General features: G+C 39.3%; 2 protein-coding genes across 2 annotated transcripts; both read left to right on the top strand.

The window, feature by feature from the left end:
• Positions 1-43,735: 43,735 nt before the first annotated feature.
• LOC109244478 (uncharacterized mitochondrial protein AtMg00810-like) lies at positions 43,736-44,485 on the top strand. Its single transcript, XM_019411575.1, has one exon. It carries the CDS (start codon positions 43,736-43,738, stop codon positions 44,483-44,485), a length of 750 nt encoding a protein of 249 aa, XP_019267120.1.
• Positions 44,486-63,287: 18,802 nt separating this feature from the next.
• On the top strand, positions 63,288-64,495 carry LOC109244476 (zinc finger protein 8-like). The gene is made up of 2 exons (XM_019411574.1): positions 63,288-63,675; positions 64,146-64,495. The coding sequence occupies exons 1-2, from the start codon at positions 63,288-63,290 to the stop codon at positions 64,493-64,495; spliced, it is 738 nt and encodes a 245-aa protein (XP_019267119.1).
• The last annotated feature ends 7,594 nt before the right edge of the window (positions 64,496-72,089 follow it).

Raw genomic sequence — 72,089 nt, 5'->3', positions numbered from 1 at the left:
CCGGATAACATTTAATGAAGAATATTCCCCAGTATTAAATAGGCAGTCGCTACAGAGAATTTTGGCATTCATAGTCTGCTGTTACATTTTCATCACTGGCCCTCTTTATTGTCATTTAAGAGGGGCTTGATCTTAGGATCTTCCTTCCTTGGTATAACTATAAATAGTAGCTTCAACAGTCATTATAAGTACACAAAATCTCTGCCAAACTTATGTTATATTCTATTCCAAAACTAAAGAATACAACTATATTTTTTTGTTTGATATTGTTCTTATTTTTTTCCTCGGAAGCATCGCTCCCGGAGCCAGGCCTGCCATTTCCTTAGATTTTAATGCTAATTGTTATTTTTAATCTAATTTCTTTATCATTTTGGATCAAATCAGTCCGCTTGTCTATAAACCACGTAATAAATTCAACTGTATCGTTTTACAAATAAATAGTTTGGCGCCCGTCATGGGGCTTAGACAACTACGTAGTTGAGTTGATCCTTGCATCTATTACTAACTCGTTTGATTCCTTGTTTCATAGGGAAAAATCAAAAAATGGCAGGTATCGATGTCAACATCGCACACAACGTTGAGGCGCATGAAAATATGTCTCAACATGAGGATTCAATCAGTGACACAATGGGTACGTAGCAACTTCGGTCCATGGCGAACAATATGCCCGACATGTGCGGGAAATGACTCCCTATGACGGTGAAGATGAGCATGTTGCGGAAACGGTAAGGATCTTGAGAGAGCAGCAAAAGGCCATCATGGGCCATAACTCAAGGCAGGACCAGATCATGACGGAACAAAAGCAAGCATTATCAGGCGCTTCCAACAATGCAAACGAAAGAGGCCTAGCTTCTCCTGGCGCTCCTGCAAATCAAACGACTCAAAGAGTTGATAATAACACCTCGAGGGGTGAGGTCAGCTCGACGGAGCCGAGGGGACTGGTAGTGGATCAGGTAACTTTAACAGTAGTGATACCTTCAAAACCGAACTCATGAGATTCATGAGGAAAATGAACGAGTGGATGGATCAGAACATAAAGGAGTTTCACACCCGAATGGATCAAATTTCGAGCGCACCACCAGTTTTGAAGGGCCCAGATTTGAAAAAGAACACCCAGTTACCATTTAAGCCGAGCGCAACATCAAAATTTATTCCGAAATGGTTCAAGATGCCATACATACCAAAGTACGATGGGACTTCAGATCCTCAGGAGTACATCGCAAGTTATACATCGGCGGTGAAAGGAAACGACTTGGCTCAGCATGAGATTGAGTCGGTTCTGCTGAAATAATTTATAGAACCCTCACGAAAGGGGCGTTAACATGGTACTCACTTTTACCTGAATATAAAGTTGATTCTTTTGAAATGTTCGTAGATACATTTATAAAGGCCCATGCTGGGGCCAGAAAGGTCCAAGACAGGAAGACGGACATATTCAGGATCGCACACGGTGAGTCCGAATTTCTACAAGAGTTCGTTATTAGGTTCCAGAAAGAGGGAATGTTGCTACCGATTGTACCAGACGAGTGGGCAGCGGAGGAATTCACTAAGGGTTTGAACCCGAAGAGCTCCGACGCCTCCCAAAAATTGAAGGAAAGCCTGCTCGAGTTCCAAGCGACCACATGCACGGATGTCCATAACCGCTATGAATTGAAGATAAGGATAGAAGATGATCAGCTAGGGTTCCCAATGTCAACCAAGGTACGAGACCAAAACAAGAATCGAGATATGTTCAAAGTTAATTTCTATGCAGACCAACGATCTTTCAAATGCCGATTCTTGCCTTACAAGAGAGCCAAAGGACGCGGAAACAAAGGTTTCTAGTCCTCAGATAGGTTTTCTCTCGATAGAAGAATCGACCGCAGTCGGAACAACAGGTCGCTACAAGAAAAAGAGGTACCAGAGACCCCTTATTTCCCAGACTGTCAGATTATAACTTTAACATTAGCGTAGTAGAGCTGGTATCGGCAATGAAAAATATTAAAGAAATGCGATTACCGAGGCCAATCGAATCCAATCCTAGCTAGAGGGTGGGATCCCAACTTATGGTGTAAATATCATGGAACTCATAGTCACAGAGCTGGGGAACTGCCGACATCTACGAGAGGAGGTGGCAACATTGTTGAAGAATGGACATCTAAGGGAGTTCTTGAGCGATCGAGCCAAGAACAATTACGGCCGCATCCGAGACAATGCAGAACCCTCGAGGAAAGGGGAAGACCCTCCTCGGCTAACTATCAATATGATTTTCGGAGGGAATGAAATCAATGTTGTAAATTCCTCGACAGTCAAGAAAATAAAGGTATCGGTGACTCACGGCAAGAGACTTGGGGAAGTCGCCGAAGACGACATCACTTTCATGGAGGAAGACGCTAATGGACTTCTTCTGTCGCACAACAACGCCTTGGTAATTTCTCTTAGTGTTCTAGATTTTAAGATTAAACATGTTTTGCTTGACCTAGGGATTTCAGTTAATATCATTCAATGGAGAGTGCTGGAGCAAGCCAAATTAACCAAAAGTATCATTCTGGCAACAAAACTCCTCGCTAGGTTCAATTTTGCGAGTGCGATAACCCGAGAGGAGAACCTGCTGCCCACAAACGCCGAAGGGGTCACTAAGACCACCTTATTTGAAGTGGTGGATGGCGACATGGGCTACAACATAATTCTATGTAGACCATGGTTACATGATATGAAGGTCGTACCATCAACATATCACCAACTGCTGAAATTCCCAACCACAGAAGGAATCAAGCAAATAAGAGGAGACCAATCAGCAGTGAGAGAAATGAACGCAGTATCAGTTTCCAGCAGTAAATGGAATGAACCCAACAAATAGCAATTACAGGAACCGGCGTCTACTCCCGAGCCGAGCGAAGATAATAAAGTCGAGGAGTCGTTGAAATCCCACCTGGTACCGAGATACTTTCAGGTACCAAAAGAGATAGACGCAACCAAGTCCACGATAGAAGAACTCAAACAAATGGCTTTGTTCGAGGAATTCCTGGAGAGAATTTCACTTGGGAACAAGACTCAATCTCGAGCTCAGGTAAGAAACAGGTTTGTTATAGAAGAGGTAACTCGGTAACTTGACATCGGTTCAATACCGGGGAGGGGGGGGGGGGGGTAAAGTTCCCAACAGGCTAGCTAATGTAGTTGTAGTTCCAGAAAAGAATAACAAATTTTGAATGTTCGTAAATTATAAAGACTTGAATAAGGCATTCCCAAAAGACTCGTTCCCACTGCTGAACATCGATCAAATGATTAATCCAACGGCCGGGCACAAGTTAATGAGTTTCCTCGATGCCTATTCTGGGTACAATCAAATTATGATGAACCCAGAGGATCAAGATAAAAATTTGTTCATAATGAACTTTGGCACATATTGTTATAATGTGATGCCCTTCGAGCTTAAAAACGCCGGAGCCACTTACCGGAGGCTTGTGAATAAGATGTTCGAGAAACAAATTGGTAAAACAATGGAAGGATACATAGATGACATGTTGGTTAAGTCTTTGAATGTATGTGACCATTTAAAACACCTCAGGGAAACCTTCGATATCCTGAGGAAGCACAATATAAAATTCAACCACAAAAAATGCGCGTTTCAGTAAGTTCTTGGATTTTTTGGTTTCACAAAGGGGGATTGATATAATTTCCGATAAGGTCAAAGCCATCGAGGACATCCTTGACCAGCTGACAAGTGCGAAAGAAATCCAAAGGCTAACCAGAAGATTGGCCACTCTAAGCAGGTTCATCTCTCGATCCTCGAAAAAATGTCATCACTTCTTCTCACTTTTGAAGAAGAAGAACAATTTTGAATGGACTCCAGAATGCCAACAAACCTTAAAAGACTTGAAACATTATCTATCAAGCCCTCCGCTACTATCGAAATCGGTGTATGGTGGACAATAACTAATATACTTAGCGGTCTCGGAGCTAGCGGTAAGTGCCGTTCTAGTCCGGGAAGATGAAGATACGCAATCTCCTGTCTATTATGTTAGCAAAGTTTTGTCAGGAGTGGAAACTCATTATCCGTGCCTCGAAAAACTGTCCTTAGCTCTCATAGTAGCCTCTCGAAATCTTAGGCCTTATTTTCAGTGTCACCCGATAGCCGTTGTGATAACCTTTCCCCTGCAAAATGTCCTTCACAAACCTGAGTTGTCAGGTCGGTTGGCCAAATGAGCTGTTGAATTTAGCGAATTTGATATTGAATATAAGCCTAGGACTACGATCAAATCACAAGTTTTGGCCAACTTTGTGGCTGATTTCAGTCCCGGGTTACTGCCTTTGGCTGCAAATGAAGCGGTGATGGTATTGGAAACGACATTAAGAGTTTGGACCTTGTTCACAAATGAAGATTCCAATGTGAAAGGGTTCAGGCTCGGGGTGTTCCTAATCAGGGCTTCGTGGAAAACCCTGAGGTAGGTCGTAAAAACTCTTCTGTTGACTAATAATGAAACTGAGTATGAGGCTTTGATGGCAGGACTTGAACTAGCCTGGGGACTTGGCTCCGAGGTCATTGAAATCACATGTGATTCCCAACTGGTAGTAAACCAAGTATATGGAATTTTCGACACAAAAGAGGAACGCGTGCAACAGTATGTGATTAAAGTTGAAACTTTGCTTACACGATTCAGGGAGTGGTCGATCACACACATACCGAGAAAAGAGAACGTAGAAGCAGATGCATTGGCCAATTTGGAGTCATCCACGAAGATTAAAGGATCTGACTCCGGTACCGTCGTTCAACTTACGCATTCGGTGCTGGATGCGGACGGCTATTGAGAAGTAAATACAACCAACCTAGTATGGGACTAGAGGAGTGAGTTCATCATTTACCTTCAGCATGGCAAGCTCCTGAAGACCCGATGGCATCCCGGGCACTACGAATCAAAGCGGCTCGTTACAACCTCTAGGATGGAAAGTTATATAGAAGATCGTTCCAAGGCCTATTGGCTTGATGTTTAGGAGCCTCAGAGGCAGACTATATCATGAGAGAAGTCCATAAAGGAATTTGCAGGAACCATTCCGGTGCAGATTCGTTGGTGCTAAAGCTGATTAGGGCATGATACTACTGGCCTCAGATGGATCAAGACAGAAAGGCGTTCATTCAGAAATGCAACAAATGCCAGCACTACGCACAATTGGTACACCAGCTGGCAAAGCTCTTGCATTTGGTTTTGTCCCCTTGGCCATCCATGAAATGGGGGATGGACATAGTTGGGCCATTGCCACCGGGTCCCGAAAAGGTAAGATTCCTTTTAATTTTAACTAATTACTTCACTAAATGGGTTGAATCAGGTCCTTACCAAAATATTAGTGAGCGCGAAGTGGTCGACTTCCTATGGGAAAACATAATTTGCCAGTTCGGTATACCGAAGGAGATCGCTTGTGATAACAGACTACAGTTCATAGGCTCAAAAATCACAAAATTTCTTGAAGACCTTAACATCAAAAGGATTACTTCCTCTCGATATCATCCGAGCACTAATGTACAGGCGGAATCAACAAATAAGGTGATTATTTAAAACCTCGAAAAGAGGTTAGAAGCAGCTAAAGTCAAATGGTCGGAAGAGTTACCGGGGGTACTGTGGGCATATCGGACGTTGGCAAAATCAAGCACGAGAGAGACACCTTTCTCTCTCATATACGACACAGAAGCTTTGATCCTGGTGGAAGTAGGAGAACTAACCTTGCAGTTCTTCCGAGCAGACGAAGAAGCAAATAATGAGGCATTGCTGGTGAAGTTGGAACTGCTTGATGAACGCATGGACTCAGCACACGTGAGGATGGTGGCTCATAAACAAAGGATGGAAAGATACCATAACCAGAGGGCAAATCTCCTCTACTATAAAGTAGGAGACTTGATTTTGAGGAAAGTGATTCAGAACACTTGGGAAATCAACAATGGGAAGTTGGGTCAGACATGGGAAAGTCCTTACATGGTTTTAGCTGTCACCGAAAAGGGATCATACGAGTTGGAAAATCAAAATGGAGTTAAATTTCCAAGAAACTGGAACGTGACTTACCTCAAAAGGTATTACTGTTGATGGATCATACTTATACTGAAAGTATATGCTGCACTCTTTTTTCTTTCGACCAGTTTTTGTCCCAATCGCGTTTTCTGGCAAGGTTTTTAACGAGGCAGCAACAAAAAGCATACTACAAAGGGAGCATCATCAGCAACATTAAGACCTTTAAATGACAAGGCACTGAAACTACAAGCCACTATGGGATGGTTAGATAATCTTTGGCTTGATGGCGAAGTTCCTAACGAGAATGAAGCTTTCCATCGAACCAAAGATTATCCAACCGTTCACAAGTGTTTTTCCTTAAAGGAGCAAGACTTCTAGTGTTCCAGTTTGCATACTTTGCACTCGAAAATGAGGGGGGGGGGGATAGTATTGGAATACGGCAACATGATTGCCACAAAAATTAGAACTGTGAGACCCGAGAACAATAATGTCTCATCGGGACCGGGGACTGCACGGCCAGCCCCTTAGAAACAAGTTGTACTAATTAGCCACATGTATTGGCAATTTCTTATTTTTAGTAATCGAATGCTTATGTACTTTTAAAGATGGAAGTAACAAAATAAAGTCCTTTTGTTTTTATCTTGTTTCTTGTCCAAACGATGAGTTAATTTTATCATTTGAAAGTTATCAAAAAACTTCAAATGCTTGTGCCGGAATGAACACGTGACGTTCTCTTCAAGAACACCGTAAACATAAGAGGGCCCTCTCTTATGAAACCCTCATAGTAAAGGGTTGGTTCCAGAAGAATTTATGCCTGGAACACAAAAGTTATCGAAAGAAAATACACCCGAAACATTATTTAATTCGACACAAAAGGAATGAACTTTCTACAATACTTAAACAAAAAGCCTTCTGTATTTATCAATATGCCAAACGTCATAAGTACAAAGGTACAAAGGGAAAACAACAAAAGAAAAGAGGAAAAATCTAGACTTTATCGCCATTGGAACTCGGGGGGAGAGAGGCATCTACACCCCCTGGGAGAAGTGGGCGGGTCTGCCGCCAGTGCAGGATCTTGGCCTTTGTCGGTATCCACTTCAAGTTCCCCCTTGATCCCCAAATACTCGGAACTAGTACTAGAAGAGTCAGTTCCATCAAGCTGAGTTGGGAGACGTTCTCGAGCAGTTAACTCCAGCGCTCGAGCCTTGGTGATATCATCATCAATATCAATAATGCCTGCTTTGGCCTCCTCCAAGGTTTTCCTCCTTATATGGTACGTAGAGTATCTCTTTTCAAAGATGAGGGAATCCCCTTAGTGCTGGAGCTTTGCCTTATGCATGCCAACCTCAACCAAAAGTCCATCCCGCTCGGATCTCGTAGCACCAAGGCTAAGATCAAGATCACAGATTGTAGATATGTTAACTCTGTTCTGATCCGTGATTTTCTTATACCTTTCTTCCATCTGATCCTGTTTCTCCTCGACAGAAGCCACCTCTTAGACTTTGGATTTCAAGGCTGCCTCCAAATTATTTGCTCATTCAATGGATGCAAACTCACGCTCAGTAGCAACAAGAGCAACATCTTGAGAATCAGCCCACCTAGCCTTAGCATCTTGAAGTTGTGCATGTAGTTGAGTGGCTTCTTGAGTGTGAGACATCGCCTTCTGCTCACTCTGCTACAATCGGGCCTCAAGCTTGCCCACTTCAGCAGCCTTTTCCCCTAGCACCGAGAGGCACGTAGCGAGTTGATTCCTCTCGGCTAACAGCTAATCCTGCTCAGACATATGTCCTTCTTTATCAAGGATCAATCTATAAAGGCCTTCGGAAGTAAGAAAGTTGGCCTGCAAACGTATACTAGAGTCAGAAAACCCATTATAACAAATAAACAAAAAATAAACAGTAACTGAACAAGTACGGTACTGCTTCCGCATTGTGCATGGAGTTATTCAACATACACTACCAGGAGAGGGAATGTATCTTCTTCTAATCTTTCTCTTAATTCAGCGACTTCAGGTAATTGGCAAGCTCCACCGGCATGGACAGTAGATGGCACTCCTTCGAAACCGAGAGAGTGGATCCTCTTTTCTCGGGGATCCAGAGAAGAGGGTGAATAATTGTGCACCAAATTCCCGTGATCGGGAGATTGGGGAGGAGAAATAGCTTCTGCTCGGACATCGGTGGCCGGTGGCAATGGAAGAGATGTAGCAGTTGTTGGTGATGAAGGCATAGCAGGCGTGGAGGGGGATGAAGCTGATGGTGTTGTAGGTTGAGAAGTAGCTACAATAGAGGCAATGCTGATTATTGGTTGCTCATCGGCCAAAGGTAGAAGAGGCTCGGTTTCCGACCTCATAAGACCCGGAGAAGCAACTGGGATCGGAAACTAAGAATCGGCATTCTCTACCATCTCTATTTCTCCCTAATGCGCTCATACCTCACCTTCGGTTGGGGTTCTAAGCTCTCCAAACTGAGAATCTATTGATATGATGAAGATCATTGTCTCTGTTGAAAGGGAGCCTCTTAATCATTAGCTTTCCCGTCATTATCAATGACCACAGTGGCTGCAGGCGGCTCTGGCATGTCCTTCTTTATTATCTTAATTTTTTTCTCCAACTAATGAAGAACTCCATCTTTTTGGTTGCTTGTTTTGTGGCTTGGGACTCCGGGAGCAAGCACCTGCACCGGAGGCAGATCCAAGGGCACCGCTCTGAGTGAGAGCTTCTTACAACATCCTCGCAACCTCCACAGGATCGACCAAGACCTCGACTTCGGGGCAGGTAACAGAACCCTGTGGGAACCCTGAGTTAAGTAAAAATGTAGGGTTAACAAGATTTCTTATGTACTTACAGAGGTGGAAAGTAGAAAGAATCGGTTTACCATGGTTTTTGGCCTTCCACCCATATTTGGGGGTAAACTCCTTCCACCGACGGGAATATTGCATAGTAATATCCAAAATCTTCTAAACCCATTGGTCCACGCCTACTACCTGTGTTGGTGTCTATCGAGTAGCTAAAATAACGGAAACAAAAGGGTTAGCAATGACAATGATAGGAACAATCTTTTTACGGAGAAAGAGTTAGATGACAAACTCCCGTGAACGACTCCATGATTTGGGAAAAGATGGAGTTGTGGCTGGGATGATATTCCTGGTAGCAATAGCAACAAACCGCTACATCCACCCATAGTCATTGTCATCGTCCATGCTGGTAAGCAGAGCATGGTGGCCAAGCTTGCTGAAATTTATTACTCCCCCACGAAAAATTTTGGGGGTAGAGGTTCATCATATGTGTCAGGGTTAGGGTTGTCCCTATCTCTATGCACAGTTGACGTAGGTAAGCCACGCACACTTGTGCCAAGCAGACCTGGTAGCGATGGAAAAAATCCAAGATCATGGGATTAAGCCCCTCGCTTAAAGAAAACAGACCTAACATGAAGGGGTTCGTATAGAGATACGTAAAACCCTTCTTGGTAAAAGTAACCCGCTCCACCAGGTCAGGAGCAATGATGTTTAGGTCATGGCATTCACAATTGTTCTTCACAGTAGGAATACTGGAAGGAAGAATAGAAGAGGGATACCTGCTAACAGGTCAAGTTCGAGGATTCACGGAAGGGAACTTCTCTTGGAAGTCACTAACAGTGCTCAACTGCTCACCATAGGAGGATTTAGCATCAATATCCACATCTTTGTCTTTGCATCTCTTCGGGCCTCCACTGAAGAGAAGACCAAAGTTTTAAGAGGACTTAGTAAAAGAAGCAATGACAATAAAGAGTTTATGGGTTTAGAGCAAAGGAAAGAGATAAAAGCAGAAGAAGGTTAAGAGCAAAGAAGATAATGAACTTATGAGGGCTTTGGATAATGAAAGTTGTAAAATGATGTAACACCCCATAATTTCATGCTACAATGCATCTTAAGTGAATCAATGTAAGCTGGAGAGCTTAAGGACCTTTACAAAGATGATGATGGGTTAAAACAAGTGTTAAGGAAGTATCGTGATGTTTGGACGTTAAACGAATCAAAGATGTTATAACCCGTACTTTCAGGATAAACTAGGAGTACTTAATATCCTAAGGAGGTCATTTTTTTAGGTAATTGAATCATATAATATTCATATGTTTGGTTTTTAAGTCAAACAAGTTGTAAAGCAAGACATGGCAAAAGTTGTCGCAAGTTACATTTATAATATGACCTAAATAAGCTTCTAATGTCACTGATATTTTCTCTAAATATACTTTCAGTTACAGGGCAATACACCTTTCAAATTGAATATCTACGAGTCTACTTTTCAACGCATTAAATGGTTCTTCCATACAATGTCGGAATAGAGAGATATTCACGTTTTTGCGAGACTGCGCAAGTAGCTTTCTTGGGACCCACAAAGTCGGTGGAAGCTTACGTTGTTATATAGAGTGATAGCTTTCATATCTAAATCTCATTTTCGACCAAATCAGACGTCCAAGCACCTCTAAACTCTCACTAAGCATATCCTAAAGATTCATATACAAATCCAAGGCCAAACCACCTAAGTTCTTCATTAAAACTATTGTAGAAGTGGTGGAGATTACATATATGATGTTGTTGATGTGTTGTGAGTTCTTTAATGTTTAAGGAGCATAGAGTTTTTCTTGTTGATTAAAGGTAGTCTCTTCTTCTCCTATATGAGTTTGATCATATCTAAGATCTAGCTAAGTTGTTTGAAGCTAGAAGTTATGAGTTAACGAGTAAAAGACGTATAGGAGTTGTGATACCATGTTTGACTGTTTTGAGGTATTTCTATGATGTTGTTGTGCCTGGAGTTTTGGGAGATTATATATATATATATATATATATATATATATGTGTGTGTGTGTGTGTGTGTGTGTGTGTGTGTGTGTGTGTGTGTGTGTGTGTTGTTGTTGTTACTATGTAACTTTAAGAGAAGAAGAAGCGCAAATTAGTGTTTTGTTGCTAGTTAAGGACAGAGCTTGTCGCTCGATGTATCGTAAGCTAGCTATTCCTAAGCTTAACGTTGACCCTATTGTTGTTGTTATATTGTATTGTTGGGCAGTTTTCGTGTTGTTAAGGTTCTGGATATATAGATTGAGTGCTGCCTTTTATTGTTGATGTTGTGACCTTGAGGGAGATGAAAGAAACGGGGGAGATGCTGTCCGATTTTCCATAGAACAAGCTTGTCGTGTGGTAGCTAGTTGATGTGTTACTATTGTTGATAGTAGTGTTATTTTCGTTGGTGTATATTATATTGAAGAGGATACTTTCCCACCATCTTCGTCGAAGGATCGACTTGAAGGTATGTAAGGATTTCCCTTTCTTATTCCACCATGATTCCGTCGTGACGTCAGCCTTATAAGAGGTTCAAGGGGACGAGTCCTAGCATAAGTTCTGTATTGATGGGTTAAGAGCCTCTAATATTACAAAAGTGAATAAAGATAAGAAATGAATTACTCGTAGTTGTAATCCACGAATAATTCCTAGAAATAAGTAGAGACCTCAGGGAACTTATGTTGAGTCTACGGCGAGAAGTATAGCCTTCGATTAATGGTAAATTATAAATGGCTCACTAGTAGAAATCACGTGTAGAACCTATGATCTTATGAAATAGCCGAAGTAGTTTTCATTCGTTAGTGAAGGTAGCTATGGGAGATCCCTAATGCTAATAAGAGAGAGAGATGTAAATTAAGAGATGTGACAAGTTGCTTAACAAGAACCTCCCCGTGAATTTAAAGGCTGTGAATGAGCAAACTAACGACTGAAGAATAGATCGTATAAGGTCACATAAGTTATGAAACACATTGTACTAACTAACTAGAACAATCATGTCCAGGTAGAAATAGTAATGATATTCCATACATAAAAGGAATTAGAGATTGAGTTAACGAATGCGATGAGTCGCCTGAAACAATATGAAATACGAGCCCTACGATGTACCAAATGAATTTGTAAAGGAAAGATTATACGAATCTCGAAAGTCTTTTACTAGTATGTCACGACGGATGTGTAAATCTGAGAGTACTTATGAGTTTCCTTAAAGCTAATGAGTAGGGATTACAAGTTGTTGAATACGAACTGAGAGTTATGGAAAGTACTAGAAGAAGTTATACGTTATAGACACGAGTACCTAGCTTGTAAGATATTCACTATTGCATGCTGTTGTAATGTTATTTATGCATAAGTATGTTCCCTATGGATGGTCTATAAAAGGTGTAGGGGGATAATGAGTTTAACCTAAAGGTTGGCTATGGATGGTCACAGGTGTACGCATTGGCCGACCTGAATATTTCGAGTTTTACGGACGGTCTGCTTTGCTACGCTACGTGCTACCAGATAGTAATGTTTTTGTGCTTTACGGACGGTCTACCTTTCTAAGCGTAAGAGCCACTTTGTGTTCTTATAATAAGTAACAAAGACGATGCAACAAGAGATCACTGAGCAATGGTTGATAGAAATAGTTCAAAGTCTGATGATAGGTTGGGTTGTTCAATCAGATTGAAGGACCAAGTGGCCAAAGTAAAAGCGATCTAGTATGTCGATGTAGAGTATGTGGTAATCTCACTCTTATTCTTATTATTCAGCCAACTATCGTTGTATTTATTCATGCTTTTTAGTTTTCAGAATTTATTTATATGCATTGCTTTCTGCCTTACATACTTGGTACATCTCATTGTACTAACGTCCCATTGCTGGGGCGCCGCACTTCATGCCTGCAGGTGCAAGTAATTAGTTTGACGAGCCCTCAAAGTAGACAGGGTTGATATTCAACAGGAACCGGTAAGACTCCATCTATTCTGGAGTATAGCCGAGTCTAGAGGTCTCGATATCAGATTTTGTTATAGACTTACGGGTAGACCGGGGCCTTGTCCCGACGATATTTTGATGTCAGATACTCTTAGAGGCTTTGTGAACACATGTTTAGTATGTACAGTATGTTAGTGGCCTTGTCGCCCCCCATTTATGTTTTCTTTCTGGGTTTTCCGGTATTGATACTCAGAGTGGCCTCCTCGACCCGAACATGTATTGATATTTTGAGTATGATGGCTACTGATATGACGCTTGGCTACCTACGATATATTAGGAGTTGCCGCCATGTTGGCCACGATAGCTTATAATATGATAGAGTTCGGCCATGTTGGCCTATGTATGTTCTAGGTTACGTCCAGCATTCAAGAGTTGTAGAGTGGTTCGCTCGGGCCAGTACGGAAGCGGGTGCCAGCCATGCCTTACCTAGGTTGGGGTGTGACAAATGATGAGTATAAGTAAAGATATGGACGACGTAAATCATGGCCATGATTACCTCGAGAACCGGTGAAACTAGTGATGAATCGTGGGGCAACACGTGTTTGGGGTATTAAATGCGAATAGACGCGTGTCCTATCAAGCGCCAGAGACTGTTCAAAAGGATTCAGAAAGATTTCCTGCCAAGAAATTAATCTTTACCAATTTCCCGATGACACAAAGATGTGTCACCGGAAAGTAAGGGAACTATCAATATAGGATAAAACCGGCTTATATTAAATGATTGAATGATAGGACGACATGTGGAACCGGAGAAAGATGAAAGAGAAATCAAGTGAGAACCAAGACCGGGAACAACAACTGTAGTTGGCAATGGATAAACCACGAGGGAAACATGATCAACGTGAAGGGTTAAATGTTATTCCTAGGGAGTCTACAAAGTTGTGTCTAGTAGAGTCTTGTTTATGGATATGTTGTGCACCTATCTTTCTGATCCAGATCGTGCGGTATAGATCTGATTCATAAAGAGTCAATGTCTAACTCATATTCGATATGTTGTATAGAGATGCTTGATACAACAATGGCTACAGCTAGTCAGAAAGGCAAAGCTATTGAGGGGAGAGGCATTAGTAGAATGCCGTCTATTTATGTAGATCCATCAGAGGTTCGAGTTGATTCACCTTCCCGAGTATCCCCTACGCCACTAGCACCAGAGGAGCTTCATAGAGCTCCAGTACCGCCACCAGTCCCTACTTATCAGGATTTTAGGGGTGTTGTGCATCTGTTTACCCAGTAAGTAGCTAGACAACAACTGACTAGAGTTCCAGCTAGTGCGGGACCTTTTGTGTGGCTTAGAAGTTTCAGGGTTGCGAGTTTATTTCTTTGAGCCCTCCATAGTTCACGGGGACGGATCAGTACGAGGATCTCAGAGATTTTATTGAATAGCTTTACAGGATCTTTCGAGTTATGCATGCTTCCGAGACGCAGGTAGTGGAGTTAGCAGCTTTCAGGTTGCGAGATATAGCTGTGTATTGGTATGATTCATGGGAATTATCCATAGGGCAGAATGCACAACCAGTAAAGTGGGTAGAATTCTCCAGAGCTTCTTTGACCAATACTTACCATTGGAGATCCGGGAAGCCAAAGTTGATCATTTTTCAGCCCTATAGCACGGTGACATGAGTGTTTGCCAGTACAACCTCATATTTGATTCGTTGGCCAGGTATGCCCTATCTTCGATTTCATACGATGCGAGCCAAGATACATCGGTTTGTGGCAGGGCTGGAACCAGAGTTAGTTGAAGCTTGTACCACAGCCTCACCAATATGGACATATCTCGGATTCAAGCTTTCTCCCATAATCTAGAGGAGCATAAGTAGCGGCAGCAACTAGAACAAGCTCGAGAAATGCAACAAGGTAAGAGAGACAGGCCAATTGATGAGTATGTAGGGGCAGCGCGTAGTAATATGTCTCAGAAGAGACGAGGTTAGTCAACAGTACAGGGGGGGGGGATTTATCTAAGCATGAGGAGACCCAATATTCTCAAAGTCCTCAGTTGAGAACATTTCATGGATCAAGGGCACAATAAGTGCAAGATCAAGAGAGTGTTAGACAAATGAATCCACCTCGATGCGAGCAGTGTAGAAGGAGACACGAGGGGCCGTGCTTATGAGGTACAAATGCTTGTTTCAGATGTGGCACCCCAAGTCATATGGCACGGAACCGCCCGATGTTGAGTTAAGAGGGTAGCAGTCGTTCAAGGCAGCCTAGGGGTTCAGTACCATCATTTCAGTTGGGCAGAGGCATAAAGAGAGCCACTAGTTTAAAAGGGACCCAGAATGAGATGTATGAATTGAGAGATCAGTGGGATTTCGGGCCCCCATCTTAGAGGCAATTAGGTATGTTACCTATTTTAGAATGAGAGTCTGTTTCCTTGTGCTACTAGGTCTATATATATCTAGAGTATTTCTAGATGATCTAGTAACTTAATTGATAATAGAGTTAGCATGTCAAAGGTAAATTGTCACAAAGTAGCATTAAAGGACAGAAAGACTAGATAAGGTAATGATACAAGCGTGGCTTAGACATCTTTCAACTCCTGAAGTGGGATATAAGTCATAGTAAAAACTAGGTTACGTAAATGAAGTAAGATTACTAAATAATGACCATTGTAGGTTTAATAATGGGGATGATAACCTTTCTTAAGGAGGTGTGAGATAGAAAGCTCAATAAGTAAGGCAATAAGGATCCTGAGTTAGAGGGCCAAGAGGGAGCCATATTTTTAGATTGAACGGTATTAGAACGTGTTGAATAGGATTGAATCAGTGGAGTGTGGGTATCAGGTAGAAGCAATATCCATAAGTTGGTAATGTCCTTATATGAAGGCTCTAGTATAAGGAAAACAACAATCACAAGGAAGATGATAATATTATGGTAAAAGGTGCCGACCTTTTTCCATAGTTAGATTTATTTACAACCTCTTACAGCATAAACAGTGAATGTTGAAATGAAATTGTATTTATATATTTCTCTATTCATGATAAATGGCCGTGTGAGGCCAAGTGTTGCCATTTACAGATATTGGCCCTCTGTGGCATGTATAGTGTATTCTCTGGTTGTGTGCAAGTTGGTTTTAGTCTAGTGTTCAGAAGAGACTTTGGCAAAATGTTCGCAAGTCTTCAAGAGTTAACATTCGAGGATGAATGTCCCTAAGGGGAGGAGGACGTAACACCCAATTCTTTCATGATACAATGCATCTTAAGAAAATCAATATAAGCCGGAGAGCTTAAGGACTTTTACAAAGATAATGATGAGTTAAAACAAGTGTTAAGGAAGTATCGTGAGGGTTGGAGATGTAACGACCAGGCCGGTCATTTTGAGAATTAACGCCCCAATCCCTTTTTAACTGCTTTCCCCGTGTCTTTTTCTGCTATTGTGATTTGCTGGGATGATTCATTTTGAGTTTCGGAGTGTTTTGGGACACTTAGTCCCTAGATTAGAGCCTAAGTCTTAGAATTTGGACCGTAGTCAAAACAATGTAAATACGGCTCCGGAATGGAACTCCGTCGATTCCGTTAGCTTCTTTGGATGATTTGGGCTTAGAGGCGTGTCCGAATTGTGTTTTTGAGGTCGGTATCTCATTTAGGCTTGAAATGGCGAAAGTCGAATTTTTGGAGTTTCGAGCCGATAGTCGAATTTTTTATATCGGGGTTAGAATCTGATTCCAGAAGTTGGAGTAGGTCCTTAGTGTTGAATATGACTTGTGTGCAAAATTTGGGGTCAAACGGACGTGGTTTGGTCTGTTTCGGCATCGGTTGTAGAATTTTGAAATTTCAAGTTCATTAAGTTTGGATTGGAGGGTGATTCGTGGTTTTAGCGTTGTTTGATGTTCTTTGACGGTTCGACTAAGTCTGTATGGTGTTTTAGGATCGGTTGGTATTTTTGGTTGAGGTCCCGGGCTCCCCGGGTGAGTTTCGGGTGCTTAACGAATGAAAATTTGGACTTGAGGAAAATCTGAACTTGGCTGGTTCTGGTGTTTTTGCACCTGCGGTGGGAAGCCCGCAGGTGCAGCCCCGCAGAAGCGAAGAAGGGGTCGCATGTGCGGTTTGAGGAATGAGGGTCAGTGGTCGCAGATGCGACTCAAGAACCGATGAAGCGGAGCCGCATCTACGAAGAAATGAGCGCAAGTGCGGAGTTTCGGGAATTAATTAAATTCCGCAGATGCGGAGCTTTAGCTGAAGAAGCGGGATCGCGGGTGCAGTCCTTGGAGCGCAAAAGCGGAAATTGATGGGCAGAAAAGAGGATTTTGAGGGTTTGAAATTTCATAACACAAAATTTGATTTGGAGCTCGATGGGAGGCGATTGTTCGAGGGATTTTGAAGGAGAGCTATTGGGTAACTAATTCTAACTCTATTCTGATCACATTACATTAATTTATTGTGGTATTCCTCATCTAATTAAGGAATTTGAGGGTGGAAGTTTGGAAATGGAGGAAAAGTTCCCCAATTGAAAATCTGAGGTTTGAATGGGAATTAGATGTCTGATTTGGATGAGTTTAGTACGAGTGAACTCGTGAGTGAATGGGTGTTCATAATTTGTGACTTTTACCAGATTCCGAGACGTGGGCCCGGGGAGGATTTTTGGGCGTTTTCCTATTTTCTCACCTTAGCTTTAAATTTATTAGCTAAATTAGTTGCAGGTAGCTATGTTAACGTTATGTAATTGATTTGATTAGATTTGGGCCACTCGGAGTTGGATACTCGTGGCAAGAGCGTGATTCCGGATTGATTTGAGCTTGGTTTGAGGTAAGTGGCTTGCCTAACCTTGTGTGGGGGAACTCCCCTTAGGATTTGATACGGTTGTTATATGAATGCCGTGTATGGAGGTGACGAGTGCGTACGCGTGCTAATTGTTGAAAAAGAACCCCGTTTTCATTAAGTAAATATCTATGTTTCCTTTAATTGAGCAATACTAATAAATGTAGCCATCCCGTGTAGATTAGGAAAGCATGCTTACGTGCCTTAACTGTCTTAACTGCCTTAACTGCCTACCTAGACTCTGTGCAGCATGTTTAGTGTAAGGATTGCATTTCTTCATAGATATGAATTTAATTTAAACTGTAGCATTTCTTGTTGAAACTGTTATTTATATTGATTGAGCAGTATGTTTACTTTGGGACTACAGAACGGTATTCCGGGTGATCCCCCCTGCACATTTATATTTGGGACTACGGGACGGTATCCTGAGAGATCCCCTGAACTGGATATATTTACTTTGGGACTACGGAACGGTATTTCGGGAGATCCCCCTGCACATTTATATTTGGGACTACGGAATGGTATCCCGGGAGATCCTCTGTACTAGATATATTTACTTTGGGACTACGGAACAGTATTCCGGAAGATCCCCTGCACATTTACGTTTGGGACTACGGGACGGTATCCAAGGGAGATCCCCTGTTGCTATCTTTGTGTACTGAGTTGTGGTATTTTTCTGTGATTTCATTTTGTTGACTGTTAGTATTTAATCTTACTGCAATATTTCTTACTGTTTTACTATATATATATATATATATATATATATATATATATATATATATATATATATATATATATATATATATATATATATATAAACCAGTAGGGCCCTGACCCGATCTTGTCACTACTCGACCGAGGTTAGGCTTGGCACTTACTGGGTACCGCTGTGGGGTACTCATGCTCTTTCCTGTACATGTTTTTGGTGTGCGGATCCAGGTTCATCGTACCAGCCTCATCACTAGTTGTAGTCGCTGCTGCCTGTTGGAGACTTCAAGGTACATCTGCCTGTGCCCGCAGATCCTTAGAGTTCCCCTCTATCCACTTATGTTCATGTCTCTTTCTTTATGTAGAGATGATGTATAAAATAGTTAGAACATCTTAGTAGCTTGTGACTTGCGAGTTTCCAGGTTTTGGGTGTTGTTTGGTACTTTTTCTGAAGTGTTAACTGTATATGCCGAGTGGCATTTAGTTGCTTAATGGATAGTTGTATTGCCAATAGTTAATACTCATGCTTTTGTTTTTATTTCCGCAATGTGTTAGGCTTACCTAGTCGTAGATACTAGGTGCCGTCACAACAGTTCACGGAGGGAGGAATTGGGTCGTGACAGGAGGTTAAACGAATCAAAGATGGTACAACACGTAATTTTAGGGTAAACTAGGAGTGCTTAATATCGTAAGAAAGTCATGTTCTGAGGTAATTGAATCATATAATATTCATATATTTAGTTTTTAAGTCAAACAAGTTGTAAAAAAACATGGCAAAAGTTGTCGCAAGATACATTTATAATTTGACCTAAATTTAGGTTTAATGTCACTAAGATTTTCTCTAAATATACTTTGATTTACGGGGTAATACACTTTTCAAATTGAAGATCTACGAGTCTACTTTTCGACGCATTAAATGGTTCTTCGATACAATGTCGGAATAGATAGATATTCGCATTTTTGCGAAACTGCGCAAGCAGCTTCCTTGGGACCCACAAAGTCGGTGGAAGCTTACCTTGTTATATAAAGTGATAGTTTTCGTATCTAAATCTCATTTTTCGACCAAATCAGACCTCCAAGCACCTCTAAACTCTCACTAAGCATATCCTAAAGATTCATACACAAATCCAAGGCCAAACCACCTATGTTCTTCATTAAAAGTGTTGTAGAAGTGGTGGAGATCACTTATATGATGTTGTTGATGTATTGTGAGTTCTTTTAAGTTTAAGGAAGAGTTGTTCTTGGAGTTTTTCTTGTTGTTTAAAGTTAATCTCTTCTTTTACTGCATGAGTTTGATCATATCTAAGCCTTAACTAAGTTGTTTGAAGCTAGAAATTATGAGTTGACGGTGAAAAGACATATAGAAGTTGTGATACCATGTTGGACTGTTTTGAGGTGTTTTAATGATGTTGTGGCCGAGATTATCACTCAATGTATCGTAAACTGGCTATTCCTAAGCTTAACGTTTGCCCTATTATTTTTGTTATATTGCATTATTGGGCAATTCTTGTGTTGTTAAGGTGCTGAATATATGAATTAAGGGTGGTCTGTTATTGTTGATGTTGTGACCTTGAGGGAGGTGAAAGAAATAGGAGAGATGCTGTCCAATTTGCCGTAGAACAAGCTTGTCACGTGGTAGCTAGTTGATGTGTTACTATTGTTGATTGTAGTGTTATTTTCATTGGTGTAGATTATATTGAAGAGGAGACTTTATCTTCGTCGAAGGGTTGGCTTAAAGGTATGTAAGGCTTTCCCTTTCTTCTTCTAGCATGATTCCATAGTGACATCACCCTTATAAGTGCTTCAAGGGGACGAGTCGTAGCGTATGTTCTATGTTGACAGATTAAGAGCCTCTAATAGTTCAGAAGTGAATACAGATAAGAAATGAGTTACTCATAGTTGTAATCCACGGATAATTCCTAGAAATAAGTAGAGACCTTAGGGAACTTATGTTGAGTCTACGGCGAGAAGTATAGCCTTCGTTTAATTGTTAATTATAAATGGTTCACGAGTAGAAATCACGTATAGAACCTATGATCTTATGAAATAGCAGAAGTAGTTTTCATTCATTAGTGAGGGTAGCTATGCAAGATCCCTAATGCCAATAAGAGAGAGATTTAAATTAAGTGATGTGATAAGTTGCTTAACAAGAACCTCCCCGTAAATTTAAAGGTTGTGAATGAGCAAACTAACAAATGAAGAATAGAGCGTATGTAGAAAAACGTAAGGTCACATAAGTTGTGAAACACATTGTACTACTTAACTAGAATAATCATGCGCATGCGGAAATAGTAATGATATTCCATAAATTAAAGGAAGTATAGATTAGGTTATTAAATTCGATGAGTCGCTTGAAACAATATGAAATACTAGTGCTACGATGTACCAAATGAATTTGTAAACGGTAAGATTATACAAATCTCGAAAGCCTTTTACTAGTATGTCACGACAGATGTGTACATCTGAGAGTACCTATGATTTTCCTTTACTTGTATATTCCCTATGGACGGTCTGTGAAATGCGTAGGGGAATAATGAAGGTTAACCTAAAGCTTGACTATGGAAGGTCTCATGTGTACGCATAGTCGAAAGGAAACCCTAAAAGTGAAATTGTATTTATATATTTCTCTATTCATGATAAATGAAGGTTAACCTAAAGCGTGACTATGGAAGGTCCCAAGTGTACGCATAGTCGTAAAGAAACCCTAATGGTGAAATTGTATTTATATATTTCTCTATTCATGATAAATGGCCGTGTGAAGCCAAGGGTTGCCATTTACAGATATTGGCCCTGTGCGGCATGTATGGTGTATTCTCTGGTTGCGTGCAAGTTGGTTTTAGTCCAGTGTTCAGAAGAGACTTTGATAAAATGTTCGCAAGTCTTTAAGAGTCAACATTCAAGGACGAATATTACTAAGGGGAGGAGGACGTAGCACCCCATTATTTCATGATACAATGCATCTTAAGTAAATCAATGTAAGACGGAGAGATTAAGGACTTTTACAAAGATAATGATGGGTTAAAACAAGTGTTAAGGAAGTATCGTGAGGGTTGGAGGTTAAACGAATCAAAGATGTTATAACACGTAATTTCAGGGTAAACTAGGAGTGCTTAATATCGTAAGGAGGTCATGTTTTAAGGTAATTGAATCATATAATATTCGTATATTTAATTTTTAAGTCAAACAAGTTGTAAGAAAAACATGGCAAAAGTTGTCGAAAGTTACATTTATAATTTGACCTAAATTTAGGTTTAATGTCACTAAGATTTTCTCCAAATATACTTGTAGTTACGGAGTAATACACCTTTCAAATTGAAGATCTACTAGTCTACTTTTCGACGCATTAAATGGTTCTTCGATACAATGTCGGAATAGATAGATATTCGCGTTTTTGCGAGACTGCGCAAGCAGCTTCCTTGGTACCCACAAAGTCGGTGGAAGCTTACCTTGTTATATAAAGTGATAGCTTTCGTATCTAAATGTCATTTTTCGTCCAAATCAGACCTCCAAGAACCTCTAATCTCTCACTAAGCATATCCTAAAGATTCATACAAAAATCCAAAGCCAAACAACCTATGTTCTTCATTAACTGTGTTGTAGAAGTGGTAGAGATCACTTATATGATGTTGTTGATGTATTGTGATTTCTTTCAAGTTTAAGGAAGAGTTGTTCTTGGAGTTTTTCTTGTTGTTTAAAGTTATGCTCTTCTTCTCCTGCATGAGTTTGATTATGTCTCAGCCTTAGCTAAGTTATTTGATGCTAGAAATTATGAGTTGACGGTGAAAAGACGTATAGAAGTTGTGATACCATGTTGGACTGTTTTGAGGTGGTTTTATGATGTTGTGGCCGAGATTGTCACTCAATGTATCGTAAACTGGCTATTTCTAAGCTTAACGTTTGCCTTATTATTTTTGTTATATTTTATTATCGGGCAATTCTCGTTTTGTTAAGGTGCTGAATATATGAATTAAGGGTGGTCTGTTATTGTTGATGTTGTGACCTTGAGGGAGGTGAAAGAAATAGGGGAGATGCTATCCAATTTGTCGTAGAACAAGCTTGTCACGTGGTAGCTAGTTGATGTGTTACTATTGTTGATAGTAGTGTTATTTTCATTGGTGTAGATTATATTGAAGAGGAGACTTTATCTTCGTCGAAGGGTCGGCTTAAAGGTATGTAAGGCTTTCCCTTTCTTCTTCTAGCATGATTCCATAGTGACATCACCCTTATAAGAGCTTCAAGGGGACGAGTCCTAGCGTATTCTATGTTGGCAGATTAAGAGCCTCTTATAGTTCAAAAGTGAATACTGACAAGAAATGAGTTACTCATAATTGTAATCCACGGATAATTCCTAGAAATAAGTAGAGACCTTAGGGAACTTATGTTGAGTCTACGACGAGAAGTATAGCCTTCATTTAAGTGTAAATTATAAACGGCTCACGAGTAGAAATCACGTATAGAACCTATGATCTTATGGAATAGCAGAAGTACTTTTCATTCGTTAGTGAAGGTAGCTATGCAAGATCCCTAATTCTAATAAGAGAGAGATTTAAATTAAGTGATGTGATAAGTTGCTTAACAAGAACCTCCTCGTAAATTTAAAGGTTGTGAATGAGCAAACTAACAAATGAAGAATAGACGTATGTAGAAAAACGTAAGGTCACATAAGTTGTGAAACACATTGTACTACTTAACTAGAATAATCATGCGCATGCGGAAATAGTAATGATATTCCATAAATTAAAGGAAGTTTAGATTATGTTATTAAATTCGATGAGTCGCTTGAAACAATATGAAATACTAGTGCTACGATGTACCAAATGAATTTGTAAACGGTAAGATAATACAAATCTCGAAAGCCTTTTACTAGTATGTCACGACAGAGGTGTACATCTGAGAGTACCTATGATTTTCCTTTATTTATATGTTCCCTATGGACAGTTTGTGAAATGCGTAGGGGATAATGAAGGTTAATCTAAAGCTTGACTATGGAAGGTCCCATGTGTACGCATAGTCGAAAAGAAACCCTAAAAGTGAAATTGTATTTATATATTTCTCTATTCATGATAAATGAAGGTTAACCTAAAGCGTGACTATGGAAGGTCCCAAGTGTACGCATAGTCGTAAAGATACCCTAACAGTAAAATTGTATTTATATATTTCTCTATTCATGATAAATGGCCGTGTGAAGCCAAGTGTTGCCATTTATAGATATTGGCCCTGTGCGGCATGTATAGTGTATTCTCTGGTTGTGTGCAAGTTGGTTTTAGTCCAGTGTTCAGAAGAGACTTTGATAAAATGTTCGCAAGTCTTTAAGAGTTAACATTCGAGGATGAATGCTCCTAAGGGGAGGAGGAAGTAACACCCCATTCTTTCATGATACAATGCATCTTAAGTAAATCAATGTAAGCCGGAGAGATTATGGACTTTTACAAAGATAATGATGGGTTAAAACAAGTGTTAAGGAAGTATCGTGAGGGTTGGAGGTTAAACGAATCAAATTTGTTATAACACGTAATTTTAGGGTAAACTAGGAGTGCTTAATATCGTAAGGAGGTCATGTTTTAAGGTAATTAAAAATCATATAATATTCGTATATTTAATTTTTAAGTCAAACAAGTTGTAAAAAAAACATGGCAAAAGTTGTCGCAAGTTACATTTATAATTTGACCTAAATTTAGGTTTAATGTCACTAAGATTCTCTCCAAGTATACTTGGAGTTACGGGGTAATACACCTTTCAAATTGAAGATCTACGAGTGTACTTTTCGACGCATTAAATGGTTCTTCGATACAATGTCGGAATAGATAGATATTCGCATTTTTGCGACACTGCGCAAGCAGCTTCCTTGGGACCCACAAAGTCGGTGGAAGCTAACCTTGTTATATAAAGTGATAGCTTTCGTATCTAAATCCCATTTTTCGTCAAAATCAGACCTCCAAGAACCTCTAATCTCTCACTAAGCATATCCTAAATATTCATACAAAAATCCAAGGCCAAACAACCTAAGTTCTTCATTAAAAGTGTTGTAGAAGTGGTGGAGATCACTTATATGATGTTGTTGATGTATTGTGATTTCTTTCAAGTTTAAGAAAGAGTTGTTCTTGGAGTTTTCTTGTTGTTTAAAGTTATGCTCTTCTTCTCCTGCATGAGTTTGATTATATCTAATCCTTAGCTAAGTTGTTTGAAGCTAGAATTTATGAGTTGACGGTGAAAAGATGTATAGAAGTTGTGATACCATGTTGCACTGTTTTGAGGTATTTTTATGATGTTGTGGCCGAGATTTTCACTCAATGTATCGTAAACTGGCTATTCCTAAGCTTAACGTTTGCCCTATTGATTTTGTTATATTGTATTATCGGGCAATTCTCGTGTTGTTAAGGTGCTGAATATATGAGTTAAGGGTGGTCTGTTATTGTTGATGTTGTGACCTTGAGGGAGGTGAAAGAAATAGGGGAGATGCTGTCCAATTTGCCGTAGAACAAGCTTGTCACGTGGTAGCTAGTTGATGTGTTACTATTGTTGATAGTAGTGTTATTTTCATTGGTGTAGATTATATTGAAGAGGAGACTTTCCAACCATCTTCGTCGAAGGGTCGGCTTAAAGGTATATAAGGCTTTCCCTTTCTTCTTCCAGCATGATTCCATAGTAACATTACCCTTATAAGAGGTTCAAGGGGACGAATCCTAGCGTATGTTCTATGTTGACGGGTTAAGAGCCTCTAATAGTTCAAAAGTGAATACCAATAAGAATTGAGTTACTCATATTTGCAATCTACGGATAATTCCTAGAAATAAGTAGAGACTTTTGGGAACTTATGTTGAGTCTACGGCGAGAAGTATAGCCTTAATTTAAGTGTAAATTATAAATGGCTCACGAGTAGAAATCATGTATAGAACCTGTGATCTTATGAAATAGCAAAAGTACTTTTCATTTATTTGGGAAGGTAGCTATGCAAGATCCCTAATGCTAATAAGAGAGAGATTTAAATTAAGTGATGTTATAAGTTGCTAAACAAGAACCTCCCTGTAATTTAAAGGTTGTGAATGAGTAAACTAACGAATGAAGAATAGAGCGTATGTAGAAAAACGTAAGGTCATATAAGTCGTGAAACGTATTGTACTACTTAACTAGAATATTCATGCGCATGCAGAAATAGTAATGATATTCCATACATTAAAGGAAGTATAGATTGAGTTGTTGAATTCGATGAGTCGCTTGAAACAATATGAAATACTAGTCCTACGATGTACCAAATGAATTTGTAAACGGTAAGATTATACAAATCTCGAAAGCCTTTTACTAGTATTTCACGACAGATGTATACATCTGAGAGTACCTATCATTTTCCTGTATTTATATGTTCCATATGGACGGTTTGTGAAACGCGTAGGGGATAATGAAGGTTAATCTAAAGCTTGACTATGGAAGGTCCCATGTGTACGCATAGTCGAAAAGAAACCCCAAATGTGAAATTGTATTTATATATTTCTCTATTCATGATAAATGAAGGTTAACCTACATCTTGACTATGAAAGGTCCCATGTGTATGCATAGTCGAAAAGAAACCCTAAAAGTGAAATTGTATTTATATATTTCTCTATTCATGATAAATGGCCGTGTGAGGCCAAGTGTTGCCATTTACAGATATTGGCCCTGTTTGGCATGTATAGTGTATTCTCTGGTTGCGTGCAAGTTAGTTTTAGTCCAGTGTTTAGAAGAGACTTTGACAAAATGTTCGCAAGTCTTTAAGAGTTAACATTCGAGGACGAATGTTCCTAAGGGGAGGAGGACGTAACACCCCATTCTTTCATGATACAATGCATATTAAGTAAATCAATGTAAGCCCAAGAGATTAAGGACTTTTACAAAGATAATGATGGGTTAAAACAAATGTTAAGGAAGTATCGTGAGGGTTGGAGGTTAACGAATCAAAGATGCTATAACACGTAATTTCAGGGTAAACTAGGAGTGCTTAATATCGTAAGAAGGTCATGTTTTAAGGTAATTGAATCATATAATATTCGTATGTTTAGTTTTTAAGTCAAACAAGTTGTAAAACAAAAATGGCAAAAGTTGTCACAAGTTACATTTATAACTTGTCCTAAATTTAGGTCTAATGTCACTAAGCTTTTCTCTAAATATACTTTAAGTTACGGGGAAATACACCTTTCAAATTGAAGATCTACGAGTCTACTTTTCGACGCATTAAATGGTTATTCGATACAATGTCGAAATAGATAGATATTCACGTTTTTGGGAGACTGCGCAACCAGTTTCCTTGGGACCCACAAAGTTGGTGGAAGCTTACCTTGTTAGATAAAGTAATTACTTTCGTATATAAATCTCATTTTTCGACCAAATCAGACCTAAAGCAACTCTAAACTCTCACTAAGCATATCCTAAAGATTCATACACAAATCCAAGGCTAAACCACCTATGTTCTTCATTAAAAGTGTTGTAGAAATTGTGAAGATTACTTATATGATGTTGTTGATGTATTGTGAGTTCTTCCAAGTATAAGGAAGAGTTTTTCTTGGAGTTTTTCTTGTTTTTTAAATTTAATCTCTTCTTCTCCTACATGAGTTTGATCATATCTAAGCCCTAGCTAAGTTGTTTGAAGCTAGAAATTTTGAGTTGACGGTGAAAAGACGAATAGAAGTTGTGATACCATGTTGGACTGTTTTGAGGTGTTTTTATGATGTTGTGGCCGGGATTTTCAGTCAATGTATCGTAAACTTGCTATTCCTAAGCTAAATGTTTGCCCTATATTTTTCGTTATAATGTATTATTGGGCACTTCTCGTGTTGTTAATGTGCTGGATGTATGGATTAAAGGTGGCCTATTATTGTTTATGTTGTGACCTTGAGGGAGGTGAAAAAAACAGGGGAGATGCTGTCCAATTTGCCGTAGAACAAGCTTGTCACGTGGTAGCTAGTTGATGTGTTACTATTGTTGATAGTAGTGTTATTTTCATTGGTGTAGATTATATTGAAGAGGAGACGTTCCCACCATCTTCGTCGAAGGGTCGGCTTAAAGGTATGTAAGGCTTTCCCTTGCTTCTTCTAGCATGATTCCATAGTGACGTCACCCTTATAAGAGGTTCAAGGGGACGTGCCCTAGCGTATGTTCTATGTTGACAGATTAAGAGCCTCTAATAGTTCAAAAGTGAATACAGATAAGAAATGAGTTACTCATAGTTGTAATCCACGGATAATTCCTAGAAATAAGTAGAGACCTTAGGGAACTTATGTTGAGTCTACGGCGAGAGGTATATCGTTCGTTTAATTGTTAATTATAAATGGCTCACGATTAGAAATCACGAATAGAACCTATGATCTTATGAAATAGCATAAGTAGTTTTCATTCGTTAGTGGAGGTAGCTACGCAAGATCCCTAATGCTAATAAGAAAGATATTTAAATTAAGTGATGTGATAAGTTGCTTAACAAGAACCTCCCCATAAATTTTAAGGTTGTGAATGAGCAAACTAACGAATGTAGAATAGAGCATATGTAGAAAAACGTAAGGTCACATAAGGTGCGAAATGCATTGTACTACTTAACTAGAATAATCATGCGCATGCGGAAATAGTAATGATATTCCATACATTAAAGGAAGTAGAGATTGAGTTATCGAATTCGATGAGTCGCTTGAAACAATATGAAATACTAGTCCTACGATGTACCAAATGAATTTGTAAACGGTAAGATTATACAAATCTCGAAAGCCTTTAACTAGTATGTCACGACGGATGTGTACATCTGAGAGTACCTATGAGTTTACTTTATTTATATGTTCCCTATGGACAATCTATGAAACGCGTAGGGGGATAATGAAGGTTAACATAAGCTTGACAATGGAAGGTCCCATGTGTACGCATAGTCGAAAAGAAACCCTAAAAGTGAAGTTGTATTTATATATTTCTTTATTCATGATAAATGAAGGTTAACCTAAATCTTGACTATGGAAGGTCCCATGTGTACGCATAGTCGAAAAGAAACCCTAAAAGTGAAATTGTATCCATATATTTCTCTATTCATGATAAATGGCCGTGTGAGGCCAAGTGTTGCCATTTACAGATATTGGCCCTGTGTGGCATGTATAGTGTATTCTTTGGTTGCGTGCAAGTTGGTTTCAGTCCAGTGTTTAGAAGAGAGTTTGACAAAATGTTCGCAAGTCTTTAAGAGTTAACATTCGAGGATGAATGTTCCTAAGGGGAGGAGGACGTAACACCCCATTCTTTCATTATACAATGCATCTTAAGTAAATCAATGTAAGCCGGAGAGATGAAGGACTTTTACAAAGATAATGATGGGTTAAAACAAGTGTTAAGGAAGTATCGTGAGGGTTGGAGGTTAACGAATCAAAGATGTTATAACACGTAATTTTAGGGTAAACTAGGAGTCCATAATATTGTAAGGAGGTCATGTTTTAAGGTAATTGAATCACATAATATTCATATATTTAGTTTTTAAGTCAAACAAGTTGTAAAACAAAACATGGCAAAAGTTGTCGCAAGTTACATTTATAATTGACCTAAATTTAGGTCTAATGTCACTAGGCTTTTCTGTCAATATATATTGAGTTACGGGGTAATACACCTTTCAAATTGAAGATCTACGGCTCTACTTTTCGACGCATTAAATGTTTCTTCGATACCATGTCGGAATAGATAGGTATTCACATTTTTTGCGAAACTGCGCAAGCAGCTTCCTTGGGACCCACAAAGTCGGTGGAAGCTTCCATTGTTATATAAAGTGATAGCTTTCGTATCTAAATCTCATTTTTCGACCAAATCAGACCTCCAAGCACCTCTAAACTCTCACTAAGCATATTCTAAATATTCATACACAAATCCAAGGCCAAACCACCTAAGTTCTTCATTAAAAGTGTTGTAGAAGTGGTGGAGATCACTTATATGATGTTGTTGATGTATTGTGAGTTCTTTCAAGTTTAAGGAAGAGTTGTTCTTGGAGTCTTTTCTTGTTGTTTAAAGTTATTCTCTTCTTCTCCTGCATGAGTTTGATCATATTTAAGCCCTATCTAAGTTGTTTGAAGCTAGAAATTATGAGTTGATAGTGAAAAGCCGTATAGATGTTGTTTGTGTGTGTGTGTGTGTGTGTTGTGATTTTTGTTGTTACTATGTACCTTGAAGAGAAGAAGAAGTGTAGATTAGTGTTTGTTGCTAGTTAAGGACCGAGATTGTCACTCAATGTATCCTAAGCTAGCTATTCCTAAGCTTAACGTTTCCCTTATTGTGGTTGCTATATTGTATTGTTGGGTAGTCTCGTGTTGTTATGGTGTTGGATATATGGGTTGAGGGTGGCCTGTTTTTGTTGATGTTGTGACTTTGAAGGAGGTGAAAGAAACCGGGGAGATGTTGTCCAATTTGTCGTAGAACAAGCTTGTTGTGTGTTAGCTAGTTGATGTTTTACTATTGTTGATAGTAGTGTTATTTTCATTGTTGTTGATTATATTAAAGAGGATACTTTCCCACCATCTTCGTCGAAGGGTAGACTTAAATGTATGTAAGGCTTTCCCTTTCTTCTTCCATCATGATTCCATCGTGACATCACCCTTATAAGAGGTTCAAGGGGACGCGTCCTAGCGTATGTTCTATGTTGACGGGTTAAGAGCCTCTAATATTTCAAAAGTGAATATAGATAAGAAATGAGTTACTCGTAGTTGTAATCCACGGATAATTCCTAAGAAAAAGTAGAGACCTTAGAGAACTTATGTTGAGTCTACGGCGAGAAGTATAGCCTTCGTTTAAGGGTAAATTATAAATGGCTCACGAGTAGAAATCACGTATAGAACCTATGATCTTATGAAACAGCCGAAGTAGTTTTCATTCATTAGTGAACGTAGCTACGCAAGATCCTTAATGCTAATAAGAGAGAGATTTAAACTAAGAGATGTGATAAGTTGTTTAACAAGAACCTCCCCGTAAATTTAAAGGCTGTGAAGAGCAAACTAACGAATGAAGAATAGATCGTATGTGGAAAAACGTAAGGTCAATTCAGTAATGAAATGCATTATACTAACTAACTAGAATAATCATGCGCATGTAATGATATTCCATACATTAAAGGAAGTAGAGATTGAGTTATCGAATTTGATGAGTCGCTTGAAACAATATGAAATACGAGCCCTACGATGTACCGAATGAATTTGTAAAGGTAAGATTATACGAATCTCGAAAGCCTTTTACTAGTGTGTCACGACGGATGTGTACATCTGAGAGTACTTATGAGTTTCCATTATTTATATGTTCCCCATGGACGGTCTATGAAACGCCTAGGGGGATAATGAAGGTTAGCCTAAAGCTTGACTATGGAAGGTCCCATGTGTATGCATAGTCGACCCAAATATTCTGAGTCGTATGGATGGTCTACTTTGCTACGCGCACGTGGCACCAGATAGTAATGTTGTAGTGTGCCTTACGGATGGTCTACCCTGCTACGCGTAAGAGCCACTTTGCCTTCTTATAATACATAACAAAGACGATGCAATAAGAGATCATTGAGCAACAGTTGATAGAAATAGTTCAGAATCTTATGATAGGTTGAGTTGTTCAATCAGATTAAAGCACCATGTGGTCCAAGTGATAGCGATATTGTAAGTCGATCTAGAATACGGGGTAAGCTCACTTTTATTCTTATCATTCAACTGACTATTCTTGTATTCATTCATGCTTTTAGGTTTTCGGAATTTATTTATATCTATTGATTTCTGCCTTACATACTTGGTACATCTCATTGTTCTAATGTCTCATTGCTGGGGCGCTGAACTTCATGCCTGCAAGTGTAAGTAATCAGTTTGACAAGCCCTCAAATTAGACAGGATTTATATTCAACGGGAAATCGATAAGACTCCATCTCTTATGGAGTATAGCCAAGTCTAGAGGTCATAAATATCAGATTTTGTTATAGACTTACGGGTAGACCGAGGCCCTATCCCGACGATATTTTGATGTCAGATACTCTTAGAGGCTTTGTGGACACAGGTTCAGTAGGTACAGTATGTTAGTGGCCTTGTCGGACCTCATTTATGTTTTCTTTCTGGTTTGTCCGGTATTGATACTCATAGTGGCCTCCTCGGCCCCAACAAGTATTGATGTTTAGTGTATGATGGCTAGCTGATATGATGCTTGACCACAACGATATGTTATGAGTTGCTGCCATGTTGGCCATGATAGCTTATAGTATGATAGAGTTCAGCCATGTTAGCCTATGTATGTTCTAGGTTACGTCCAGCATTCAAGAGTTACAGAGTGGTTCGCTCGGGCCAGTACGACACCGAGTAACAGCTACGCCTTACTGTAATGACCTGGTCGGTCATTTTGAGAATTAACACCTCGATCCCCTATTAACTGCTTTTCCCGTGTCTTTTCCTGCTACTGTGGTTTGCCGGGATGGTTCATTTTGAGTTTCGGAGTGTTTTGGGACACTTAGTCCTTGAATGTGAGCTTAAGACTTAGAATTTGGACCGTAGTCGGAGCAGTGTGAAGATTGCTCCGGAATGGAATTTCGTCGATTCGATTAGCTCCGTTGGGTGATTTCGGGCTTACGGCGTATCCGGATCATGTTTTAGAGGTCCGTAGCTTATTTTGGCTTGAAATGGCCAAAGTTGATTTTTGGAGTTTCAGGCCAATAGTAGAATTTTGATATCGGAGTCGGAATCTGATTGCGGAAGTAGTAGGTCCGTAGTGCTGAATATGACTTGTGTACAAAATTTAGGGTCAATCGGACGTGATTTGGCTGGTTTCGGCATCGGATGTTGAATTTTGGAAATTCAAGTTCATTAGGTTTGGGTTGGAGGGTGATTCGTGGTTTTAGCGTTGTTTGATGTGATTTGAGGGCTCGACTAAGTTCCTATAATGTTTTAGGTTTGTTTGGTATGTTTGGTTGAGGTCCCGGGAGCCTTGGGTGAGTTTCGGATGCTTAACGGATTTGAATTTGGACTTAGGCAAATTCTGAAGTTGCGGAACCTGTTGTTTTCGCACCTGCGGATCTTGGACCGCAGGTGCGGTGCTGCAGAAGCGGTTGAGTGAACCGCAGAAGCAGATTTGGACTTGTGCATTAGGGACCGCAGATGCGGCCTAGTGACCGCAGATGTGGCCCCAGCCTGGATAAGTGCCTTTCGCACTTGCGAGGCTTTTTCCGCAAGTGCGGGATCGCAGACGCGTCCCCATGACCGCAGATGCAGTAATCACTGGGCAAAAATAGGAAATTTCGAGGGTTTTAAGTTCATAACATCAAATTCGATTTTCAGCTCGGGAGAAGGCGATTTTGTGAGGTTTTTGAAGAGGAAATCAGTGGGTAATGATTCCTAACCCTATTTTGTTTATATTTTATCAATCTATTATTGTTTTACTCATCTAATCAAGGAATTTGAGTGGAAAGAATGGGAATTTTGGGGAAAGAGTCCCCCAATCGACTTTTTGGATTTTGATCGGGTTTTAGGTGTCGGAATTGAGTAATTTTTGGACGAGTGATCTCGTAAGTGAATGGGTGTTCTGAATTGGTAACTTTTACCCGATTCCAAGACATTGGCCTGAGGAGGATTTTTGGGTGTTTTCTTATTTTCTCGCCTTAGCTTTAAATTCATTAGCTAATTTAGTTGCTTGTAGCTATATTTACGTTATGTAATTGATTTGATTAGATTTGGGCCTCTCGGAGTTGGATACTCGTGGCAAGAGCATGATATCAGATTTATATGTGGGACTACGGGACGGCATCCCGAGAGATCCCTCTCCACATTTATGATTTGGACTACGGGACGGTATCCCGGGAGATCCTCTGTACATTTATGCTTGGGACTACGGGACGTTATCCAAGGAGATCCCCTGTTGCTATCTCTGTGTATTGTGTTATTCTTTCTGTGGTTCTATTTTTCATTGACTGTTAGTATTTTAACTATACTACCATATTTCATACTGTTTTACCTTGTTATATATGTATAACCGGTAGGGCCCTGACCTGATCTCGTCACTACTCGATCGAGGTTAGGCTTGGTACTTACTGGGTACCACCGTGGTGTACTCGTGCCCTTTCCTGCACATGTTTTTCGTGTGCAGATCCAGGTTCTTCTGCTCGCCATACTATCCGTGAGGCGAGGCGATCCAGAGACTTCGAGGTATATCTGCCGCGTCCGCAGACCTAGAAGTCCCTCTCCATTCTCCATTCAGTTATAGACTTCTTGTATTGTCCTTCGTTTGGACGTCTAGAGTTAGAACACTATGTATTTCTTTAGCTTGTGATTCATGAGATTCTGGATTTCTGGAGTGCTATGTTCAGTTCGAGAGTGTTATTACTGTATATGCCGAGCGGCATTTTAAACTCTTTTTTATTATATATACCTGCTAGTTGGCTAGTTTTGTATCTTTGATTCATTTTCCGCAAATGTTAAGCTTACCTAGTCGTAGAAACTAGGTGCCGTTACGACAGTTAATGGAGGGAGAACTTGGGTCGTGACACTTACCTAGGTTTGGGTGTGACAAATGATGATTATAAGTAAAGATATGGATGGCAAAAATCATGGCCATGATTACCTCGAGAACCGGTGAAAATATTGCTGAACCGTAGGGCAACACGTGTTCGGGATATTATGCGAACAGACGTGCATCCTATCAAGCATCAGAGACTGTTCAGAAGGATTCTGAAAGATTTCCCTCCAAGAAAGGAATCTTCACCAACTTCCCGACGACACAAAAATCTGTCAACGGAAAGCAGGGGGGCTATATATATATATATATATTAGATGATTTAATGATAGGATGACACGTGGAACCGAAGACAGATAAAAGAGAAATCAAATGAAAACCAGGATCGGGAACAATAGCTGTAGTTGGCAACGGATAAACCACGAGGGAAACATGATCATCGTGAACGAGTTAAATGTTTGTCACCAGATGGCATTTAATAAAAAGTATTCTCTTGTATTAAATAGGTAGTCATTGCAGAGAATTTTGGCATTCATTGTCTGCCGCTACATATTCATCAATGGCCCCTTATGTTGTCATTTAAAGGGCCTTGATCCAAGGATCTTGCTTCCTAGGTATAACTATAAATAGTAGCTTCAACAGTCATTGTAAGGACACGAAATCTCTAGAAAACTTATACTATATTCTATTCCCAACCTAAAGAATACAACTTTATTTTCTATTTGATATTGTTCTTTTTGTCCTTGGAAACATCACTCCCGGTGCCAGGCCTGCCATTTTCTTTGATTTTAACGCTAAGTCATTTTTAATCTAACTTATTTATCATGTATCAAATTAGTTCGCTTGTCTATAAATCACATACGAAATTCAACTGTACCGTTTTACAGGTAAATAATTAAATTAGTAAAGAGAAAGAAATGTCTGGGAAAACAATAATGCCAATAGCTCCCCTCCAATAATATCTGAAGTTGACGGTAAAGAAACAAGGAAAAAATAGAGAAAAGGAAAGCACACATGTAAAATTGTTTTCCCAATTTCGAAAGGCACAAGTGGTCTAGTGCATAATGAATAAATATCTTTTATATTTCGTATGAATGCCCGAAGACGAAAAATAAAAAAAAATGAATTAGCTACGGAACATTCCTATCGTTACGTTGCTTAATTCCATTGGATAAATATCTAATTTTCTAATTCACTTGTTATTCTATCGTAATCTCTCCGTGCTACAATCATCCGTTGCCTAAACCAAATTTTGTTTAGTGATATACGTATACACACTGTCTGATCAGACAATATATATGACTTTTGTATACGGGTAGAATCGTGGGTAGAGATTTCCCTGATTCCTCGATGAGGAAACAAGTGGGAAGCACGGCTCGATATGATTATAATCGAGACCCAAGGACCCCTCGTATTGAAACTTGGGCAGAATGAGCGATGTATCTGGGTCTGGGATCAGGCATAGTGAACTAACGGACCCAGACCGAGTATAGTTTTTGGACCATGGCAAACGCAGAGAACAGTTATGCATGACAAATAAGGGGTCGTGATATTCGTCCTCCACTGGATATTACAGCGCGAATCCCATATGATATCAATTGCGGATCGATATTTACCAAAAAAGAAGATTTTTACCTTATTTAGACTTGTATTAGGACTGAAATTCCCCTACTATATATAAGGGAAGGTTTCTTCTATTTTGACACATCGTGACAAACAATTCAAAGCAATAAAAAGTTTATTTTTGTCTTCTAGTTATTATTCAAAGTGTTCTACATTTTTCTTCTTCTTTATTCGAAAACGAGCTCATATCGAGGGTCTGATCAAGGCCAAATTTTACTATTCAACCTAAGATTAGGCTTGATCATCATATTGCGATTGGTTTGATCATTTATTTTATATTTAACTTATTTACCTGTTGCTTCTACCAGGCTTGCTCTTTGAGCTCAAAATCGAGCTGGCTGACTTCCATTCGAGACCGAAGGAAGCTTTCGTGATGGAGCACTGAAGCGTGAAAAATAAAATGATAAAATCATAAGGGTGTGGTCAAGCTAAGAAAGATTCACGAAGGGCACAAGGAATAGGGAACTTACACGGTTCAGCGCCTGTTGTGCCTCATTGAAGGGGCTCGATGTGCCTACCTCGTTCATCTTCGCCTGATCCTCTTCGGTCACTAGGCACCGAAGATAGCTGGCCACACCCACCGGAGCGGACATCACCCGGGTCCCCGCCGGGATAGTAAGCATGACCGTTCTTTTACGGTCGGGATCTACGCTCGGCGCAGGGAACTGCCTCACCTGCTTCGGGCTCGAGCTCGGCTCACCTGCTTCCAACGGCACATCCTTTTTCGGGATCTCCAGGTGACCTAACCCGGAATAATTCTCCAATGCGCCCATGTCCATGCCGTCAAAAAACATGTTGAGGGATTTGCCTGCACCCCGTGCCGTCTCATTTGACTTCTCCTTGACAGCCTGAGCCTCATCGAACATGGACTCTGTATGAGATGACGATTCCGCAATGTCAATGACACCGGCTATTTCCATCAGGGCGAGGATAGTTTCCCGGGAGGCTGCAACCTCTAATTTTCCTTCTGGCTCCTGAGCTAAAGAGGGATCGGCCTCTCAGCCACCTTCCCTGGTTGCCCCTGTTCTTCTGCATCAATGGTCGACCCGTGGGCGACAAACTCTAGTTCATCGTCTTCAGGGCAATCCCTTAGCCGGTAGAGGGAGTCGGAGCCCAGTACCTTGGCTTGGGTTCTCTTCTTGTTGCTTTTCCGGACCCGAACAATTACTCTGTTCTTCTTGGCCTCGACGTCCGGGGAGCCAAAAGATTTCCTCTTTTTCTACTCCCGTGCAGCAACTCCAGGCTATCCTGGAGGGTTTAGCAAGTGAGGACGGAGCCTCGTCCTCGTCCAATGGACGATGTTCAGTGGTCTTGGGAAAGCATGTAAAAGAGAAAGGACTTAGAAGAAATAAAGGAGTATGAAAGTAGACTTGTATGGGAGAAGTACTCACCATGGGAACGGGCCTCCCACTTGCCCTTTGAATGTTTGTGCCATTCTTGCTCAAAATATGACATTTGTTTGCATATCCCTTTGATCCACTCCTTGAAGGGAGGGACTTCTTTGGGAACTTAGGAAACTGCTGCACGATGATAGGAACAGGCAATTAGAAAAAGAACAAAAGAAATTCCAAGTCAGGAAGGAAAGACGCATACGAGATGAGTTCCACTTTTCAGGGAGCTGCAAAAATTCGGGGGGAATGAGGTCTTTAGTTTTCACTCGAACAAATCTCCCCTGCCAACCTTGATCCCGATCTTAATTGATGCTCGAGAATGGAGCTTTGCTCGATCGACAGACGAGCTTTATCAACCCCTCTAAGAAAACTCGGGGACTGTAGAGACGAAGCAGGTGGTCGATGGTAAATCGAGGTCCTTTTGTGTTGTTGACAAAATGGCGGAGGAGGATTATGATCCTCCAAAAGGACGGGTGAATCTGCCCAAGGAAGACCTGGTACTTTTTGCGAAAGCTAAGGATTATAGGGTGCAACGGGGCAAGCGTGAAGGGGTAAGTATAAACACTTAGGTATCCCTCCATGTGAGTGGTAATACCCTCATCGGGACCAGGGATGACCACTTCCTTGCCCTCCCAGTTGCAGTCCTCCTGAACTGTAGGGAGTGTATCCTCGGTAACAGAGCAGATGTACCTCCATACCCCCTCACCTCGGTCCTATTGACTAGAGGCTTTCTTGACTTTGAAGTCATTTTCAATGGAGCCTCCCGGTATGAATCTCTTTAGGGGAGGTTCCGGGGCCACCTCAGGCACGACCAGCGGCATCCGTGGTCGGGTTGAAAGTTGAAGGGACGCCCTATTGAGGCACAGATTTGGAAGTCCTCGCCATCGGATTCTGGGAAATATGAAGATTTGAAGGTGAGGATGAAGATTTAAAGATAAGGATGAAGGTATGATGGTCAGATTTGAAGAAGGAGTATGAAAATTTGAAGATGAAAATATGAAGGTCTGAAAAACAATATATGAAGGTTAAAAGGGGTTATGAATAAGTGAAGAATTCGAGGGTAAATTAAGGAGCTCTGGAATTAGAAAGTAAAAAAGTGAAAAAGGACCGAAGCTTTTATAGAGAAGGGGTAATCAATGCGTGAGGTTTCACATTCGGGAACGGTCAACCGGCGGCTGACACATGTCCGAACCCAGAACGGCGCGACTGATAGAATGTTTCACTGACCCGTCAGCTCGGTTGTAGCGTACGGATGAAGGAACCAGGGTTAATTTATCGCTTCCCGTCACTTCGATAAATCTTCTCTCCGAGAAACGAGGGGACTATTTGTATACGGGTAGAATCGGGGTCCGAGTTTTTCCCCGATTCTCGATGAGGAAATGAAGGGGAAGCACGGCTCGACATGATTATAATCGAGACCCAAGGAACCCTCGTATCAAAATTCGTGAGGAATGAACGATGTATCATGGATCAGGCATGGTGAACTAACGGATTCAGACCAAGTATAGTTTTTGGACCTCAGGAAACGTGGAGAACGATTATACATAACGAATAGGGGGCTGTGATATTCGCCCTCAACCGGATATTACGGCACGAATCCCATCCGATATCAACTGCGGATCGATATTTACCGGAAAAAGAAGATTTTTACCTTATTCAGATTTGTATTAAGACTGAAATTCCCCTACTATATAAAGGGGAATGTTTCATTTATTTTGAATCATTGTGGCAGGCAATTCAAAGCAATAAAATTTTTATTGTTGTCTTCTAGCTATTATTCAAAGTGTTCTTCATTTGTTCTCTTCTTTATTCGAAAACGAGCTGATATCGAGGGTCCGATCGAGGCCAAATTTCACTGTTCAACCTAGATCAGGCTTGATCATCATATTGCAATTGGTTTAATAATTTATTTTAACTTCTTTACTTGTTGTTCTTAATCATTCGTATTGAATTAAATCATATATCCTTTAAACCGCGTACAAATTTAATTAATATTATTTTTTAGGGTAAACAAATTTAATGGTAAAAAGAATATTGCCTGATGATCATTGAAGGGATGTTATTGTTGTTAGGGTTATACTGAGTTGAAAGGCATGTGGTTAGATATATAAAGAGAAGGCTCCACTTCCATTAAGAGAGTGCTACCCGGCCATAAAAAAGATGAGAGGAACAAAAATAATACTCCTATCTTCTTTAATTAGTTCTGGTAACTTGTTTTATTTCAATTTTAGATGATAGCGACTAGTCTGAAAACTACAAACGAGTTTTAAGCACAAGGATTTATTACGATGTCCTTACAAGCATGTCATGTGCTTCTTTAATTTCATCTATCTTCGATGAATCAATTTTATTTTGGGACTTAGACCTCTTAATACTACCTTTTATCATAGTCATACAGTATCAAAATAAAATTTAAGGAACTAAATTCTTAGACTAATCATGTTAGAATCAAATTTATATATTGGATATGCATGATTAGTGATCTATTGAATCATGATTGTGTTCGCTATTCAATTAAATCTTCTTATTACTAAGATTTTCTATATATAGGAAAATTAGAGGAATAAATTGTTCTAGTTTTTTCTTCTTTTGCAAATGATTGGATCTTAGTTGTAACCCTTCAAGGCTAGGATAAAAGGTATTAGGATGATTAATCCGTGCTCTCTAGTCATTATAAGCTACTCTTCTTAACATTTATTTGTTGGACCACTTGTGAAAGCTATCCACAAATTGCCCACAACAATAAAGTAGCATCAACAACTACAAGTATCGATATAGAATGGTACCAAAGCATCCTTTTCAAAATTAAACAACAATTGAATGTTTATGTAGTTCAATCCCTAAAATAGAAAGATTTGAAATGAATAAGGATAGTAACGGCAAAAGATTAATTTCAGTTAAAATTGACAGATGCGAAGATGCAGGGACTATTTATCATTTGTGGACTTACTTCATAATAGTGTGAACATGTTACGCCTTTCCATTTTGTTATTGTATGCTTTCACTAGGCATAATATTCCATGCGAAAGAGGATTCTAAAAAAAGGAAAAGCAATCACGTGTCAACTGTTATTTTTTAAGACCAAATATATGGATATACTAAATGGCACTCTAGTGGTAAATGAAACTTAAATGACCATGGGAGACCGAAAGGTAAATACTTATCGGCAACCAATCCAATGAATAAATAATACATCTTTTTTTTTTTTTTTGTAAAATTCACTAGGCAAAGTGCCTGGGGCTGGTTTTTATATATATGAAATAATAAAAACAAAACAACAAAGTGTAGAGTCTTACACAATGTAAAGAATTACATAGCACCTATTACCAAATTGAGTTGATGAACCTCAAAATTGGTATTACATTTTGATCTGATACTATCCGTGCGAAGTACTGTATCCAAGCAGTACAAAAAAACCATCCCTGTAGGGAGATATTTCATATAACACCTTTGCATCCATAGTTGAAGGAGTGGCCTTCTCAGTATCACGAACACGCTTGCCCAGCAAGATGAATAACTGTACAGTGTTGTTTCTTCATGTTAAAATTAATGTATTGTCTTGTCCCCATTTGTCCATATTAGTTCACATATGTCCACATTTGTCTAGACTTATTCACATATGTTCAAACATGTCTACACTAGTCCATACTAGTTCACATTAGTTCATGAACTAGATTAGTAGCTACATACATGTACTAGGGTGTGAACTTATTTATGTAATGTGTGAACTTATGTGAACATAATTAGTATGTCCACATAAGAAGTAGACTAGATGCATGTAGGAGTTTTATTATAAATACCCCATGTATTCTAGCCATTTGTATGATTAAAAAAAATCAAGTGAAATTAAGAAAAGTGAATGAAAACTATCCTTCATAAATATAAAAAAAAATTCTCTTTGATTTCCTCTTTGATCACTAATCTTCCTACTTCAATCCAACGGATTGGTATCAAAGCCCGTTCGATTGAAAAGTTGGGCGTTAAGAAAAGCTAAACAATGGCTTTAACTAATGGGCAAGGAGTGGCTCAACTATCCATTCCTATGTTCAATGGAGAAAATTATGATTTATGGTACTTGAAAGCTAAAACAGTTTTTCAAGCACAAGATCTGTGGGAACTGGATTAAAATGGTTATAATGAACCAGAAGAAGGAGCAGAACTCACAGATGCAGAAACAAGAACACTAAAGGAGACAAAAAGGAGAGATGCAAAAGCTCTTGCTTATATTCAACAAGCAATGAGTGAAGTCATCTTTCCAAGAATCATGAGAGCCAGAACATCAAATGAGGCTTGGGAGGCTCTACGTGAGGAATTTCAAGGAGATACATGTGTACGAAACATCAAGCTTCAAACTCTAAGATGTGAGTTTGAAAACTTGAAGATGAAAGATGAAGAAAGTTTAAAATAATATTGCTCCAATGTTGTTGAAATAGCAAATCAAAGGCTATTGTATGGAGAAGCCGTTGAAGATAAGAAAATTGTGGAAAAGATCTAGATAAGTTTGACTGAAAAATATGATCCCATAGTCTCTATTATTGAGGAGACTAAGGACATCACAAAGTTGAACATCTGTGAGTTGATGGCATCACTACAAGCACACAAGCAAAGGTTGTTAAGACACTCCAAAAAATCTATTGAGAGTGCTTTACAATCTAAGCTCAATGTGTCCACAAAATCACAAGGAGAATCATCAAAAGGAGGCAAATCAGGTCGTGGAGGAGGAAGAAATCAACGAGGAAACAGCTCCAACAACTCTAAATAAAAATGTGGAATTTGCAAAAGAAGCAACCACGTTGACAAGGATTGTTGATTTCAAGGAAAGCCACAATGCAACCACTGCAAAAAGTTTGGTCATGTGGAGAAGGATTGTAGATTCAACAATCAACAACAAGCAAAAGTCTGTGAAGAAAAAGGAGAGCAAGGCCTGTTCTTTGCAAGCTGTCAAATGGCCAAAGAGAAAAATCACAATATTTGGTTGTTGGATAGCGGGTGCAGCAATCATATGTCCGGAAATAAAAGTATTTTTACAAGTGTGGATGACAAAGTGAAGGCCAAAGTGAAAATGGAAAATGGTGTCGTTGTTCGAGCAATTGGAAAGGGTTCAATCCGTGTCCAAACAAAGGAAGGTACAAATTTCATCCATAATGTACTTTTGGTTCCAGATTTAGATCAAAATTTATTGAGTGTTGGGCAGCTGGTGGAGAATGGATATGCTGTCTATTTTAAAAATAATTGTTGCATAATTTTATGATAAAAAGGAGGAAACAAATTGATGGAAAAAGCAATCATGGAAAAAGGAAGAAGCTTCTCATTAACCTTCAATTATGGGGGAGAAGTAGCCACGAAAGCACAAGTGAGAGATGAATCCTGGCTATGGCACAAAAGGCTAGGGCACTTGTACTTTAATGGAATGAAATTATTGCAGGAAAAAGAAATGGTATATGGGCTGCCAAAAATTGAAGAAAAGGATGGAGTCTGTGAAGGATGTGCTATGGGAAAACACCATAGAAACTCATTCCCTCAAGGCGGAGCTTGGAGAGCAAACAAAGCTTTGGAGCTGGTCCATACCGATATGTGCGGTCCAATGAGTACCACATCTCTTGGAGGTAACAAGTATTTTATCTTGTCCATTGATGACTATACACGATGACTTGGGTTTATTTTATGAAACAAAAATCCGAGGTGTATGGCATTTTTAAAAAATTCAATACCCTTGTGGAAAAACAAAGTGGAAAAAGGTGCTAAGAAGTGATCGAGGTAAAGAATATACCTCAAAACAATTTGACAAATTTTGTGAGGATGAAGGCATTGAAAGGCAACTAACCGTTGGGTACACACCACAACAAAATGGTGTATCCGAAAGAAAGAATCAAACGGTTGTTGAAATGGCAAAAATTATGTTGAAAGAGAAAGGAATGCCAAATATTTTTTGGGCTGAAGCAGTGTATACGGTGGTATATTTGATAAACAGGTGTCCGACCAAGGTAGTGCAAAATAAGACCCCATTGGAAGCTTGGAGCAAGAGGAAACCTTCAGTGAAGCACTAGAAAGTTTTTGGGTGCATTTGCTATGCTCAAATCCCGAAAGAAAAGAGGAGCAAGCTTGATGAAACAAGTGAGAAGTGCATTTTTGTTGGCTATAGCTCAAAATCAAAGGGCTATAGAATGTATAGCTTGAAGAGGAAAAATGTCATCACAAGCAGAGATGTGTTGTTTGATGAAGGAGCCAGTTGGAATTGGGAAAAGAATGAGGCTACAAAAAATATAGTGGTGGCTGAGAATGAAGAAGAAAATAAGGAGGAAGAAGTTCCAGAAGTTGATCCTTCCTCACCTTCAAGCAACGAAGCAAGCTCTAGCACTTCGAGTCCGACAAGTACTCCGGTTAAAATGAGAGACCTTGCTGACATTTATGCTTCATGCAACTATAGCATGGTTGAGCCAGCAAGTTTTGAAGAAGCAGTTAAGGAGGAAGTTTGGAAGAAGGCTATGGCAGAAGAGCTATATATGATTGAGAAAAATCAGACTTGGGAGTTGGTAAACAAGCCAGCAAATCGAAAAATTGTTGGAGTAAAATGGATTTACAAGATAAAAAATCCAGATGGCTCCATCATGAAGCACAAAGCAAGATTGGTTGCAAAAGGGTAATCACAACATGCTGATACAATTCGGACACTTATTGCATTAGCAGCACAAAAGGGATGGTTATTATATCAACTTGATGTGAAATCAACTTTTTTGAATGGTGAACTTGAAGAAAAAATTTATGTCCATCAACCTGATGGCTTTGTGATTAAAGGAGAAGAAGATAAAGTATACAAGATCAAGAAGGCCTTGTACGGATTGAAACAAGCACCCCGGCAATGGTACAGTCAAATTGATAAGTACTTCTTGCAAAGTGAGTTCATTAAAAGCAAACGCGAGCATACTCTCTATGTCAAGAAGCAAGGTAACTCTATTCTTATTGTTGAGATTTATGTTGATGATCTGATTTTTACTGGTAACAATGAGGCCGCAGTTACTGAGTTCAAAAAAGACATGATGAAAGATATGAAATGAGTGTTTTGGGTCTATTGCATCATTTTCTTGGTCTTGAAGTTACTCAAGAGGATGATGGAGTATTTGTTTCTCAGCAAAGCTATGCTGAAGCAATGCTTAGAAAGTTTAATATGTTTGGGTGCAAAGCAGTACCAACACCACTCACATCAAATGAGAAGCTGATGAAAAATGATGGCGGAAGAAAAGTGGACAGCACTCTTTACAGAAGCATCATTGGTAGTTTGATGTATCTAATGGCTACGAGGCCCGATATAATGTTTGCTACTAGTTTGTTGTCAAGGTTTATGCAAAGTCCCAGTCATATTTACCTTGGATCAGCCAAACGAGTTCTTCGTTACATCAAAGGAACCTTGGCTTATGGCATCAAATATTTCAAGGGTGAAGAATTAACTTTAATTGGATTTTGTGACAATGATTGGGCAGGTTCAAAAGATGACATGAAAAGCACATCTGGTTTTGTGTTTTCGCTTGGATCGGGAGCATTTTCTTGGCAATCAAAGAAGCAAGAAATAGTAGCACAATCATCAGCAGAAGCTGAATATATTTCAGTAGCAATTGCAACGTCTCAAGCAGTCTGGCTTAGAAGAATTTTAGAAGATGTTGGAGAAAAGCAAGACAACACAACAAAGTTGTTTTGTGACAACAAGTCAACCATAACAACGGCAAAGAATTCGATTTACAGCAGCAGAACAAGGCACATAGCAGTGAAGTATCACTCATCAGAGAAAAAGTTGAAGAAGGAGTGATCGAGCCAAAGTTTTGCAAGTCCGAGGATCAAGTTGCGAACATTTTTGCCAAGGCGCTACCCAAGGAGAAGTTCATCAAATTTCGTGAGCTTTTGGGAGTCCAAGAATAAAACATTAAGAGGGAGTGTTAAAATTAATATATTGTCTTGTCCCCATTTGTTCACATTAGTTCACATATGTTCACATTTCTCTAGACTTGTTCACATATGTTCAAACTTGTCTACACTAGTCCATACTAGTTCACATTAGTTCATGAACTAGATTAGTAGCTACATACATGTACTAGGGTGTGAACTTATTTATGTAATGAGTGAACTTATCTGAACATAATTAGTATGTCCACATAAGAAGTAGACTAGATGCATGTAGGAATCTTACTATAAACCCCATGTATTCTAGGCATTTGTATGATAAAAAAAAAATCAAGTGAAATTAAGAAAAGTGAATGAAAACTATCCATCATAAATATGGACATTGTAGCTTATCATCATTCACAATTCTTCTTCCTTGTGTATCAAGCTACCAGAATCCATGGCATTCAAAAGTGCCATTTTCAAGAGCATAATTTGCAAGATGGTCAGCTAGCTTGTTACCTTTCCTAAATTTATGCGATACCATAGAAGTACACCTTTCTAGTAGCCTTTTTATTTTCATCCACATGATCAACAATTACCCAAGGTGGTTTCTAATATCCTTCAATTATATTGTTAAGCAACATGGAATCCGTTTGTAACCATGTGTAATTAAAGTTGTTTTGGGCAGCATACCTCAATGCCTCCTGAATCGCTAAAGCTTCTTCCATTGTGTTTGTAGTCTCCTGTATCTCGCTTCTACAAGCATAAATAATATCTCCCCCTTCATCTCTAATGCAAAATCCTATTGAACTCCTGCTTGGATTCCCCCTCGAAGCTCCACCCAGTCATAGGGAACTCCCGTAAAACCTTGAAAGTTTTCAACTTTGGTGTATAATTTTCCATCATATGAAGCAATTCTGGCCATCTATGAGGCACCCTCTGAATGCCGGGCTTTCTAAATTTCACCAATGATTGAATAGTAGAAGACACTTGAAAGATTACCCTACTAATAGATACCCTTTCCCCGTGCATCATACTATTTCTTCTCTTCAATTATTCCCACACAATAATGCACGACAAGGCTTGAAAAATTGGCTTAAGCCTTGGAACAACCTGCATTGTCTAACATTTTACCACTGCTTGGTGCAAATTTAGGCCTTCAATTGATAATCCTGCGAAGAAAAAGAAATAAGCCCAAACCCTTGAAGCAGTATATGATTTGAAAAAAAAACATGAGCCATTGTCTCTTCATCCGAATTTATACAACACAAACATCTCGATGGCATGAAGTATCCCCATCTCCTTATAATGTCATCCAATGGTAGTTTTCCTTTCCATAATCTCCACATGAAAAAGGAGATCTTAAATGGTATATCTTTCACCCACATATTGTCATTTACAAAGTTAGGATCTCTCCTTTTCCTCAAGTATTCCCAAGATGACTTAACACTAAACTCCCCTCTATTCTCCAACATCCAGTAAGGCATATCGAGTTCATCAAACTCAACTGGAGGTTTGATGTTCTCCAAAATATGCATGACAATATCATCAGGTAACAGCTTCCTCAGTCTATCTTCATCCCATGTTCCATCTCTCACCATTTCACACACATTGTGCACTGTCTCATCAACAAATCAATCAGGAGGTGTTACAAAATATCGTGCACCTAGCCTTGTCCAATTATCAAACCAAAATAATGAGGATCCCGTATTTGGTTGCCATAAGATTTGGTGCTCAATCAAATCTCTACATTCGAGCATTTTTCTCCAAATATGTGAACCACGTCTCCATGGTACTACAATGGCATTCATCTTTTTGTAATATTTTTGTCTTACAAAGGAGTTCCACAAAGTAGGTTTAGTCCGAAAATTCCATCAAAGTTTGCAAAATAAAGCTTTGGATACATCATGTAGCAACCTAAATCCTACTCCCCCCTCTTTAACTAGAAGACATAAATTACTCCAAGAAGACCAATGCCTTTTCTTTCCTCCCACCGAGCTACTTCAAAATAATTGAGCAAACATCTTGTGAAGCTTTTCAATCACATTCTTGGGAGGATTTACAGCTGAAAGCAAGTGGATTGGCATGGTTTGGAGAACATGGAAGATTAACACTGCCCGGCCTCCTATAGATAATATCTTACCCTTCCAAGCTTGAAGTTTATTCAGAACTTTGTTTATAAGACCTTGACTTTGGGCATCCAAGATATGTGAATGGAAATTCCTGTTTGCCACTGCTAGTACTTCTTTGCACTTTCTCCACTACCTCCAAACTAGCTAAATGGTACATATAAATTGCCGATTTATCCTTATTTATGAGCTGCTCAGATGCAGCTTCATATGCATATAAGACCTCCATTATGAGCTGCAAGGAAATAGCATCAGAGGAAGAGAAAATAATTGTGTCATCCACATAGGCTAGGTGATTGATTTTGGGACTCCACTTGGGCAATCCAAAGCCACAAAAGTAAAGATTCATATGCAAAGCATTCAATCCTCTAGACAATGCCTCCGCTGCCAAAATAAATAAAGTAGGAGACAAAGGATCTTCTTGTTTCACCCCTATGGAAGATTTGAAGAATCCATATGGCTGGCCATTGAATAACACAAAGTACCAATTGTTTGACACAAGCTCATAGATCAAGCCAATAAACCTCTCACAGAATCCCATCTTTCTTAGCACCTTGGTTAAAAATAACCAAGATAATCTATCATATGCTTTCATCATATCCAATTTCATCACAACATTAGGACCTACCTTAGTTCGAAGTCTAATGTCTGTGATGATTTCCTGAGTTAGAAGCACATTCTTAATAATACTCCTCCCTTTAACAAATCCAGTATGTTCATCAGAGATCAAAATAGGTAGGAGATCAACCATCCTTTTATGAATAACCCTCGAGAACACCTTATTGATAAAATTACTAAGACTTATGGGTCGCATATCTAAAAATGTATTTACTTCCTTCTTCTTTGGTAAGAGCACCAAATTCGTATGAGTGATGAATATGGACAGTTCTTGGCCATTGAAAAAAACTCTTACCATGTCAAGTACATCATCTCCAATTGTATCCCAGCATTCTTGAAATAAAGAACTATTGGAACCATCGGGCCCTCCTGCATTATCACCATTGAGACAAAAAATAGCATGTTTTTAACCTCATCTTTGGTTGGTTGTCTCATTAACTCGTCATTCTGCCTCGTATTCAACATATTGGGGATGTGATCAAGTATACCAAAAGCTGTTGGAACACTGTCCTTGTGGAACTGGGCTTCAAAATATCTTACTGCTTCCTCAGCCATAATTGCATCTCCTTCAATCCATTGTCCTTGACTATCTTGAATTCTATTAACTTGTAACCTCTTTCTTCGTCTATTGACTTGGGCATGAAAAAATTTTATGTTGTGATCCCCATCCTGAAACCAACTCATCCTAGCTTTTTGCCTCCAGAATTCCTCCTCTAGTGCAAGATATCTAATAAATTCAGCTTGTACCTTCAAAAGACGTTCTCTATTGTGTGGAGTAGGATTCAATTCAAACTGAGTTTCATGTGCAATGGCTAACTCCTCAAGACTGTCTACCTTCTAAAAAATGTTGCCATATGTTGCTTTGCTCCAAACTGATAAAGCTCTCTTTAATTTTTTCAGCTTATGGTTAAACATATGAAAAGAATTCCCACTGAAATCAGCCTTCCAGTTCCCTCCAACAACATCCTGAAAAGTTTCATGCTTTAGACAAAACTTCAAGAATCTAAATAATTTTTTAATTGGTGATGCATTTGGATCACACGATATGAACAGATGGCAATGATTTGAGCCCGTTTTAGATAGATGAGTGATCTCTAATCCAGGCCACATTTGCTCGAACTCCAAATTGGCTAAACATCTATCAAGTCTCTTAAAAATACAATCATCATCAGTCCTACCATTCCACCAAGTGCATATACTTCCCTTGAAACCCAAATCATTTAGATTACAAGTATTTATACAATGTCTGAAATCCTTTACTTCATTCATTGATACATGCCGACCTCCAAATTTTTCCTCTTCATCAACAATCATATTAAAGTCTCCCCCAACAAACCAAGGAACAGTCATTTCACTAGCTAGTGCATACATCGTATCCCATAGCTCAATCTTCTCAGTTGCATCACACTTTGCATACACTAAAGTTATAATGAATTCCTTTTGAGACTGGGCATTAATTAATCTTAGTGAAAGATGTTGTTCTATGTCAAATAAAATATCAACTTCATAATCTTCTTCGACAAAGGCCCATACCTTGTTTGATACATTAACAAAAGCATGATGCATTCCCAACTGTCTCCTGTATGTTTCTAATTTGTTTGCATTTTGCATTGGCTCCATCACCCCAATAAAGTAAAATTCATACTGCCTATGCATTGTTACAAGCCTTTCAAAGGCTTTCATTGTGTTTACTGACCTTATATTCCAGATAATGGCATTCGTCATTAATTACTGGATTTAGTAAGGGCCCTTCTTGTTTGTACTCTAGTGCCAGGAACACTAGACATTTCCTTCTGCTTCTTCTTCTTCCCTCGGCCAGCTGATTTAACCTTATCCAACAACCTTGGTGATAAATCTCCTTGTTTTGCTACATTCTTGAAGTTTTGAACTGTTGATTTTGCATCAAGGTCCTTACTTCCTCTTTCACATTGCTCATCCTCCTACATTCCATCAGTCTGTTGCACCAGTTGATTCTGTATAGGCTTAGGTATCAATAACTTGTTCAAATTTTCCTTGGCCACCTTCAAAGGTTGGTTGTTAGGAGAGCTAGCTACCATTGTTAAATAACACATCTTTTTAAATATAGGGTTATCAATAAATCATTGTTAACTAATACATAATTATCACTCCATAACTCTCTCCGTTCACTTTTACTTGTTCATTATACCAAAAATATATTTTCACTTTTACTTGTCCACTATACTAAATCAAGAGAAAGACAGTCTTTTTTTTCCTGTTTTACCATGTCATTATGTATAGGATAAAATATGTTCATATTAAATGCTCACATAATAAAATGACACGTGGGGCCAAAGGCAGATGGAAGGCAAGGCAAATGGCAATCAGGTCCGAAGGCAGCAATCCTGTTTGTTCCCGAAGGGAATGATACTCATAAAGACAAAATAAATACCTATCAACCCGATAGCATTTAATGAAAATATTCTATAGCATTAAATACGTAGTCCGTTACAAGGCATACAGTATTCATTGCCTACCGTTACATATTCTTCAATGGCCCCCATAATTGTCATTTAAGAAGGGCTTGATCCTAGGAACAACTATAAATAGTGAGCTCAACAGCCATTGTAAAGGGAGGAATTATATGATAAGCTTATGCTATATACTATTAAAAGCTCAATAATATTTCATCTTCTTGCTTATTAATATCGTTACTATTGTCTTCGGAAGATCTGCTCCCGAAACCAGGATTTCTACTATCTTATCTCGATTTCAACACTATGTCTCACATTTCTTTTTAACTTAATTATCATTTTGGGATCAAATAAATTAACTTGTCTATAAACCATGTATAAATTAAACTGTATCGTTTATGGGTAACCAGTTTGGCGTCCACCGTGGAGTTTTGATAGTTGTGTAATTGAGTTGATCCTTGCATCTATTGCTAACCTGTTTGATTCCTTGTTCTTAACAAAAATTATAAAAAATGGCAGATAACGATGTCAACAGCGCACACAATGTTGAGGCCCAAAGAAATCAGCCTCAGCACGAAGATTCGATCAGTGATATCCGCAATGAAGGGGATGAGGCCATGCCGGTTCATGGCGGGCAATATCCACGACATGTTCGAGAGGAAACTCCTGATGATGCTGAAGACGAGCACGCCACTAAAATAGTAAGGATCCTGATGGAGCAACAGAAGGACATTATGGGCCATCTCTCACGACAGGATCAGGTCATGACGGAGTTGAGGGGGGCGTTATCGAGTCTTTCCAACAACACGAATGGACGAGGTCCAGTTCCTCCCGGTGCTCTCGCAGACTAAACAACACAGAGGGTCGACAATAACACCCCGAGGGGTGAAGTCAGCTTCGACAGGGCCAGGGGGAACGTTAGCTGATCGGATAACAACAATGAGAATAATCCCTTTAAAACTGAATTTATGCGGTTTATGAGGGAAATAAACAACCGAATGGATCAAATTCTGGGTGCACCACCAGTGTTAAAAGGTCCGGACTCAAAGAAATACACCCAGTTATCGTTCAAACCAAGAGCGGCACCAGAATTGATCCGAAAGCGGTTAAAAATGCAGACGTGCCAAAGTATGATGGGACTTCGGATCTTCAGGAGCACATCACCATCTATACAATGGCGGTGAAGGGGAACAATTTAGCTCCGCACGAGATTTAGTCAGTCGTACCGAAGAAATTCGGGGAGACCCTCACGAAGGGGGCCCTGACATGGTATTTGCTCTTACCCAAACACTCAATAGATTCCTTCGAGATGCTCGTGGATTCTTTTATTAAAGCCCATGCCGGGGCCAAAAAGGTATAGGCCCAAAAGTCCGACATATTTAGGATTGCACAAGGAGATTCCAAATTGTTGTGGGAGTTCGTGACCATATTCTAGAAAGAAAGGATGCTGCTACCGGTCGTACCAGACGAATGGGCAGCTGAAGCGTTTACTAACGGACTGAACCCGAGAAGTTCCGACGCTTCTTAAAAATTGAAAGAAAGTCTGCTCGAGTTTCAGGAAACAACATGGGAGGATGTTCACAACTGGTACGAGTCAAAGATAAGAATTGAGGATGATCAGATCGGTTTCCCGACATCAACCAAGGGTTGGGACCGCGAGAAGAATAAGGAGAAATCAAAGGATGATTTTGACACAGATCGACGGTCTTCAAGAGGTCGGTTTTTCCCTATGAAAGGGCCGAAGGACGCAGTAGAGATTTCCGATCGGCGGATAGATTCGCTGCTAATAGGAGAGCTGATCGCGGCCGAAATAACAGATCATTGCAGGAAAAGGAGATATCAGGTTCCCGAGATTATTCCTACCCTAGGCTATCTGAATACAACTTCAACGTCAGCATAGTGGAACTAGTGTCAGCTATGAGAACATTAAGGAAGCATGGTTCCCAAAACCAATGAGATCAGATCCCAGTCAAAGGGATCCTAACTTGTGGTACGAATACCATGGGACCAACGGTCACCGGACTGGGGACTGCAGGCATTTGCGCGAGGGGATGGCAACGTTGCTGAAAAACAACCATCTCAGAGAATTCATAAGCGACCGGGCTAAAAGCAACTGCAACTGCAATTGTGATAATGCGGAACCCTCGAAAGCAGGAGAAGATTCTCCTCGTCTGACAATTAACGTGATATTCGGGGGGAGGGGGGGGGAGGGGCGAGATTAATGGTGTGACATTTTTAGCAGCAAAACGAAGGTGTCAGTTACCTATAGTAAGAGACTCCGAGAAGTCGTTGAGGACGACATTACCTTCAAAGAGGAGGACGTAGATGGACTACTTCTACCGCACAAAATTGCCTTGGTAATCTCTCTTAATGTTTTAGATTTTAAAATTAAAAGAATTTTGGTGGACCTAAGAAGTTCGGCCAATTTTATCCAGTAAAGAGTGCTAGAGCAAGCCAAGCTGACCGGAAGTATCATTCCGGCCACAAAACTCCTTATCGGGTTCAACCCGGCAAGCGTGACGACCCAAGGAGAGATCCTGCTGCCCACGAATGTCGAGTGGGTAATGAAGACGACCCTTTTTGAAGTAGTAGATGGCAATATGTGCTACAATATATCCTAGGGAGACCGCGGTTGCACGAGATGATGATTGTGCCGTCAACATGTCATCAATTACTGAAATTCCCAACTCCCGAGGGAATTTAACAAATATGGGGTGACCAACCGCAGCAAGGGAGATAAACGTAGTCTCAGTTTCCAGTTGCAAAGGGAAGGATCCTGCAACATAGAAATTATAGGAATCGACGCCTGCTCCCGAGCCGAGAGAAGTCAACCAGGGGAGGAGTCGTCGGAATCCTATCAGGTACCAAGATATTTCTAGGTACCAGAAGAAACGGACGCAACATAGTCCACAGGACTAAACCCCGAGCTCAGGTCTGGATTTATCGAATTTCTTAAATTTAATATTAACTGTTTTACATGGTCGCATGCAGATATGACAGGTATCCCGCCAGAAGTGGCCATGCACAAACTAAGCTTAGATCATAACATCCCTCCGATAAGGCAGAAAAAATGTCCTATTGCCAAGGTCAGAAACAAATTCGCCAAAGAAGAGGTAACTCATTTGCTTGATATTAGTTCAATCCAAGAGGTAAAGTATCCTGACTGGCTAGCTAATGTAGTAGTAGTTCCAAAAAAGAATAAAATTTTTTGCATGTGCATAGACTATAAGGATCTTAATAAGGCGTGCCCAAAAGACTCGTTCCCATTGTCGAATATTGATCAAATGATTGATGTGACGACTGAACACGAGTTAATGAGTTTCCACGATGCTTACTTCGGTTAACACCAAATCATAATGAACCTGGGGGATCGGGAAAAAACTTTGTTCATAACGAACTTCGGCACATATTGCTACAATGTGATGCCTTTCGGGCTAAAATGCTAGAGCCACTTATCAGCGGCTCGTAAACAAAATGTTTGAAAAGAAAATAGGGAAAATCATGGAAGTTTACATAGATGATATGTTGGTTAAGTCTTTGAACGCAGGTGACCATCTTAAACACCTGCAAGAAACCTTTGACATCCTAAGGAAGAATATATGAAGCTTAACCCCGAGAAATGTGCATTCGGAGTTAGCTCTGTATGTTCTTGGGATTCCTGGTGTTGCAAAGAGGGATCGAAGTTAATCTCGATTAAATTAAAGCCATCGAAGACATCCCTGACTAGCCATCAAGTGTAAAAGAGGTTCAAAGTTTGACAGCAAGGTTGGCCACTTTAAGCAAGTTCATTTCCCGGTCTTCAGAAAAACGTCATCACTTCTTTTCACTCCTCAAAATGAAGAACAACTTCGAATTGACTCCGGAATGCCACCAGTCTTTGAAGGATTTGAAAATGTATTTATCGAGTCCTTCGTTACTGTCAAAACCAAAAAAAGGCGAACAGATGCTGATTTGCTTAGCGGTCTCAGAGGCAGCAATAAGTGTCGTTTTAGTCCGTGAGGATGAAGGTACACAATCTCTTATCTATTATGTTAGTAACATATAAACAAGGACAGAAACTCGCTACCCTCATCCAAAAAGATTGGCTTTAGCTCTCGTGGTCGCCGCTCGGAAGCTTAGGCCTTATTTTCAATGTCATCTGATAGCCATAGTGACAACATTTCCCCTGCGGAATATCCTTTATAAACCTGAACTTTCAGGTCGGCTGGCCAAGTGGGAAGTCGAAATGAGTGAACTTGACATAGAATATAAACCTAGGACTTCGATTAAGTCACAAGTTTTAGCCGACTTTGTGGCCGATTTCAGTTCGGAACTGTTACCTTTGGCCCCCAAAGAAGCAGTGCTGGTGTTAGAATCGACATAAGGTGTTTGGACCTTATTTATGGATGGAGCTTCCAATGTGAAAGGGTCCGGCTCGGCATGGTGCTAATCACGGCTTCGTGGGAAACCTTGAGGCAGACCGTAAGAATTGTTCCTCTGACTAACAATGAAGCAGAGTATGAAGCTTTGATTGCTGGACTCGAGTTGGCCCAGGGACTGGACTATGAGGTCATAGAAATCAAATGTGATTCCCGATTGGTAGTAAATCAGGTCTACATGATCTTCGAAGCCAAAGAGGAATGCATGCAATAATATGTAGTGAAAGTCCAGGCTCCGCTCGCACAGTTCAGGGAATGGTCAATTATCCACATCCCAAGAGAAGAAAATGTAGAGGCAGACGCAATAGCAAATCTGGGATCGGACTCCGGCACAATCGTGCAGCGTATGCGTTCAGTATTGGATGCAGATGGCTATGACGAAGTAAATGCGACCAATTTGGTCTGGGACTGGAGAAATTAGATCATTGACTATTTTGAGAACGAAAATTTACCTGAAGACCCCAAGGCATCTCGGGCTGCGAACTAAAGAAGCTCGATACAGCTTCAAGGGAGGTCAATTGTATAGAAGATCTTTCCAAGGCCCGTTGGCCCGATGTTTGGGAGCTTCCGAAGCTAATGTGTCATGAGAGAAGTCCACGAAGGGATCTACAGAAATCACTCGGGTGCGGATTCCTTAGTATTAAAGCTAATTAGAGCAGGATACTACTGGCCCCGGATGGAACAAGACGCTAAGCCTTATGTTCAGAAATGCGATAACTGTCAACACCATGTACCGTTGGTACATCAACTGGCGGAGCTACTGCACTCTGTTTTATGGCCCTGGCTATTCATGAAGTGGGGATGGATATAGTCGGTCTGTTACCGCCAGCCCCCGGTAAGGTAAGATTTCTTTTGATTTTAACTGACTATTTTTCTAAGTGGGTTGAAGCAGGTCCTTACAAAAAAATCAACCAGCGCAAAGTGGTAGATTTCTTGTGGGAGAATATAATTTGCAGATTCGGGATACCAAAAGAGATAGCTTGTGACTACGGGCTATAATTTATAGGCGCAAAGGTCACAAATTCTTTGAAGATTTGAATATCAAAAGGATCACATCATCACCCTATCACCCTGAGCGCAAACGGTCAAGCAGAATCAACAGACAAGGTGATTATCCAAAATCTCAAAAAGAGATTGGAAACAGCCAAAGACAAATGGGCCGCAGAACTACCAGGAGAACTATGGGCGTACTGTACAACGAATAATTAAGCACGGGGGATACCCCTTTCTCTCTTGTAAACGGAGCAGAAGCCTTGATCCATGTGGAAGTAGGGGAACCTACCTTGAGATATTTTCAAGCAGACGAAAAAGCAAACAATGAAGCATTATTGGTCAAATTGGAGCTGCTCGACGAAGCAGGGACTTGGCGCATATAAGGATGGCAGCCGAAAAACAGAGAATGGAAAGATATTATAATGGAAGAGCCAACCTCCGTTTTGGTTTTAAGGAAAGTAACTCAGAATACCCGGGAGCTCAACGCAGGAAAGCTAGGTCCGACGCGGGAAGGCCCCTACCGAGTTTCAGCTTTCACCGGGAAAGAGTCAAACGAATTGGAAAATCAAGACGGAGTAAAGTTGTCGAGCAACTAAAAAGCGGCACACCTCAAAAGGTAATATTGTTAACGAGCATCGCCCATGAGGTGTGGAGGAAGTGGCTTCATCTCCAACACCGGTGGCTCCTCAATTGATGGTTTGGTTGGCGGAGTTTTGCGATTCTCAAGATCCAAAGATAGCTTCCTAGGCTCATAAGAATATGAACCCATACCATGCAATGCATTCACGCACTCCACTCTACCGGCATCATCATTGACATCCATGTTAAGAAGCACGGTTTCAAGAGGATCTTCAACATTAATCAAGGCACTTGTGTCATCCACTATCACTGCTGTGACTATGTCCACAAATGAACACACCTCCGTGCTATTGGGTTGTCTCATTGATTTGCACACATGAAATACGACCTTCTCATCACCCACACGGAATGTTAACTCACCAGCTTCAACATCAACCAAAGCCTTCCCTGTAGCTAGGAAAGTTCTTCCAAGAATGATTGGTACCTCAAAATCCACTTCGCAGTCCAATATGACAAAGTCGGCCGGCAATATGAATTTGTCCACCCGGACAAGCACATCGTCAATTATACCTAAAGGCCTCTTCATCGACCGGTCCGCCATTTGAAGTCTCATCGAGGTTGGCCTAGGTTTCCCAATTCCCAAAGTCTTGAAGACTGAGTACGACATCAAATTAATGCTAGCCCCCAAGTCACATAGGGCCTTAGCAAACTCCGCACTCCCGATGGTGCAAAGGGTCTTCTAGTTTCGGGGCCATAGAATGCACAATCGCACTAACTTGGTGCGTCATCTTTATTGTTTCACACTCCATAGAACGCTTATTGGTGACTAAATCCTTCATAAACTTTGTGTAACCAGGCATTTGTTCGAGGGCCTCCACTAAAGGAACATTGATTGTGAGGCTTTTCATCATGTCTATGAATTTCTTGAACTGATTGTCATTCTTTTGCTTTGCTAACCGCTGAGGATATGGTGGAGGTGGTCTAGGCAAGGGTGCCTTGGCCTTGGGCACCGCCAGCTCGGGTATATCAATAATGTGTTCCCTAGATGGGTTCACGGCATCTTGAGTCTCTACCCCGGCCTCATCATCAATATCAATCCCCACATCATTTGTCACTATTGGTTCAACCACATTGTCAACATTCAAAGGCACATCATCGTCATGCGACTCAACTTCATCATTCACAACCCGATTCTCATCCGAGGCATGCACATCACCGCCTCTTCCACTCCTAGTTGTAACTGCCATCACATGATTGTTACCCCCCTTTGGGTTCACTACCGTGTCACTTGGTAGCGCACCTTTAGGTCGGGTATTTAAAGCTTGAGAAATTTGTCCTATTTGCACCTCTAGGTTCCGGATGGATGTGTTATGTGAAGCCAATTGTGCGTCAGAATCTTGGTTCTTTTTCATCATCTGCTCGAACATCATCTCTATCTGTCCCATATCACTCCCGGAAGAACTAGGCCCTTGCGACTGAAAGGGGGGTGGATTGTTTGGTTGTTGGAACATGGGGGGCCTTTGAAAGCCTTGCCCCCTACCACCATTATTCCACCCTCCTTGATTGCTATTGTTGTTGCTCCAATTGTTGTTGTTCCCGTTCCAATTGCCTTAATTGTTCCCTTGACTACCCAAATTGTTGTTCTGATTGTTATTGTTCCAATTGTTACCACCTTGTTGTTGATTATTGTTATTCCAATTTCCGCCACCTTGCTGATTGCCCCAATTGCCTTGGGGGCGCCATTGTTGATTCCCTTGATTTCCTCTATTTCCTTGGTAGTTATTGACATATTGGCATTCCTCACTTTGATCATCATAACACTCGTTTGAATAACCACCACCATCATTGTTGTTGTCAAACTGCTCACAATTACCTTGTTGTTGTTGCTGTCCCCTTTGCCTCCTTTTCAACATAGACACATTCTCCATTGCATTGACTTGGCGCGGGCTTTGAACATGTTGCAATTGCGCCTTCGTCAATTGATTCATTGTTGTTATAAGTTCGGCAATAGCTTGGCCATGGTCATTCAATTCCTTGTGCAAATGGATGATCGTGGGGTCACCTTGGGGCACATTTGCTCGGCTTTGCCATGCCGAAGAAGTGTCGGCCATTTCATCAAGTACATCACATGCCTCTTGGTAAGAAAGTTTCATAAAGTTCCCACCGGCCAATTGGTTCACAATGCACTGATTCATGGTGTTGATGCCCCTATAGAAAGTCTGCTGGATCATCGCCTCAGTCATGTCGTTGTTAGGGCACTCCTTCACCATTGTTCTATATCGTTCCCAGATCTTGTGCAATGGTTCCGTTGGCATTTGCTTGAAAGCTAGAATTTCGTCCCGAAGAGCCGCCATATGACTTGGAGAAAAGAATTTGGCAATAAATTTGTCCGCCAATTCATCCCATGTGGTGATAGAATGATTGGGTAGCCTTTCTAACCAGTCCAACGCTTTGCCCCGACGAGAAAACGGGAAAAGCCTCTATCTCAACGCATCCTCTGACACGTTTGTTTGTTTGCTGCCCCAGCAAGTATCTACGAACCCCTTCAAGTGCTTGTATGCATTTTGATCGGAGGCGCCCGTAAAATACCCCCTTTGCTCGAGCAAGGCCAACATAACATTTGTGATTTGAAAGTTCCCCGCCCGGATTCGGGGAGGAACAATGGCACTCGCGTACCCTTGATTTGGAAGAACTCTTGGGACTGCTCTTAGCGGTGGCGGAGGAGGGTCTGGAATAGGATGTCATTTGCGTTGGCCGGACGGCCTCTACGTGGAACTTGAGGTGGTATAACCTCTTCGGGCTCAAGATTATCTACCTCCTCCCCCGCATTCACGCTGCCAAGAGGGTCGTTTGCATTGAGAGTCATAGTACCTGATTGATCGACTCAAACAGAATTAGTAAATAAGAAGGGAAGAGAAGCAAAACACAAAACTAACTAAACCGATAGTCAACACCGTAAGCTCCCCGGTAACGGCGCCAAAAAGTGATCGCGGCCGTCTCAACACTACACAATGGTAGGAAGAGCGGGTAGCAACAGCTTTTACCCGAATAGTGGTTCGGGATCGAATTTCCACAGGGAGCTTGGAATGGAGTTGTATTGCCTGTTTAGCCTAGAATTGCGTTTGTACTTCTAATTGCACTCCTAACATTTTTGGGGGTTTTTATATTTAAAACTTCTATTGTAATCTAAGGATTAAAGCTAAATTATGCTAGGAGAATATTGCTAAGTTGTGCTTAATATAGGAAAAAGGCACTAGGGTCGTGACACTACCTAGGTGGCTAGCTAACGGGTAGAAGCTACTAAGGGGAGATTGATAAATCTGGGTTTATTGCTATAACCGTTGCACAATTGCACTCATTCTCACACCTCTCGGTAGAGAGAACGATTTTTGCCCAATTGACTCTCTCGAGACCAATTAGGTAGGCCAATTAGACCGAGCAACTAGGGCTCAAGTAGGGTAGTTACTCTTTCGAGGTTTAACCCGTTAATTGGGACTACCATTCTCATGGGTCCATCCCAATTCCTTGTTAGGTCAACTTTTAGGGTCATATGACTCTCTTTCTCAAGAAGAGTTAGACCCACTAAGCTTGAATTCATGTTTGCAACCATAAATTCTAGATTGAAACACAAAATTAACCCAAATAACAAATACCCAATCTCAATCTCACCCTAGAATGCAACACCCATTGACTACCCATACTAGGGTTGAGCCACAACCCTAGCTAATGGGTTTAGCTAGACATAATTAAAGAAGAAACAGTAGAAATAGATGATGAAAATAACATAATGATTGATTACTAATTAGAAATTATGATATTGAAGAGGAAAATTACCAAAATAGGCTACAGAATACTTCTCACGAGCGCAGCTCTTGTTCAAAATCTAAAACTTGACCTAAAAATGGTAAAAAGATCTATTTATACCGAACTGGAAAATCTCGACAAAAATACCCCTGCGGGGTCAGCGCGGACCGCGCAAAAAGGTCGCGCGGCCGCGTAGGCACTTTAACTCTCAAATCTCATCTCTGAAGTTGGGGGGCCGCGGACCGCGCAGAAATGTCGCGCGGCCGCGGCGGAGGGTCGGCGTGGACCGCGCAGGAATGGGGCGCGGCCGCATAGCTTGACTTGGTCAAATCTCCATGTCTCTGAATCTCTTTCACGCAGACCGCACTGATATGCAGCGCGACCGCGTGGGACTTAAGCCTGCACTGGTAGTTCTCTGGACTTCCCTTGCACGGACCGCGCAGAAATGGAGCGCGGCCGCGAGGCTTGCACCTCAATTCACCCCTCTCTGAATCTCCTAGCGCGGCCGCGTGGCATATCAGTGCGGTCCGCGCTAGGTCTTCCTGTTCCTCAACTTCACTTGTTCTTGACACTTGGCAAGTTTCACTCCGTTTCGAGCCGATCTTTGACATTTGTCACCTTTTCGCTCAAACCTGCAATCAAGCACAACTTGTAAGCCTTTTGGGATTATTTTGTGGCGATTTGTAACAAAAGCAATAGCAAGTAAGGGGTATAATCATGGTAAAATCCTAGCTTATCACTGCCATTGATCAAATCCTGAAAGAAAGACAAGTGATGGCGAAGGTGATGAAGGAAAACTTAGAAAAGGCTCAAAACAGGATGAAACTTTATGCTGACAAAAGAAGAACTCAAAGAGAATTTGCATAAGGTGATTGGGTATATCTGAAGTTACAACCATACAGGCAATCATCAGTGGTTGTGACGAAGAGTCTGAAGCTAGCTTCTAAATTCTATGGATCTTATCAGATCATTAAGAAGATTGGTCCTGTTGCTTACAAGCTGGAATTGCCTCCTACAGCAAAAATACACCTTTGTTTCACATATCTCAACTTAAGAAGAAGGCTGGGAAGCAAGTTTTTCCCTCTATTGATCCTTCAATTTGCTCCCCTGAAGGACAGCCTCTTGTTGAACCTGTTGCTGTGCTATAGAAGAATGGTGAAGAAAGGAAACTGACCTGCTACTCAGATACTAGTGCAATGAGCTAATTTGTTACCAGAAGAAGACACTTGGGAATATTACAATTTCATCTAGTCTCAATTCCCAAACTTTAAAGATGAACCTTGAGGGCAAGGTTCTCAAGGAGGATGGATTGTCAAGAATTCTGTTAAGTTTTATTTAGTCCATGTTATATTTTAGTGGTAGTTTACATTATGTCAATTAGGTCCCTTAATTTAGATTATCTTTCCAATTAAGTCCATATGTATGTTATCAAAACTTAGATAGGTGTCAGTCTTAGAATTCGTATAGGGAATCCAATGTCAGATTATTTTTATGTACGCAGAGTCTGTACTGTGGAGTCTTACCTTTTATAAAATTATCATTTCTTTTTATCCTTTCTCTCTCTTCTCTCTCTTTCTCTTTCTCTCTTCTCAACTTTAGTAAAAGAGCTCTATTACAAGAGAGATTAGTTTCTCAATAACTAGCAAAGATTACACAATTCCGTTGAAATCAAGAAAATACTATCAAATTGGATATGTTTTCTTGATAAAAGTACTATTACTTTTTTTTGTGTGTGTGGTAATAATCATTACGTTTCACGATCCTAAAGGGTGAATTAAATTGTTTATATAAGCAGTTTACGATCTATTCCTGAAAATCCTTAATTACATTAACTTCTATAAACTTTCACTTTATGGTCATTTGTTCTAATATCTTTTAGTGAGTGCTTAACCCAAAAAGGTATTACTAATACCTCACATTGTACAAGAGCTTGGTAATAATTATTTACGGAATATCATTATCTGGGCAGGGTATGATACATTGGTCTATGCATAAATTAACTGGTCGATCACCGTTATATTACTCAGATTTTTTGACAATCACATCCCTCTTGTGGAATTCCCCCATAAGTCATAGTTTTAATTAGTCATAGATGATTTGACTTCACCAACATACACTTACACACGCATAATTTATATTTATACTATATTAAAAGCACGAAGGCCCTTAGCGAAATATCGTTCGCCTATTTTATCCTTTAAAAATAGAGTTCATACTAGACAATATAGTCATTTAATTATTTTTCTAATATATAGGACTTCTAGATTAACTAAAATTTTGCCTATTAAATCTTTCCTTATTTAAACTATAATGTAGGAAATTAAATCCTAATATTTAGGACATCAAAGTTAATTAAATTTTACCTTTTATATATTTTAACAAATAGCTAATTCGAGAAGATTAAGAATCTTCCCAGCAAAAATAGAATGGTTTAGTAAGAGAAAAAAATGACTTAGATTTCAACTAGAATTAATCATAAAAGTCTAGAATTTTAAACGTGACAACCTAATTGAGTGCAACTTACATTTTTCTTTAACGTTAAAGTCCTTTTCATTTGTTTCTTTTCCTTTTGTTAATTTACAAACGAAAGGCCATAATTTTATACTTGCAAATTGCAACAAATATTAATTTAACATTTTAATTATAAATACGAATAGATTTCATATTTTAAATACATGAATTAATAATTAAATGTGATTCAACCAATAACATTTATGTATCTAATAAAATAATAATAAAAATATAATCGCAACTTTTTTTACTACGATCGAGTTAGGTTTTTAACCTCTAAATATTTTAAAATTTATATGCACTTAATTAATAAGTTATAATAATTATATTTAGCTACAAGCTATGTAATGAGTGAAAAGGGATACATATGCAAAATATATTTTTAAAAATCTATCTATTTACACTATTATAAAAGCATGAAACTCTAACGTATTATGATTTTCACGTCAAACCCCAAACCCTATGTCAGTTAGCTGATCATGTTTGTATTTTCTATGATGAACTTACGAACATTTGTTTTCCAACATCAAAACTCTTAAATCTTCAAGAGTTATGCGTTTTTGCTACAACTAAAAAGGGAGTATGAAAAAAAGGAAGTGTGATAATTTCAATAAAAAGGGAGTATGAAAAAAAGGAAGTGTGATAATTTGTGAAATTGAAGTAATGAAATTATAAAACTTGACAAAATTAAAGTCGAACATATTGATTGAGGACTTTTATGGGCATATTTTCTTCCTTTATTGTATTAGCTAAAGAAGATCAATGATCATCATTTTCAGGAGCTTATACCTTTTATTTTAACTTTTATTTTTAGAATTAACTCAAATATATTTTTAATATAATATTTATGTAAGTTATAAAAAATTTATATCCATTGAGATCAGATACACGCGCAACATGCGTATCCAAAGACTAGTAAAATTAAGGTTGAATACATACCCCTCAAACCTACCAAAAAGTTTGGGGGCCGTATCTTATTTTATTTTATTCTTAAAAAAATCTAAGACAATATTGGAGGTGCCACCTCCAATTACTCGGGAATTAGATCAGATAAAAACCTACTCGTACCTTATCTTTACACTTTTATCACTTCCTTTGTTGGCCCCATTCAAATCTTCCAAAACCCAATATATACTCTTCATTCTTCAATTCCTGCTTTAGCATTCTCTTCTTCTTCCAAAACCTCTCACTTCCAAGTCTTTTTCCCTTTTCTTCATTCTTTACAAATACAACAGAAAAAATCCATGGACAAGACAGAAAGAGAAGCTCTTGAATTCATGAACGTGGAGAGCTTCTCCCAGCTAACTCCCTTTATCCGACCACCACCACCACCACCACCTGTTAAAGAAAAGCCCATTCGGCTTTTCGGCAAAGAATTTGGCGGTGGTAGTAATGCTACGACCACCACCGACATGTCCGAATCCATTGACAGTAACCCTTTTCATGACGAACCTGAAACAAATACTGTGAATCCTGCCAACTATGCTTATAAAGAAAGTCAGAGGAAATATGAATGTCAATATTGTTTTAAAAACTTCCCAACTTCTCAAGCCTTAGGAGGCCATCAAAATGCACACAAGAGAGAACGCCAGGATGCCAAACGAGCTCATCTTCAGTCTGCCTTAGCGCATGGTAAGATAATACTATCGTATCCTCCCTCCTTTTGAGTTTATATATGTTACCCTAATATTTCTAAATTTGAATATAATTTTAAATTAAATTTTTATAGTCACACAAATATAATATTATGTTTAAGATCACAAGTTTCAAAAGTGTTATAGGTAAACAAAAAATGGTATGACAGAAAATATTTCCTACAAAATGTTTTCACAAATACCAAACTATGTTCTCCCTCAAGAATATTGTTTTCCATTAAAAAGGGAAAAATAACCATTCTCCACTTACGTTTTTCTTGATAGTCCATTAGAAATAATTCTTAAATTTTGAGAGTATTGGATAGTGAGAGAAAGTCTTTTCTCTAGAAAATATTTTCAGTCATAACAAACACACGCATAATACTCATATTCATTCAACATGGGATGGTAGTATCGTTATTATATTGTGTTGTTACTTTAAATATAACGTTTATTTCTTATCGACAGAGGCAAGTATATATGGGATAATGAACCATCATCGCCTTGGTGAACCAGCAACTCCTAGTACTACTCGTCATTCAACATGGAACAACATTAACAATAGTACGAGGTTTTATGGAAACCATCATGTCAATAATGTTATTAGTCCTTATTCTCAAACTCCTATAAACAGAAATCCATTGGCATTTTGGCGGATTCCTTCAGCAGTTCATCAGAATTCTTCTTCTAACTTAGGGTTTCCTAATGATGATTTGAAGCCTTTTCCAATGGTTAAAAGCCCTAATTATGATAGCAGATTTGAATATGAACCCAAGGGAGGAGTTCAAGATCATTTGAGTTTAGATTTGCACTTGTAAGGATGGTGTAATCTTAATAATTTCTTTTGAGACAAATGTCTACTTCTTTTTGAGAACTTGTGCTGAAGAATTAGCTTAATAATGTTGTTTTCTCCTTGAATTTAACTATTGATAGTGTAAAGAGTTTTTACACTATTCGTGTAATTTAAACAGTTGCAGCTGATTGTGTGCATCATATATTTTTATTACTTATTCCACCTATTTGGAGAGTTAATTACTTATTTAGTACTCCCTCTGTTCCAATTTATGTGAACATGTTTGACTGTGCACGCAGTTTAAGAAAAAATGAAGATTTTTGGAATTTGTGGTCCTAAATAAATCAAAAAGGGGTCCAGAGTATTAGTGTGGTTGTAAAAGCTTCTTATTAAGGGTAGAATTGGAAGTTTAAGCTAAATTGTTTCCATATTAATCATTCGTTTTGGAACGGACCAAATAGGAAATAGGTTCAAATAAACTGGAACGGAGGAAGTATTCTTTTATTTGATGTAATGACGTAAAAATTCTTTTACTGTACCAACATATATAGAAGCATGAACTGTTCTCTAATTTCTGCTTGTGGATGTGTTGGGTGTGGGCGTGGAGTGTCCGGTGCAAAAACTTTGCCAAAAAGGCCTTAGATGTGAAAAAACTAGGCTACTTATATATTCGTGATATTTATTTTATGTGATACTCTTTTGTTTTTGGTTTGCTCCAGAAAAAATGACATCTTTCTATATTTAAAAGTAATTTAATTTTAAACTTTTCATTTTACTCTTAATGTCCTGATTTTTGAAGTCCTTTTTTCTTTATTATGTACCGTTTTCAGTCAAACGCCTTCACATAAAATGCAACAGATGGAGTTGTATATCGAATTTGCAAACTAATATGAGACTTTAACAGAAAAGTTGTATTCCAAAGGGGGGAAAAAGAGTAGGAAATATTGTTCAGGTTAGGTTTCTCTGCATGAAATGTTACTCCTAGAGTATAATTTTATAGAAAAGAAGACTGATGTTTCTATAGCATCAGATTCAGCGTCTCGTTCGTTGATGAATATTCTTCTTCTCCTCTATCGAAGAGAGAGGGGAGCGCAACTTGTATATATATGCATGTATAGCATTGGGTTAAGGATAATAAATTCATGAAATGACACATACAGAGACTTGGTTTTTTTCAAACATACTCCTAAACTGTCTTCTTTTTCATTAAAATACAAATGCAACCTATAAAAACAACTCTTTAGTCAAGGGCGCGTGAATACGTTTTAGATGTTTCTAATTGCATATACGTTTTAGATGTTTAGTTGCTATATACAGAGGCGGATCCAGAATTTTTACGCGACGGGGCATATTATTTTGTTCAACCAGTGCCCCTTAAAGGCTTTTAGTGTTCAGGGTGTCAACTGCTTTAAATTAACGACTTTCAAAGTATATACGTATATATATACAGAATTTCGGTCGAAATTTACAGGATCCGGTGACCCCTCATCACCCATACACATGGGTCCGCCAAAGGCTATATATATATATACAGATATAGATATAGATATCGGCCGTGACGCTTCCTGTTTAGTACATAATGTTGACTTGAAGTTTGTTTACACAGTACGAAAACCGATTCTAAAGAATGGGACTCCGTCTTAAGCAACTTCTTTATTCAAAACAAAACAAAACTACATGTAATGAACATTATCTATCTATACTATATTAAAAGTAGGAAGGTCTTAAGTTAAAAGTTGAATTACAAAAATATCCTTCAAAATTTACTGTCCATTTTGCCCTTCACGAAAATAAAAATTATCGGCCTCCTACTCAGTTTAAGATACATTAAAGTAAAATAAACCAATACACTGACCAACATGACTCTTCGTTCCTATAAAAAAATTAAGATGAATTTGAGACCCAATTTCAAACGTTAAATTATCAAAATACATTTATGAAATAGATAAACAAATAAATAACTTTAACTTTATTTGACTCTAAAAAATTAATTAAATTATGAAAAGACACAACTATAAGTAAAAGACACTATTCAAATAAGTTATTTAAAGATATAATATTAAACTACATTCGTATATTCTTAAAAAATCATTTATGAAAGGACACAAGCATAAGCAAAGAGACACTCTTGAAATCAATTGTTTCAAAATTAATCCATGCCTTTATTAAACGTGATGTTGGTTAGGGTAAAAAAAGATGAGAAATTAGAGCATGTAGATGAAAGTACAGAAATACACGTTCCCCTAACTCTCCCAACATATGAAGTTTTTAGGTGGGATTGAATTTAATTTATAACGTAAAGCAAGACATTATACGTTATTTCTTGAGTAGGAAAAAATAGGTACTGATTTTTTCGCATATACATGCAGTTTATAACTTGACACTACAATATCGATTAGGTAGTGAGAAAATTGCAAGTACCAATGCCAAGAACAATAGGACAGACCCTTGCATCGATTTGTGCTTTGTACATGCAGCTTGTACGTTGATAATTTATGTCTCTCTTCTTTGCTTCATTTTGTGACTTTATTTTCACAAAATAATATCTTCAAGTATCTATCCGCACCATGAATAATATGACATTCTCTTATTCTTTGATTTTATGGCTTTCTTTCGTCATCAAGAATGACTCCCTCTGATTTTTATTTTTGTTTTTTTTGTATCGTTATGAAGGTGCAATTGAAGCATACAAAAAATATTGTTAGAAGTTTGGTGCTACAGGAAAAGGTATATATAGATTTGACTTCATTTCTAATCTACTTCTCTTTTGGAAAATCCTTCATAGCCTTCAATTTCGAAAGTGTTCATAACATAGATACTAATATTAGATAGTTGAGGTGAGAATATTTTTGGTTCATTCATCTCTATGGTTTGGTTTTTCATAAATACGACTTTAATATTCAGTATGATACATCAGTTGTAAAAATATTTAGTTAGAGAAGTTAACTTAGGCATTATATGCTCATAAGCATTTTGGTCAAATGAATGTATTTCGAAACTGCTTCATAAGGTTAAATCTAAGTCCTCTAGCTTTTATTTTAACTTATTCTGCATGGTATCGTTATTAATTAATAAATTTCCAATAATAAGTTTGAAAATACTGATGTAATTGCAACATAACTTATCGAAAACTATTTTATGCATCAATTATTATTTTGTATTTGAGAAACTAAACATGTCGAAGATGGAGGAAATAAAAAGAAGAACAAGAAGCAACGACGATAATTGGATATTAAGAAGATTATATGTCCTCTCAATTTATGTTTTACTACACCATATTTTTACAACGAACTATCAACAATTATTATTACTTACATGAGTTATGTTAGCATTTGTACAATAATCTAGAGTCATATCAGGTAATTAAGCATGGACGAGGTTAGTTCATATGCGTAGAATTACCTTTATAAACTTACTCATACATTTAAATTAATTGTGTAATTACTTCTATTTTTTTGTGTATGTATTAATGTTTATATACTTATTCAATTTACTAACGGGTTAATCAAGAAGGATATGAAAAGTATAGTGAATCATAAATCAGATCACTAGCCTGTTACAATTGGGAAAAAAAATCAAAGAGCCATGAAGAAGAAAGTGGCAATAAAATTGGATTTCTACTTTTTTTACCTAAAGTATTTTACCCTTAGTGATTTATAAAATCCAACTTCTATTAAACCAATTAAAATCCAATGATCTTAAAAAATATTTTATTTGCATGAAATCAATTTGTTGGTACATAATTTAGTAGCATGCATGAAACTATGTGAAAGATTGCTTTTCAGGTTACAAGACGTAGAATATTATATAAAAGCCACCATATTTTTGTTTTCTCCAAAATTTATTTCTTAACAACCACGCAATACATAAGTTAACATAGATGTGCAACGCACGAGGAACTAGTATTATATACATATATGTCCTAACTTTGCCACTAGATCTACCGCCCACTCCCTGTACGTACAAGGATTAGAGGAAGATGTTATGGATAAAGGAAAAGGAGAGTTACAGAAATTGGATACTGGAATTGTCGAAGTAGTTTATGTGTAGGAGAAGACATCAATTTGCTCTTTCAATAACTCAAAAATAGTATGGATACTGAAAACTTGTGGCAATACTTAAGATCACAAGCTTCAAAAATTTTTTATTTCTTTAACTCTCTGTATACAACCAAATTATGTTACGTTACATAAATTAAAATGGAGAGAGTACTAGAAACATGTGATTCTGCTTGAATTGTCCGTTGGACGTTGTCTAACATGATCCTGGACATATCTTTGTGCCTTACATCTTAACTGAGAAAGTCCAAACGATACTATAAATAGAGATACAAAGTGTGTCTGCATGTTAAATTTCTGAAACTAGCATCCCATGAAAGACAACCCTACAAAAAATTATGAAGTGCCAAGTAGTAAGATTTCTTTTTCGCCTCTCTTTCTGTCCTTTCTCTAACAGTGAACGTGGTACTACAATTATTCCCATGAAAATGTAATAAAATTGTCTACATGTGACTTATAGATCACAGTTTCAAGCCATGTACTGTTGATGCTTGTGTCAAGATAGGATGTGCCTAAATTATACCTTCTTGTCTCGAGGTGCGAGTACTCTTCCTCGGATCTTGTGTGAACTTAGGATACATCATGCACGGGACTGTCCTTCTATACTTTTAATTTGTCCAATTCGGTCATGAAGCATTGCAATTACAATAATGTATCTTATGGACCTATGGTTATGTCTTGTCACGACCCAATTCCCACCCGGTCGTGATGGCGCCTCTCGTGAAGACAAGGCCAGCCAACAGAACAATCAACACTGCCTTTAACAATTTCTTAGCATAAACAGGTTTAAATCATAGATACTAATTAATCATAAGTGCGGAAATAAACGTAACATGACGGTGAAAAACCATCCCAAACTCAGCCCGATGATCGGGGTGTCACAAGTCACGAGCTACTACAGAGTTGATGAAAATACTACAAGTCTGGAAACATAGTCTGAAGATGAATAAAGTATGCAGAAGATAAGGAAGAAACGGGGCTGTGGACGTCGACAGGTACCTCGTCTCTCCTAGTCCGCCTGGTCTGGAAGGAAATCAGTGCTCAGGTACGAACTCAGTTGTGCCTGTCTCTGCACACATGGTGCAGGAAGTAATGTGAGTACTCCGACCCAGTGAGTAATAAAAATAAATAACGACTGAGAACATAAAATCCCACAAGGGCACAAATAATGCTATCTCAAGCAGCAATATCAGATAAACAGTAGAAACCAGTGAAATATAGGAAGAAAATCTTTTTGAAAACAGTTAAAAATCAATCATACTCAACCAGTAAGTCAGCCATTGTTACCTGACCGGTCAGCCATTGTTACCTGACCAAACGCGTATTACAGTGCCATTGTTACCACTGGTCAGTCATTGTTACCTGACTGGTCAGTCATTGTTACCTGACCAAACGCGTATAATAGTGTCATTGTTACCACTGTTCAATATTTAATCACTCTAGATGGGTACCCGCGCTCACTGTAGGTGTGCAGACTCTGGAGGGGCTCCTACAGCCCAAGCGCTATCAATAAGGCCTGAAAGCCTGAACAATATCAATACGAGGCCTGAAAGCCTGCTCACAATGCACTCGAGGCCTGAAAGCCTCCTCACCTCACTCATCATGCCCTCACACAAGGCCCTTGGCCTCAACCAGTCCAGAAATAGTCAAAGCCCCTCGGGCATCAGTAAACAATAATACCCAGCTCAACAATAGTTCAAATATCAGTTAAAACTCCAAGTTTGAGTAAAAATATAGCTGAGTTCATGAAAACAGCGTAAATCACATGGACTGAGTTCAAATAGTGAGGGAAAACAGTGATAACAGCTCACAAAGAGTTCAAACAGTCGGCAATAAGCCCAAGTATGGATATGAGCCCAAAACATAGTGAAAACAACAAGTCATAGCTGACACGCAGTAAAATATTATCCGGGCTGGACCAAGTCACAGCCCCCAATAGTAAATGACCCCGCGCTCGTCATTTAACGGGTGTCTCATCTCAACACAGCACCAAGTTGTGCAAATCCGAGGTCTCAAGCCCTCAGAACATCATTTAAAATCATTACTCACCTCTAGCCGGCCAAAAGTCTAGCTCGCTATTCCTTTTCGCCTGAATCGACCTCCTCGTGCGTCGAATCTGATCAAAACCACAAGGAATACATCACAATAGGCTAATGGATCATAACCCAATCGAAAAGACTCGAAAAATATCAAAAATCACAAAGTTGGCAAAACCCGAGCCCCGGGCCCACTTCTCAAAAAATTACGAAATTCACATCACCGGATTCCTCGTCTCGCCACGAGTCCATACATATCAATTTTACCAAAATCGGAGTCCATTTGACCCTCCAAATTCCGTTTCAAAATTACAAATTCTCAAGCCCTAGCTTTACCCCCTTTTGATGAATTTCAACCAATTTCCATGTTAAATTTAGCATAATTTCATGTATTTGGGTCAAGGGACTTACCTCCAATCACACCTAGTCGAAATCCTCCTTCAAATCCGTCCAATAGCTCTCAAGCTCGTGTAAAAATGGTGGAAATAACTTAACCCCCGCGGATGAAAATGATATTATAAAACCCCTTCTGTCTACAGCGATTTTCGCTTATGCGGTCCCGCTTCCGCATATGCGGGACCGCTTCTGCAGCCATTTCCCCGCTTATGCAGTTTCTCACTTAACTTACCACTTCCGCCTTTGCGACATATTCTCCGCTTCTGCGGATTACCAAAGACCGCTTCTGCGGTTATTCACTCGCACCTGCGAACCCGCTGATGCGAAAAGGGGTCCGCTTATATTGAACTCATCAATTCAACACAAGATCGCTTCTGCGCTTTTCCACCCGCTTCTGCGGAACCGCTTCTGCGGTCCATTTCCGCAGAAGCGGAAATACCAGATGACAGAAATCTCAGACCTGAAGCAACTTCCAAAAATTCTCGTTTAACCACTCGAATTCACCCCGAGGCTCCCGGGACCTCAACCAAAAACACCAACACATCCTAACACCTCATTCAAACTTGTTCCAATCGTCAAAACACATCTAACAACGTTAAAACCATTAAATCACATCGGATTCAAGCCTAAGTTTCTTAAAAACTTCCGAATTACGCATTCGATCAAAAACCCAACCAAAACATCTCCGAATGACTTGAAATTTTGCACACACATCCAAAATCACCTAACGGAACTACTGCAACTCTCGGAATTCCATTCCGACCCCCGGATCAAAATCTCACCCACCAACCGGAATTCGCCAAAATACTAACTTCGCCAATTCAAGCCTATTCCACACCGGACCTCCAAAATCACTTCCGATCACGCTCTTGAGTCACAAATCATCCCCCGAAGCTAATCGAATCACCAGAAATCACATCCGAGCCCTCTAACTCAATAGTCAACTTTCGGTTGACTTTTCCAAAACAAGCTTTCCTTAAAGAGACTAAGTGTCTCATTTCCATCTAAAACCAATCCAATTCAACTCGATCACCTCAAATACCGATAATGAAGCATAGAGAAACATAATATGGGGAAAACTGGGAGGTAACTCACGTGACGACGGGCCGGGTCGTCACATCCTCCCCAA

Source organism: Nicotiana attenuata, unplaced genomic scaffold, assembly GCF_001879085.1.
Source record: "Nicotiana attenuata strain UT unplaced genomic scaffold, NIATTr2, whole genome shotgun sequence".
NCBI classification, from domain to species: domain Eukaryota; kingdom Viridiplantae; phylum Streptophyta; class Magnoliopsida; order Solanales; family Solanaceae; genus Nicotiana; species Nicotiana attenuata.
This window is presented reverse-complemented; position numbering and strand designations above follow the sequence as displayed.

Bases quoted from the DNA above. Each gene is read 5' to 3' on its own strand.
- LOC109244476 (XM_019411574.1), top strand. From the start codon at position 63,288: ATGGACAAGACAGAAAGAGAAGCTCTTGAATTCATGAACGTGGAGAGC. The intron at 63,676-64,145 runs GTAAGATAATAC...TCTTATCGACAG, and splicing joins TCAGTCTGCCTTAGCGCATG to AGGCAAGTATATATGGGATA.
- LOC109244478 (XM_019411575.1), top strand. From the start codon at position 43,736: ATGAGTGTTTTGGGTCTATTGCATCATTTTCTTGGTCTTGAAGTTACT.